Below are 72089 nucleotides of genomic sequence, written 5' to 3'. Positions count from 1 at the left end.
AACAAAAGTAAGTAAATTGCAGCAAGATAATTTTGGTATTTTTGGGTTATAGATCTGAAAGTTTAATATGGAAAATAGACCCGGGGGCTATAGGTTTCACTAGAGGCTTCTCTCATAAAGGAAAATAATACGGTGGGTGAACAAATATCTGTCGAGCAATTGATAGAAAAGCAAATAATTATGAGGATATCTAAGGCAATGATTATGCATACACTACTGGAATTGAGAAATTTGCCGTTAGCCATGCCTTTGCCGTCTGCTGACACATGGCAAAGATACTCTTTGCCGTCAGCTGTCACAAAGCTGACGACAAAGAGGTGGCTGATGGAAAAGTTTCTATTTCCCGTCGGCCACCTCTTTGCCGTCTGCCAGCAGACAACAAAGTCCCTAAAGGCGGACGACAAAGGGTGGGCAGACGGCAAAGCCCCTCCAACGACTGAAACCCACCCCCAGCCACCCCACCCCTTTGCCGTCTGCCACCCAGCCTTTGCAGACGACAAAGGGCTAACGTTAACGGCTCGCCCTGCCCACCCCCGCCCGCTCCCCTAACGGCTCGCCCTGCCCACTTCTGCGGCAACAAAAGTCCTTCCTTGGCGCGTAGGAATTCTTCTTGTTACTTCTCTGGTTTGCGTCGGTTTTTCCCTTGAAGAGGAAAGGATGATGCAGCACATGAGCAGTAAGTATTTCCCTCAGTTTGAGAATCAATGTATCGATCCAGAAGGAGGGCCTCGTCAAGTCCAAAGTACCTGCGCAAACACAAACAAGCTTGCACCCAACGCTTCAAAGGGGTTGTCAATCCCTTCAAGATTGTTTGCAAAGTGAGATCTGAAGGCGGGAAGTGCAACAAAGTAAAAAGTGTAAGGCTGAAAATATGGTGTGGAGTAGACCCTGGGGGCCATAGTGTTCACTAGAGGCTTCTCTCATAATAGCAAATATCATGGTGGGTGAACAAATTACTATCGAGCAATTGATAGAACCGCGCAAAGTCATGACGATATCTAAGGCAATGATCATACATATAGGCATCACGTCCGAGACAAGTAGACCGATACTTTCTGCATCTACTACTATTACTCCACACATCGACCGCTATCCAACATGCATCTAGTGTATTGAGTTCATGACGAACAGAGTAACTGTCACGCCCAAGATGCGACCCTATCCTCAATTTGGCACGAAGGCCTCGTCAGGGATAGAAGCGCATCTCGTCGTGTCGCAAGAATGGATATCGTTACAAGTACATGTACTGAAAAGAAGAGATATATATATAGAGTTGGCTTACACTCGCCACAAGCTACATCAGAGTCACATCGGTACATTACATAATCATCAAGAGTAAGAGCAGGGTCCGACTATGGACGAAAATAAACGACAGAAGAAGAACGACGTCCATCCTTGCTATCCCAGGCTGCCGGCCAGGAACCCATCCTAGATCAATGAAGAAGAAGAAGAAGCAACTCCAAATGAACAATCAACGCGCTCGCGTCAAGTAACCTTTACCTGTACCTGCAACTGGTGTTGTAGTAATCTGTGAGCCACAGGGGACTCAACAATATCATTTCCAAAGGTAACAAGACTAGCAAAGCTTACTGGATGAGGTATGGTTAAGTGGTGAGGTTGTAGCAGCGGCTAAGCATGTATTTGGTGGCTAACTTACGAGTACCAGAAATAAGAGGGGGAAGATCTACGCATAACGGACGTGAACTACTGATGATCAAATGAATGATCCTGAACACCTACCTACGTCAGACATAACCCCACCGTGTCCTCGATCGGAGCAGGGGCTCACGAAAGAGACAGTCACGGTTACGCACACAATTGGCAAATTTTAATTAAGTTAACTTCAAGTTATCTAGAACCAGTGTTAAACAAAGTTTCCACGTTGCCACATAACCGCGGGCACGGCTTTCCGAAAAGATTTAACCCTGTAGGGGTGCTCCAACTAGTCCATCACAAATTACCACAAGCCGCATAGAAATCCTCAATCACGAAGCTCGTGATTTCGTCGGATTCCCTAGTGGAAAACCTCAACTCTGAGATTACCCAAAGCATCACCGGAATCCCGATGCAGAAGACATCACGTCAAAGGTAAAACTAATCCAGCAAGGCCGCCCGGCGTGTCGACGATCCCGATAGGAGCCGCGTATCTCGTTCTCAGGACACGACGGATAAGCACAACGTACGGTGGCCTGATAGAAATATCCCGAGTTGCCCCGGGTTGGCCCCGCAAACGGCTCTAGTTTTGGACCAGCACCAACAGCACTGGCCCCCCCTGTATTATGTAGAATTACTCCTCGGGTAGCGCTAACTCCCTATGCATTTCAATTTAACAGAATTATTATGTTGGGCAAATAGTACCAATGTTGGGCCTTGCTAGACCAGCCTTAATCTAAAACGAATTATCAAGGGGGTCCCCATAACAACCCTGATCGTGTTAGGAGCGCTCAATTATGGAACATAACACCGGTAGCCGAAACTAAGGGGGCAAAGGTGGAACAAAACACCAGGCTAGAATGGCCGAGCCTTCCACCTTTTACCAAGTATATAGGTGCATTAAATTAAATAGCATTAATATGGTGATATGACAAGGAACCCATGTTTTCACATGGAAGCAACTGCATCTGCAACTAGCAACGCTAACAACAGGGTTAAGCAAGCGGTAACATAGCCAATCAGTGGTTTGCTAGGTCGAACAGGTGGAAGGTTATCATGGCATTGTTGAGAGGCTGATATTTAACATGTGGTAGGCAATGGGACATAATCGATAGAAACGGTAATACTAGCATGGCAATGATAGTAATGGTATCTGGGGAAATGATCATCTTGCTTGAGATCCCGCTTGGAAGAAGAATGACTCCGTGAAGCAGACGAACCGACGTAGTCGAACGGGTCCTCACATCCGACACGCTGCGGAACTCTATCGAGACGAAGCAAACCGGAAACACAAATCAACACATGGGATTCACCACACGATGCACAACACATATGATGCATGAGCAACTGAATACATGCAAGTCACGGCATGACAATTCACACAATCAAACACTACACGTTAAGTGAAGTTCAATATGCAACGAGTTGCATATTGATGAAACTCCACGTTTTATTATTTAGTTCACTCCTGGTTATTTAAACGGCAATATTAATGTTGTCAAACATGCAAGAGGTGAAGCGGAAATTAAACTACCTATCTAGACATTTTAAATGAGGTCGGAAATGTCATATAGCACCTCCGAGACGACCTCACATGTTAATTTGCAATTCTGTCCAGATCTGAACTAATGCTTTTAATTAGTTGTTAAACAGCAAAACAAATAGGTTCACGTGATTCTACGCGTCAAGGCAAGCAATCTACACATAAAGAACATCTCCAACGGAGCTACGGATCAAAAGATATAAGCACCGCAAGATATGATGGCATGAATGCAATATGTGTGCAACGACGGCTACGAGCACTTCAAATCATACAATCAGCAAGAGAAAATAAAACTACACGAGATTCTAAGCAAGTTTCATATAGGACACGATCAAATCGGAGTTACGGATCAACAACTACGGGCAAAACAAGAAGTCACTACGATCTGCCAAAATCAGCCACATAGCATTTTCTACGCCCCACAACTACGAGCTACACAACTCCGATATAATCAACCAAGGCATGACACGAAAGAGGGCAAGAAGCACTACTACGAACAACTAACAACAACTAGCATGGCATCATTGAACACTAGGAAAAGAAGTCACAAAATGGCTTCCCACACACTATTTCAGACTTAGTGAAAATTACACCTCATGAAAGTGCAGTTTTCGATATGAAGCCATATTGACAGCAGCAAAACCTATAGCTACAGGACTCCAAATGGCATGAAAATTACAGCATGCTAGAGGCACACAAGGGGTACAACTAACTCCATTGGACCAACCTCAAAAGAGCTACAAATCACAAGATGCAAGCAAGACAAGACAACAACAAAATATAACAGATTCCAGACTTAGAAATATTTCAGTTCCTCCAAATCAGCACTATTTCTAGCAACTTGAGAGCAATCAAACCACACCTAAACATGCATTTCTATTGCAACCAAAAATATCAGGAGCTAGACAAAACATCCAAGAACAACTTCCTAGTTGACAACTCCGTCGAACGACGCACGGAATCAATCCTACGAATTAAACAAGAGGGCAACATGGCAAAATATCGCGCGAACTAACTTGCTCAAAAGCTAAAACTAATTGCACAGAAAAATCCATGGGATTTTTCTACCCCGGAAACATATAAAATATGTGGGGTTTGCAACACAAAATAATGCCGCACATAAATACGAGAAAATAACCTATACGCGGGAAAATAAATTACCAGCAAATCCCTACACGTAAAAATACAATTGACCGCTCTAAAATACATGCAGAAATGATTCCTAAAACATGGACATTTAATCTACGGTATACGGGCAGTCCGGACACGCACGAGAAATTATACGTGTCGGAAACATAATAGGACAACATGTTAATCTAGGCATATGGCATCTCAAACTACGTCAAACAATTATGCATGTTTTAAATTCGTATTCTACGCGCAAAACTACCACAAAACCATATATTACACGTCCCGATCCGACTAACGGAATAAAAGATACGGTCGTTCTAATATACGTATAATTTCTGGAATTTAGATAATTCCGAAAATCATCTAAATTAACTAACCGGGCTGAAACTGTCCTATGGGCCTAAAATATCCACGGGCACAAAAATAGCAACCTGCCGCTAGGGCGGAGGTTAGGCAAAGAGCTGCTCACCTGATTGGGCCAAGCCCAGGACGCTGGAGGCCACGGGAGGCGGCACCCTTTTGCTGCTGGGCCGAGGGAGGGAACCGGCCCAGGGCGAGGCGGTTGGTGCGAGCGGCGAAGGGGCGTCGTCGTCCTCGTGCAGAACCGAGCCACGACCATGGCAATGGTGCGGGGGACTCCGACGCACACGGAGCCTAGGGCCGGCAACACCATGGGGAAGGGATGGGACTGGAGGGATCCGGCCTCCACGGCCCCATTTCCGGCGACGACAGTCCGAGATGGAGCCCGGGGCGACAGATCAGCCGGCGCAGCTCCTGGCGGCGGGTGAGGCTCTTGGCAGGCGAACGGGGGGCGCGCGTTCCAGGGCGGCGGTCGTTCGGGTGCGGGGCAAGGAGCTGCTCGGCTACCAGGCGGCGGCGAGGGCTGCCGGCGGGGCAGCCGTCGAGGAAGAGCGAGGGGAGGCTCCGGCGACGAGGGCTGCCTCGGGCACGGGCGGCGGCGGCGGCGGATGGGCCTCGCCCGGGCCCGGCGGCTGGTGGGAGGCTGAGGGGAGAGAGAGAGGGGGTGTAAGGCGGCTAGGGTTTGCATGGATTTCGAGGTGGAGGAGGGGGCTGTCTAAAAAATATGATGGAGGGGGTATTTATAGAGAAAAGAGGGGCTCGGTTAACCGGAATCGCGTTCCGGATCCAACCATGCGGTCGGATTCGGACGATTCCGCACGCGGGAATGGGTACGTGGCCGTGTAGAGGGGATATCCAGAGATGAGAGGGGAAATGGGCAGCGCGGCAACAATTATAAAACACCGACAAACGTCCGACGGTAGACCGAATACGGTGCCGCTACGGTCGACCGTTCGGGTACCAGACGAACTCCGATCGCGACGAAATTCGACAGGCGGCCTAGCTATATATAAATAATACCGCACGACAAATTCCAGCTCAATCGGAGAAAGTTTTAAATGCACTTTTAAAACAGGGTTTGACGATGCCACGGGCGCGTGCGAGTGCGGTCGGGCTCAGAGCGGACAACTACGAGAACCGGCAATTTACAACGGATGCAAGTTTTGAAAACTGGCGGCAACGGAGACGCCGATGCAATGCAGGTGATGCGCATGATGCGATGATGATGCGACAAAAGAAAATAGACACACGACGAAAACGGAATAGAAGGGGAATCTTCTGGAACGTCGGCATCGGGCTGTCACAACTCTCCTACACTACAAGAGGATCTCGCCCGGAGATCCAAGAATGAAAGGGGGAGAGGATGAGAAAGAACAAGAGGTAAAAACTTAGTCGCTTCTTTGACAAACGAGTGAAACCAACGATCCTTGAAGGTTGCAAAGAGATGAGGATTGATATGAGAAAGAAGCAAGAATTCACGGAAAATTTCGGTAGCACTTCGGTAGGAAAATGGGACAAAAAATTCGATAAGAAGAGAGAATTAGACAATATTCACAACCAACAACTAAATATAACAAGGGAACACCATGATCTTGAAAGAACAACAAGATTGACCCAAAAGAGCAACATCACAATGCCTCCGGAACAAGAGAATAAGAACTAGCTCATACGGAAGAAGAGTATGAAGAAAAGAATGACAACTACTATCTCCAATGAACTTGGTAATCATCCTTGCAAGAAGAATTCAACGAAGTTGTTGGAAAAACAACAACGAAAAGATAAAGATAGTAGTGGGCTTATGGAAAACTTTTCAAACTAATGAAGTGACAACCAGCCACTAATAGAAACAAGGATTGATTGGGAGAAACAAGATATGAACAATTCCTTACACCAAGAGGATACATTGAGAACTTGGATTAATGACAAGCACCATGATAGCAACAATCCATAGGAAAAGCTTTAGGTGAAATCCAAACCAAGATAGCTCAATGAAGAAATCATGGGTTGCAATTATCTCATGATCATAGAATTGGTGGATTTAATTATCTCATTCTTGAAGGAATAACTCTTCGAGGCTCCTACACTAACAAGAAGGCTATAAAACCACCTCAAAGGATAAAGAAAGAACAATTGCACATATGAATGCAAGAGAAAGGATACTTGAGGTACTCCAACAGGAATCTTGAAGAACACTTGAGAATGAATCACATCCGTGAAAAACCACCATGACGGACCACCAAGAAGGACCTCCGTATACAAATGAATGATGCAAAGACCTGAAGGAAGAAAGAATAAGATTATGACCTTGCCAAGATTTAGATGAAGCCTAACAAATAAATACTTAAAAGAACTTGGAACTCCGAAAAAGAAATATAGGCACTTGAGAAAAGAATTGATATCATGAGCCCTCTGGAAGAAGAATTGAAATCTTTTGGAAGAAGGAAGGACAAGAATAAGAATTATGTTATGCTCATCCTTCATCAAATTAAATTGATGACAAACAACGGATTTAGCATACAACTTATTATTCTTGAAAGAAACTTGAAGAGAGAGATAGGTAAGCACCACTTGAGGCATAATTGAAGGAAGCACCGGTAAGAATTGAAATGAACGAGGCAACCATGAATGAATGGAGATACATGAGAACGAAGAGATCATGAGCCACCTAACAGAAAACTTGAACAAGGCATCGGATAATCGAGAGACGAACGAAGAGACAACAATTGAGAAGAATTGAGGATGAAAGCTGAAAGCTGAGAGCGAAGAATCTTCTAGAATGATGGCCTTCGGAGGAACGAGAAATGAATATAACTCAGAAAAGAACCGGATAGACAGAAAGGGATTACTCATGAACGAAAACAACTGAGAAGACAACACGAAGCTGAAATGATATCTTCAAGAGAATGGAACAAGATTTGAGAGAAACACTCCTTCAACTCTTCAATGGAGAGAATGACGAGAAGAACATCACCAAGAATACTGAGACACTCCGGAATAAAGAAGAATGAAAGGTTGAACCAATATGGACTTAATTCAAATAGATCTTGACGAAGGGATAAGACTGATGGAAATCATACTTACGTCATAGTTGAAAATAATTAATGATCTCCGGGCAAGGATTAAAAGAGCTAGATAAGATCCTGGGAAAACCTGTGGGTTATGGGCCCACTCAAAGAAACCACAGTTAGAAAAGATTGCTGAGAGGGAGAGAAATTGCACCGGTATAAGAGAACTAGATGAGGTTAGCACCTCGAAATAACTGAAGGATCGAGAATCAGGACTTCTGAAATATCTTCAACACTCCGGATAGAAAGAGAGAGGAATGAATAACAATATACGCTCATAAGAATTCCCAACATAGGAAATAATTTAATGTTTGAAAAGGATATGATGACCCTGGATAACTGAATTAAATTCACCAGAAAAAATAACAGACTGAATACAGATGAACATGAAACTCCTGAGAATCATCACAATGAATCACCGGGTACAAAAGGGAGAAGAGATAGCGGAAGCATCACTGAATATGAAGGCACTAGGATGGTGACTGAAACATTGAAGAAAAGGGCGGGAGGGCGGGAAAATCAAAGACAACTTGGTATAGATGAGATGAACTCCGGAAAGAAATGAGAGAATGACCATGCAAAATTGGAGAGGATTGAATTCACTTGAAGAGAAACACACTGGTTGAAAAGAATTGATAAGACAACTGATTGAGCAAAAGAATTAGCGCTCACATAAAAATATGAGAACAAAAATTAGGAAAGATCTGAAAACACCACTTGACATCGAAGCAACACAAATTACCACATTCCAACAACACAAGGGGTGCGGCTTATGAAACAAGCCAGAACAAAATCATGAGAAAGATTTTGTCCGATATTTTCGTGGACAGGAATCCACTAGAAGTCGAACCCCAACCTAACATCATACATTTGTTGGAAGATTGTCCTATAAGCAACTACTTGAATTTCCACCTATGAATTCCTGAAATATCTGGTCATGCAATCTGGTACACGGATACAAGGAGTAATATCACACAACTCCTATACTAACCCGTCACCTGTATCACATCCGTCAACACACAACCAGAATCTCGGACCTTCATCTACAACAGACCCTCGTGATCACAACGATACAAAGTATGGCAGTACTCCCGAACAATCTGCACCAGTACTGGGGACATCGGGGTTATCTCACCACTACTAGTATTGAAGCAATTACGAACGTGCTTCGTTCTGAGATACTAAAAAATCTGAATGATAACGATGTGCTCGAGAATCCCCTCGAGCTCAACTCCCCTGAAACTTAAAGCAGATAGGAGGCACCAAGACCGAACTCCGTCACATCGGCATCATATAGATCTCAAAAATATCCGCGTGATCCTAAATTTTTTTTGAGTGAGAAGAGGAGTAGAATTAAATTATTACGTCAAGATTCCTCACCAGAGCATAGAAGAGGAGAAAAAAGAATCCTACTCTCCGATATATAACTAGACTGAAAGCATTTTTTTCACTAGACTCGACTCGGCCAAGTTCGATCAATAAAGGGGGCTCCTAGGTCGGTACTGCTCTGATACCAACTTGTCACGCCCAAGATGCGAGCCTATCCTCAATTTGGCACGAAGGCCTTGTCAGGGATAGAAGCGCATCTCGTCGTGTCGCAAGAATGGATATCGTTACAAGTACATGTACTGAAAAGAAGAGATATATATACAGAGTTGGCTTACACTCGCCACAAGCTACATCAGAGTCACATCAGTACATTACATAATCATCAAGAGTAAGAGCAGGGTCCGACTACGGACGAAAATAAACGACAGAAGAAGAACGACGTCCATCCTTGCTATCCCAGGCTGCCGGCCTGGAACCCATCCTAGATCGATGAAGAAGAAGAAGAAGAAGCACCTCCAAATGAACAATCAACGCGCTCGCGTCAAGTAACCTTTACCTGTACCTGCAACTGGTGTTGTAGTAATCTGTGAGCCACAGGGGACTCAACAATCTCATTTCCAAAGGTATCAAGACTAGCAAAGCTTACTGGGTGAGGTATGGTTAAGTGGTGAGGTTGCCGCAGCGGCTAGGCATCTATTTGGTGGCTAACTTACGAGTACCAGAAATAAGAGGGGGAAGATCTATGCATAACGGACGTGAACTACTGATGATCAAATGAATGATCCTGAACACCTACCTACGTCAGACATAACCCCACCGTGTCCTCGATCGGAGCAGGGGCTCACGAAAGAGATAGTCACGGTTACGCACACAATTGGCAAATTTTAATTAAGTTAACTTCAAGTTATCTAGAACCAGTGTTAAACAAAGTTTCCACGTTGCCACATAACCGCGGGCACGACTTTCCGAAAAGATTTAACCCTGCAGGGGTGCTCCAACTAGTCCATCACAAATTACCACAAGCCGCATAGAAATCCTCAATCACTAAGCTCGCGATTTCGTCGGATTCCCTAGTGGAAAACCTCAACTCTGAGATTACCCAAAACATCACCGGAATCCCGATGCACAAGATATCTCGTCAAAGGTAAAGCTAATCCAGCAAGGTCGCCCAACGTGTCGACGATCCCGATAGGAGCCGCGTATCTCGTTCTCAGGACACGACGGATAAGCACAGCGTACGGTGGCCTGATAGAAATCGCCCGAGTTGCCCCGGGTTGTTCCCGCAAATGGCTCTAGTTTTGGACCAACACCAACAACACTGCCCCCTGTATTATGTAGAATTATTCCTCGGGTAGCGCTAACTCCCTATGCATTTCAATTTAACAGAATTATTATGTTGGGCAAATAGTACCAATGTTGGGCCTTGCTAGACCAGCCTTAATCTAAAACGAATTATCAAGGAGGTCCCCATAACAACCCCGATCGTGTTAGGAGCGCTCAGTTATGGAACATAACACCAGTAGCCGAAACTAAGGGGGCAAAGGTGGAACAAAACACCAGGCTAGAAAGGCCGAGCCTTCCACCTTTTAACAAGTATATAGGTGCATTAAATTAAATAGCATTAATATGGTGATATGACAAGGAACCCATGTTTTCACATGGAAGCAACTGCACCTGCAACTAGCAACGCTAACAACAGGGTTAAGCAAGGGGAAACATAGCGAATCAGTGGTTTGCTAGGTCGAACAGGTTGAAGGTTATCATGGCATTGTTGAGAGGCTGATATTTAACATGTGGTAGGCAATGAGACATAATCGATAGAAACGGTAATACTAGCATGGCAATGATAGTATTGGTATCTGGGGAAATGATCATCTTGCCTGAGATCCCGCTTGGACGAAGAATGACTCTGTGAAGCAGACGAACCGACGTAGTCGAACGGGTCCTCACATCCGACACGCTGCGGAACTCTATCGAGACGAAGCAAACCGGAAACACAAATCTACACACGGAATTCACCACATGATGCACAACACATATGATGCATGAGCAGCTGAATACATGCAAGTCACGGCATGACAATTCACACAATCAAACACTACACGTTAAGTGAAGTTCAATATGCAACGAGTTGCATATTGACGAAACTCCACGTTTAATTATTTAGTTCACTCCCGGTTATTTACACGGCAATATTAATGTTGTCAAACATGCAAGAGGTGAAGCGGAAATTAAACTACCTATCTAGACATTTTAAATGAGGTCGGAAATGTCATATAGCACCTCCGAGACGACCTCACATGTTAATTTGCAATTCTGTCCAGATCTGAACTAATGCTTTTAATTAGTTGTTAAACAGCAAAACAAATAGGTTCACGTGATTCTACGCGTCAAGGCAAGCAATCTACACATAAAGAACATCTCCAACGGAGCTACGGATCAAAAGATACAAGCACCGCAAGATATGATGGCATGAATGCAATATGTGTGCAACGACGGCTACGAGCACTTCAAATCATACAACCAGCAAGTTTCATATAGGACACGATCAAATCAGAGTTACGGATCAACAACTACGGGCAAAACAAGAAGTCACTACGATCTGCCAAAATCAGCCACATAGCATTTTCTACGCCCCACAACTACGAGCTACACAACTCCGATATAATCAACCAAGGCATGACACGAAAGAGGGCAAGAAGCACTACTACGAACAACTAACAACAACTAGCATGGCATCATTGAACACTAGGAAAAGAAGTCACAAAATGGCTTCCCACACACTATTTCAGACTTAGTGAAAATTACACCTCATGAAAGTGCAGTTTTCGATCTGAAGCCATATTGACAGCAGCAAAACCTATAGCTACCGGACTCCAAATGGCATGCAAATTTACAACATGGTAGAGAAACACAAGGGTACAAATAACTCCATTGGACCAACCTCAAAAGAGCTACAAATCACAAGATGCAAGCAAGACAAGACAACAACAAAATATAATAGATTCCAGACTTAGAAATATTTCAGCTCCGTCAAATCAGCACTATTTCTAGCAACTTTAGAGCAATCAAATCACACCTAAACATGCATTTCTATTGCAACCAAAAATACCAGGAGCTAGACAAAACATCCAAGAACAACTTCCTAGTTGACAACTCCATCGAACGACGCACGGAATCAATCCTACGAATTAAACAAGAGGGCAACACGGTAAAATATCGCGCGAACTAACTTGCTCAAAAGCTAAAACTAATTGCATAGAAAAATCCATGGAATTTTTCCACCCCGGAAACATATAAAATATGTGGGGTTTGCAACACAAAATAGTGCCGCACATAAATGCGAGAAAATAACCTATACGCGGGAAAATAAATTACCGACAAATCCCTACACGTAAAAATACAATTGACCGCTGTAAAATACATGTAAAAATGATTCCTAAAACATGGACATTTAATCTACGGTATACGGGCAGTCCGGACACGCACGAGAAATTATACGGGTCGGAAACATAATAGGACAGCACGTTAATCTAGGCATATGGCGTCTCAAACTACATCAAACAATTATGCATGTTTTAAATTCGTATTCTACGCGCAAAACTACCACAAAACCATATATTACATGTCTCGATCCGACTAACGGAATAAAAGATACAGTCGTTCTAATATACGTATATTTTCTGGAATTTAGATAATTCCGAAAATCATCTAAATTAACTAACCGGGCTGAAACTGTCCTATGGGCCTAAAATATCCACGGGCACAAAAAGAGCAACCTGTCGCTGGGGCGGAGGTTAGGCAAAGAGCTGCTCACATGATTGGGCCAAGCCCAGGACGCCGGAGGCCACGGGAGGCGGCACCCTTCTGCTGCTGGGCCGAGGGAGGGAACCGGCCCAGGACGAGGCGGTTGGTGCGAGCGGCGAAGGGGCGTCATCCTCCTCGTGCAGAACCCAGCCACGACCATGGCGGCGGCGCGGGGGACTCTGACACACACGGAGCCTAGGGCCGGCGACACCATGGGGAAGGGACGGGACTGGAGGGATCCAGCCTCCACGGCCCCATTTCCGGCGACGACAGTCCGAGATGGAGCCCGGGGCGACAGATCAGCCGACGCAGCTCCTGGCGGCGGGCGAGGCTCTTGGCAGGCGAACGGGGGGGCGCGTTCCAGGGCGACGGGCGTTCGGGTGCGGTGCAAGGAGCTGCTCGGCTACCAGGCGGCGGCGAGGGCTGCCGGCGGGGCAGCCGTCGAGGGAGAGGCGAGGGGAGGCTCCGGTGATGAGGGCTGCCTCAAGCACGGGCGGCGGCGGCGACTGCGGATGGGTCTCGCCCGGGCCCGATCTGGGCTCGGTGGGCCCGGCGGCTGGTGGGAGGCTGAGGGGAGAGAGAGGGGGTGGAAGGTGGCTAGGGTTTGCACGGATTTCGAGGTGGAGGAGGGGGCTGTCTAAAAATATGAAAGAGGGGGTATTTATAGAGAAAAAGGGGGGGCTCGGTTAACCGGAATCGCGTTCCAGATCCAACCGTGCGGTCGGATTCGGACTATTCCGCACGCGGGAATAGGTACGTGGCCGTGTAGAGGGGATATCCGGAGATGAGAGGGGAAATGGGCAGCGCGACAACAATTATAAAACACCGAAAAACGTCCAACGGTAGACCGAATACGGTGCCGCTACGGTCGACCGTTCGGGTACGAGACGAACTCCGATCGCGACGAAATTCGACAGGCGGCCTAGCTATATATAAATAATACCGTACGAAAAATTCCAGCTCAACCGGAGAAAGTTTTAAACGCACTTTTAAAACAGGGTTTGACGATGCCGCGGGCGCGTGTGAGTGCGGTCGGGCTCAGAACGGACAACTACGAGAACCGGCAACTAACAACGGATGCAAGTTTTGGAAACTGGCGGCAACGGAGACGCCGATGCAATGCAGATGATGCGCATGATGCGATGATGAAGCGACAAAAGAAAATAGACACACGACGAAAACGGAATAGAAGGGGAATCTTCTGGAACGTCGGCATCGGGCTGTCACAGTAACGCCTTAAGCAAGATGACATGATGTAGAGGGATAATCTCAAACCAATGATGAAAACCCCATCTTTTTACCCTTGATGGCAACAAAACGATGCGTGCCTCGCTACCCCTTCTATCACTGGGTGAGGTCACCGCACGGTATGAACCCAAAACAAAGCACTTCTCCCATTGCAAGAATCATAGATCTAGTTGGCCAGACAAAACCCACAACTCGAAGAGAATTACAAGGATATGAAATCATGCATAAGAGAGATCAGAAGAAACTCAAATAAGATTCATAGATAATCTGATCATAAATCCACAATTCATCGGATCTCGACAAACACACCGCAAAAGAAGATTACATCGGATAGATCTCCATGAAGATCATGGAGAACTTTGTATTGAAGATCCAAGAGAGAGAAGAAGCCATCTAGTTACTAGCTATGGACCCGTAAGTCTATGGTGAACTACTCACGCATCATCGGAGAGGTCATGGTGTTGATGAAGAAGCCCTTCGTGTCCGAATCCCCCCTCCGGCAGGGCACCAGAACGTGCCCCAGATGGGATCTTGCAGAGACAGAAGCTTGCGGCGGTGGAAAAGTACTTTCGACGATCTTCTGATTTTTTGGGATTTTTAGGGAATTTACAGGGGCAACCCCTAGGTCAGGGGGCGCTCAGGGGGCCCACAAGCCTAGATGGCGTGGCCTTCCCCTGGCCGCGGGGTGGGGGCTTGTGGGACCCCTAGGGCTCCCCTGCCTTGGCTCCCAAGCTCCCCGATCTTCTTCCGTTCCAGAAAAAATCTTTTCGGGGATTTTCTTCCATTTGGACTCCGTTTCAAAATCTCCTATGAAAGGGGTCAAAAACATGGAAAAAACAGGAACTGCACTTGGCACTGAGTTAATAAGTTAGTCCCAAAAAATATATAAAAGGCATGCAAAACATCCAAAGTTTGACAAGATAATAGCATGAAACCATCAAAAATTATAGATACGTTGGAGACGTATCAAGTATCCCCAAGCTTAACTCCTGCTCGTCCTCGAGTAGGGAAGTGATAAAGAATGAATTTTTGATGTGGAATGCTACCTAGCATAGTTGTCCTTTGCAACTTCTTTCACATGTCATGAATGTTCAGATCCGTAAGATTCAAAACAATAGTTTGCTATTGACATGAAAACAATAATACTTCAAGCAAACTAGCAAGGTAATCATGAACTTTCAAAATAACAAGGCCAACGAAAGTTATCCCTAAAAAATCATATAGTCCGGCTATGCTCCATCATCCTCACACAACTAATGTAAATCATGCACAACCCCGGTATTGGCCAAGTAATTGTTTTCGCACTCTTACTTTCTCAAACTTTTTATAACTATCACGCAATACATGAGCGTGAGCCATGGATATGGCACTATAGGTGGAATAGAGTGTGGTGGTGGTTGTGAGACAAAAAGGAGGAGATGGTCACACTGACTCGGCGTATTAATAGGCTATGGAGATGGCCATTAATAGATATCAATGTGAATGAGCAGGGATTGCCATACAAGAGATGCACTAGAGCTATAAGTATGTGAAAGCTCAAAAAAGGAGAACTAGTGGGTGTGCATCCAACTTGCTTGCTCACGAAGACCTAGGGCAATTTTGAGGAAGGCCATCATTGGATTATACAAGCCAAGTTATATAATGAAGATTCCCACTAGCATATGGTAGTGCAAAGCAAGAAGCTCTCAATCATGAAGAACACGGTGCTATCATGAAGCACAAGTGTGGAAAAAGATAGTAGCATTCTCCCTTCTCTCTTTTTCTCTTTTTTTTTCATTTGGGCCCTTAGGCCTCTTTTTTTCTCTTCTTTTCCCTTTTTTTGTTTTTGTTTTTGGGCTCTTTGGCCTCTTTTTTTTTTTCTTCACATGGGACAATGCTCTAATAATGATGATCATCACACTTTTATTTACTCACAGCTCAAAGATCACAATGATGATGACTCCATAGGAAATGCCTCCGACAGTGTACCGGGATGTGCAACGATCTAGCATGGCGTATGACGTTGAAACATCTCGCTAGCTATCTTACGATCATGCAATGGCAATATGAGAGTGGCGGAACAAGTCATGAGATGGAACGGTGGGAGTTGCATGGCAATATATCTCGGAATGGCTATGAAAATGCCATAGTAGGTAGATATGGTGGCCGTTTTGAGGAAGGAATTTGGTGGGTTTGTGCACCGGCGAGAATTGCGCGGCACTAGAGAGGCTAGTAATGGTGGAAGGTGAAAGTGCATCTATACCATGGACTCACATTAGTCATGAAGAACTCACATACTTGTTGTGAAAGTTTTTATTAGTAATTGAAACAAAGTGCTAAACGCATACTCCTAGGGGAAGGGTTGGTAGGTGTTAGCCATCGCGCGATCCCGACCTCAACACAAAGGATGACAATCAATAGATCAATTATGCTCCGACTTCCTAACATAGCGGTTCACCATACGTGCATGCTACGTGAATCACTAACTTCAACACAAGTATCTCTAGATTCACAACACCCTACTAACATAACTCTCAATATTACCAAATCCATGTCTCAAAACTATTTGAGAGGAATCAAAACTTCTCTTTCTACTCAATGCACATGAAGATAGAGGTTTTTGCATCCTCTTTGGGTATCTATCACTTTTGGGACTAATTTTATAGCATAATACAACTACCAAATCACGCACCACCGTGCTCTAAAAGATATAAGTGAAGCACATGGAGCAAAAGTATCTAGCTCAAAAGATATAAGTGAAGCACTATGAGCATTCTAGCAAAATCACGATGAGTGCATGTATCTCTCTCTCAAAAAGGTGTGCAGCAAGGATGATTGTGACACAACAAAAGGAAAAGACTCCTATGATACAAGATGCTCCAAGCAAAACACATATCATGTGGTGAATAAAAATATAGCTCCAAGTAATGTTACCGATGGATTGAAGACGAAAGAGGGGATGCCTTCCCGGGGCATACCCAAGCTTAGGATTTTTGGTGTCCATGAATTTGGCCTGGGATGCCTTGGGCATCCCCAAGCTTGATCTCTTTCCACTCCTTATCTCTTTGTCCATGAGAACATCACCCAAAACTTGAAAACTTCATAACACAAAACTTAAACAGAAACTTGTGATAACATTAGTACAAGAAAAAAACTACCACTTCTTTTGGTACTGTAACAAACTTGAAATATATCTATATTGATGATGGGCTATTGTATTCTCACTTTTCCATGGCTAGTACCCCCCGATTCTAACCATAGTTTCATCAAAACAAGCAACCAACTCAACAAAAACAGAATCTGTCAAAAACAGACCAGTCTGTAGCAATCTATATACTTCGTATACTTCTGGTATCTAAAAAAATCTGAAAAGTTACGAAGGTCTGGGAAAAAAGCATATCAATCAGAAGCAAAAAGAATCAACTCAAAAGCTCTTTCTGAATAAAAATGAAAAATCATCTCGTGAGCGAAAAGTATCTGTCTTTTTCCAGCAGGATCAAACAAGCATTACCAAGACTAGTCATAAAGGTTTTGCTTGGCTCAAACACAAAAATAAACACAAAAAACACAACCACAATAGAATTGTGATGGTGTGGACACAACAAAACAGAAAGAAAAAGATAAATTCATTGGGTTGCCTCCCAACAAGCGCTATTGTTTAACGCCTTTAGCTAGGCATAGAAGCAATAGAATCACGTATCGTCGTCTTTGGTGCTCAAACCATAAGTGGCGTGATCACTAATCATCTTAAGGTTTTCATCTTTCTTGCTGGATGATTCACCACTACTTTTAGGAACAAAGACAGACTTGGTGATTTTATTGTGGGCAAAATTTGGAGTATTCTGCACAACGGCAAAAGCGGAACCCAAGTTGGTTATAAGATCCTCTAGTTTGCCAATCCTAGCGGAATCATGACCTAGCTTTTTGTTAACTGTGGGTTCCTTCTCCTTTAAATTTTTCAAAACCATTCCCACCTTGGATCCGTATATATAGGAGGGAGAGAGGTTGGGGCTGCCCTCAAAATCCTCTAGTATATATATAGGAGGGAGAGAGGGGAGGAGGCAGCCAAAGGCTCCTCCTTTGGTTCGGCCGAATAGGAGGTGGAGGAGTCCACCTCCAATCCTACTCCAAGTAGGACTCCTCCCACTTGGAATATTCCCCCTCTCCCTTGGGATTTCCCCCTCTTTGCTTCTTGGCAGAAATAGGCCATATTGGGCTGGCCGCACCTGCTCACTAAGGGCTGGTGAACCACCTTTAGGCTTATTAGGTTCTCTCCCGGGTGGGTGGCCCCTCCCGATAAAACCCCGGAACCCATTCGTCACTCCCGGTACTTTACCGATAATGCCCAAAAACTTTCCAGAAGGCAAATGCAACTATCCTATATATCAATCTTTACATCCGGACCATTCCGGAGCTCCTCGTGACGTCCGGGATCTCATCTGTGACTCTGAACAAATTTCGGTTACCAAACACACATAACTCAACAATACCGAAACGTCACCGAACCTTAAGTGTGCAGACCGTGCGGGTTCGAGAACTATGTAGACATGACCTGAGACACTCTCCTATAAATAACCAATAGCGGGACCTAGTTGCCCATATTGGCTCCTACACATTCTACGAAGATCTCTATCAGTTGAACCTCTATGTCAACGATTCAGTTAATCCCGTATGCCGCTCCCTTTGTCCATCAATATGTTACTTGCCCAAGATTCGATCGTCGGTATCTCCATACCTAGTTCAATCTCGATACCGGCAAGTCTCTTTACTTAGTTCGTAAGACAAGATCCCGTGACTAACTCCTTAGTCACATTGCTTGCAAGGCTTGTTGTGATGTTGTATTACCGAGGGGCCCTGAGATACCTCTCCGTCACACGGAGTGACAAATCCTAGTCTTAATTCACGCCAACCCAACAGACACCTTCGGAGATACCTGTAGAGCACCTTTATAGTCACCCAATTACGTTGCGATGTTTGATACACACAAGGTATTCCTTCGGTGTCCGGGAGTTGCATGATATCATGGTCATAGGAACAAATACATTGACATGCAGAAAACAGTAGCAATAAACTCACACGATCATATGCTCCATTCATAGTTTGGGTCTTGTCCATCACATCATTCTCCTAATGATGTGATCCCTTTATCAAGTGACAACAATTGTCTATTGCGAGGAAACCTTGACCATCTTTGATCAATGAGTTAGTCAACTAGAGGCTCAGTAGGGATCGTGTGTTGTCTATGTATCCACACATGTATTTGAGTTTCCAATCAATACAATTCTAGGATGGATAATAAACGATTATCATGAACAACGGAATATTATAATAACCAATTTATTATTTACTCTAGGGCATATTTCCAACAGTCTCCCACTTGCGCTAGAGTGAGTAATCTAGTTCACATCACTATGTGATTGTAATGAATCTAACACCCATGGGGTTTGATCATATCTTGCTTGTGGGAGAGGTTTATAGTCAACGGGTCTGAATCTTTCAGATCCGTGTGTGCTTTACAAATCTCTATGTCATCCTGTAGATGCTGCTACCATGCGCCATTTGGAACTATTCCAAATGACTGCTCCATTATATGAATCCGTTTACTACTCAGAGTTATCTAGATTAGTGTCAAAGCTTGCATCGACGTAACCCTTTACGACGAATTCTTTTACCACCTCCATAATCGAAAAAAATTCCTATTTTAATATAAACAACAAGCACACCAACAATAGGCCTATGTTTACCCTTAGTATCAGGTCTAGCAATTCTAGCGGCTTCATCATAGAAGTGAATTACATGCCCATTAATATTATCAACCAAGAGATCTTTATCCATAGCAATATTAGGTTCAACTTTAATTCGTTGAGGAGGTATTGTTGGAAATATGCCCAGAGGCAATAATAAATTGGTTATTATTATGTTTCCTTGGTCATGATAATCGTTTATTATCCATGCTATAATTGTATTGATTGGAAACTCAGATACATGTGTGGATACATAGACAAAACACCATCCCTAGTAAGCCTCCAGTTGACTAGCTCATTGATCAAAGATGGTTAAGGTTTCCTAGCCATAGACAAGTGTTTTCACTTGATAATGGGATCACATCATTAGGAGAATGACGTGATGGACAAGACCCAAACTATAAACGTAGCATATGATCGTATCAGTTTATTGGTACTATTTTCTGCATGTCAATGTATCTGTTCCTATGACCATGAGATCATGCAACTCCTAGACACCGGAGGAATACCTTGTGTGTATCAAACGTCGCAACATAACTGGGTGACTATAAGGTGCTCTACAGGTATCTCCGAAGGTGTCTGTTGGGTTGGCGTGAATCGAGACTGGGATTTGTCATTCCGTATGACGGAGAGGTATCTCGGGGCCCACTCGGTAATACAACATCACAATAAGCCTTGTAAGCAATGTGACTAAGGAGTTAGCCACGAGATCTTGTATTATAGAACGAGTAAAGAGACTTGTCTATAACGAGATTGAACTAGGTATAGAGATACTGACGATCGAATCTCGGGCAAGTAACACACGAAAGGAGAAACGGAACAACATACATGATTAACTGAATCCTTGACATAGAGGTTCAACCGATGAAGATCTTCGTAGAATATGTATGAGCCAATATGGGCATCCAGGTCCCGGTATTGGTTATTGACTGTAGAGGTGTCTCGGTCATGCCTGCATAGTTCTCGAACCCGCACGGTTTGCACACTTAAGGTTCGGTGACGTTTTAGTATAGTTGAGTTATTGGTGTTGGAAAACGAAAGTTGTTCGGAGTCCCGGATGAGATCCAGACGTCACGAGGAGCTCCGGAATGGTATGGAGGGAAAGATTGATATATAGGAAGTCCTATTTTGGTCACCGGAAAAAGTTTCGAGCCCATCGGTAGTGTACCGGGAGTGCCGGGAGGGTACCGTGGACCATCGGGAGGGGTGTCACGCCTCGAGGGGCCTTATGGGCTGTTGGTAGGATACAAACCAGCCCCTAGTGGGCTAACATAAGCTCCCACTAAGGCCCATGAGGTTTGAGAGGCAAAAAACCCAAAGGTGGAAAAGGCGGAAAGGGTTTCCAAGTGGAAAGGAGGAATCCTACTCCTAGTAGGATTGGAGTAGGACTCCTCCACCTCCAATTTCGGCCAAACCTTGAGGGTTTGAGGCTGCCTCCTCCCCTCCCTCCCTCCTATATATACTAGAGGTATTGAGGGTTTTTGAGACACAGAAAAACAACCACGTGCTGCCCTCTCTCTCTAGAGCTGTTTCTCCTCTAGTCTAGTTTCGGCGGTGCTTAGGCGAAGCCCTGCTGGAAGAGCTCCACCACCACCACCACCACCATGCCGCCGGGCTGGAGAACTCATCTACCTCTCCGCCCCTCTTGCTGGATCAGGATGGATCGTGATGGGATCGCGGGACAGATCATGATGGGATCGCGGGGCGGGCTGCGATTTGGATCACGAAGATGTTCCACTACATCAAACGCGTTATCTACGCTTTCGCTTAGCGATCTACAAGGGTATGTAGATTCACTCTCCCCTCTCGTAGATGATCATCACCATGGATAGGTATTGCGTGTGCGTAGGAATTTTTTTGTTTCCCACGCAAAATTCCCCAACAGTGGCATCATGAGCAAGGTTCATGCATAGATGATATCTCGAGTAGAACACAAAAGAGTTTGTGGGCGTTGATGTTCAATTTGCTGCCCTCCTTAGTCTTTTTCTGATTCGGCGGTATTGTTGGATTGAAGCGGTCCGGACCAACTTTACTCGTACGTTTATGAGAGACCGGTTTCATCGACTGACATGCAACTTGTTGCATAAAGATGACTGGCGGGTGTCTGTCTCTTGAACTTTAGTTGAATCGGATTTGACCGAGGCGGTCCTTGGATAAGGTTAAATAGCAATTTGCATATCACTGTTGTGGCTCTATGTAAGTCAGATGCAATCATACTAGATACCCATAGCAGCCACGTAAAACATGCAACAACAAATTAGGTGACGTCTAACTTGTTTTTGCACGGTATGCATGTGATGTGATATAGCCAAAGACATGATATGATATATTGGATGTATGAGATGATCATGTTGTAATAGTTAAATATCAACTTGCACGTTGATGCTACGACAACCGGCAGGAGCCATAGGGTTGTCTTTAAACTAATGTTTGTGCTTGCAGATGCTTTTACTATATCGCTAGGTTGTAGCTTTAGTAGTAATAGCATAGATAGCGCGACAACCTTGATGGCAGCACGATGATGGAGATCATGGTGCGGCGCCGGTGACGATGGAGATCATGCCGGTGCTTTGGTGATGGAGATCAAGAAGCACAAGTTCATGGCCATATCATGTCACTTGTGATTTGCATGTGATGTTAATCCTTTTATGCATGCTATTTTGCTTAGAACGACGGTAGCATTATAAGGTGATCCCTCACTAAAATTTCAAGATAAAATTGTGTTCTCCCCGAGTGTGCACCATTGCGACAGTTCATCGTTTCGAGACACCATGTGATGATCGGGTATGATAGACTCAACATTCACATACAACGGGTGCAAAACAGTTGCACACGCAGAACACTCGGGTTAAACTTAACGGGTCTAGCATGTACAAACATGGCCTCGGAACACAAGAGACCAAAAGGTCGAGCATGAATCATATAGTTGATATGATCAACATGGAGATGTTCACCACTGAAACTATACTCAACTCACGTGATGGCCGGACTTGAGTTAGTGGATATGGAGCATGCGCCACTCGAATGACTAGAGGGATGTCTATTTGAGTGGGAGTTTATTAGTAATATTATTAGCTAAACTCAATTATCATGAACATAGTCCAAATGTCTTTGCAAATTATGTTGTAGCTTGCGCTGTAGCTCTACTGTTTTGATATGTTCCTAGAGAAAATTTAGTTGAAAGATGATAGTAGCAATTATGCAGTCCGGGTCCATAAACTGAGGATTGTCCTCATTGTTGCACAGAAGGCTTATGTCCTTAATGCACTGCTCAGTGTGCTAAACCCAGAGCGTCGTCTATAGATGTTGCGAACATCTGGCATACAAGTTTTTGATGACTACATGGTAGTTCAGTGCGTAATGCTTAAACGGCTTAGAAGTAAGGCGCCGAAGAAGTTATGAACGACACGTGACATATGCGATGTTCCAAGAGATGAAATTAGGATTTCAGGCTCGTACCCGTGTTGAGAGGTATGAGACCTTCGACATGATTCTTTGCCTACAAACTAAGGGAAAAAAGCTCAATCTTTGAGCATGTGCTCAGATTGTCTGGGTGCTACAACCGCTTGAATCGAGTGGGAGTTGATCTTCTAGATAAGATAGTGGTTGGCATATTTCTCCAAAGTCACTGCTACCAAGCTACAGAGCTTCGTGATGAACTAACATGCCAGGGATAGAATTGATGATCCTTGAGCTATTTGCGATGTTTGACATCGCGAAGGTAGAAATCAAGTAGGAGCCTCAAGTGTTGATGGTTAGTAGAACCACTAGTTTCGAGAAGGGTAAGGGTTAAAAGGGATGCTTTGCGAAATGGCAAACCAGTTGCCACTCTAGTAAAGAAACCCAAGGTTGAACCCAAACCCGAGACTAAGTGCTTCTATTATGAGGGGAACAGTCACTGAAGCGAAAGTACCCTAGTTACTTGGTAGATGAGAAGACTGGCAAAGTCGACAACAGTATATTGGATATACATGATTTTGATGTGTACTTTACTAGTACTCCTAGTAGCACCGGGGTAATAGATACCGGTTCAGGTTGCTAAGTGTTAGTAACTTGAAATAAAAGCTATAGAATGAACAAATACTAGCTAAAGGCGAGGTGATGATGTGTTGGAAGTGTTTCCAAGGTTGATGTGATCAACATCGCACGCTTCCTCTACCATCAGGATTAGTGTTGAACCTAAATAAATGTTATTTGGTGTTTGCGTTGAGCATGACATGATTGGATTGTGTTTATTGCAATACGGTTATTCATTTAAGTTGGAGAATAAAAGTTATTCTGTTTGCATGAATAATACCTTCAATGGTCATGCACTAATATGAATAGTTCATTGAATGTTGATCGTAGTGATACACATGTTCATAATATTGATGCCAAAAGATGCAAAGTAGTAATGATAGTACCACTTACTTGTGGCACTGACACTTGAGTCATATTGGTGTAAAACGCATGAAGAAGCTCCATGCTGATGGATCTTTGGACTCACTCGTTTTTGAATCATTTGAGACATACGAACCATCCCTATTGGTGTAAACAAATGAAGAAACTCCATGCAGATGGATCGTTTGGACTCACTTGATTTTGAATCAGTTGAGACATGCAAATCATGCCACATGGGCAAGATGACTGAAGGCCTCGTATTCCATTGAGATGGAACAATAAAGTAACTTTTTGGAAGTAATACATTTTGAGGAGGTATAGGTGTTCTAGTACAACTCTTACGAACCACAGTTGAAGCTCTAGCATGTTCCTTTATCCTAACACGAAAGTGTCGTCTCTCAATATAAGTAGTAGGGATAACAGGATCAACATTGTAAATAATAGTTTCTTCTTCAACTTTAATAGGTTCAACTACTTTAACTTCAATGGGAGGATGATATTTAAAGCACTTCTCCTTGGGGAGATCAACATGATTAGCAAAAGGTTCACATAATAAAACTACTACCTCAGGGTCAAGTCCATATTTAGTGCTAAAATCACGAAAAGCATCGGTGTCTACAACGGATTTAACACAATCAAACTTAAGGCCTATACCTGACTCATTACCTTCGTCGAGTTCCCAATCTTCACAGTTGCATTTAATTATTTCCAATAAGTCCCATTTGAATTCAATATCTTTGTTCATAAAGGAACCAGCACAAGAAGTGTCGAGCATGGATTGATCATTACGAGAGAACCAAGCATAAACATTCTAAATAATAATTTCTCTTGGGAGCTCATGATTGGGGCATGAATATAACATTGAATTAAGCCTCCCCTAAGATTGAGCTAATCTTTCTCCTCCACAAGGCACAAAATCATAGATATAATTCCGATCATGATGAACGAGATGCATAGGACAAAACTTCTGATGAAATTCCAATTTCAATCGGTTGTAGTTCCATGATCCTATATCATCACATAGCCTATACCATGCCAACGCCTTTTCCTTCAAATATATAGGAAATACCTTCTGCTTGACATCATCCTCGGGCAGACCTGCAAGCTTAAATAATCCACAAACTTCATCCACATAGATTAGATGCAAATCAGGATGTAGTGTTCCATCTCCTGCATAAGGATTAGCTAGCAATTTTTCCATCATACCTGAAGAAATTTCATAATAAATATTTTCAGTAGGCGCATCAGGTTGAGGAGCATATCTTTGTGCTTCCGGTCGTGGTGAAGATACCCTGAACAAGCCCTCAAAGGATTATTTTCCATAGTGACAAGTGATAGTAAATTTCAACATAGTATATAGATTTTTCCTTACCAAGTTCCACTTACCAAAGGCACTTCACTCCCTGGCAACGGAGCCAGAAAATAGTCTTGATGACCCACAAGTATAGGGGACCTATCATAGTCCTTTCTATAAGAGTGTCGAACCCAACGAGGAGAAGAAGGAAATGACAAGCGGTTTTCAGTAAGGTATTCTCTGCAAGCACTGAAATTATCGGTGACAGATAGTTCCGTGATAAGGTAATTCGTAACGGGTAGCAAATAACAAATGTAACAATGGTGCAACAAGGTGGCCCAATCCTTTTTGTAGAAAAGGACAAGCGTGGACAAACTCTTATATAAGGAAAAGCGCTCCCGAGGACACATGGGAATTTATGTCAAGCTACTTTTCATCATGCTCATATGATTCACGTTCATTACTTTGATAATCTGATATGTGGGTGGACCGGTGCTTGGGTGCTGCCCTTACTTGGACAAACCTCCCACTTATGATTAACCTCTCTCTCAAGCATCCGCAACTACGAAATAAGAATTGAGATAAATCTAGCCATAGCATTAAACATATGGATCCAAATCAGCCCCTTACAAAGCAACGCATAAACTAGGGTTTAAGATTCTGTCACTCTAGCAACCCATCATCTACTTATTATGTAGCGACCCTACCTGGAACAGCCAAGTCTTTGGTGTTTCTGTACCATCCCAAGATCATGCTGGTACACACACAGTACATCAATGTATATATGGAGAGTTCAATCACATAACTTTATTAATCGAATCTCATATCGAGTACTATATTAAAATAAAGTGGCCGAAGGCCTACTCATGAGATAAAACTAAACGAAGACTAGCGGAAGCTTCAAAGATAGTTGAGTCCATCTGACTCCAGGGCATATCACTGTGCGTAGATCGTGTCCTCACTCCTGGTCAGAAAAGTACTCTACAACATGACACATTGCAGCAGTGTAGGTCAGCATAGTGAATATGCCGGCAAGTCACAAAAACAGAGAGGTGAAAAGTATCATCTATACTATATGCATATATGGCAGGTGGGGCTGTATGTTTTTAGTGGAAAGCAAATTTTTTCCTACAACAAGAGAGGGTTGAAAGCAAAATTTACTACATTGTTGGTTGTTAATGAGATTATAACACCAACCATATCTCATACCCAAGTTATCAATAATTCCCAAATCATTATTATTATTTGTGTTGAGAATTTTCCACATAGTTTCAGTCCCTTTGGCTCAAGTTGTCCATGATCGTGGACACGGCTAATCGATTAGGTTTGAGTACTCTGCAGAGTTTTGCACACGTTCCCCACAAGATTTGATAGCCTCCGTTGGAGTCCTCGCACTTCATGGTGTTTGAGAACCGTGATCAAAACATGGTATTCCAAAGGGTTCCTCTGAGCCATCGTCTGTCCCATCCAATCCTACCGTTCTTCTACATCTCGTAGCACCGCCCGTCCAGAGTCACCACAATGTCCAACCAAGCCAGAGCCCATAATTACTTGTGGCTGTGCAGGTAAGCCTTGGGTCTTGAAGTATCCATCCATCTCTTCGTGCCTGGGTGAAGCTTTCCGCAAGATGTCTTGGCACTTCCCCATGCATCCCGGGTCATCCACTGGTTACTCCAGGGTGCCCATCTAAACCATCCTTCACCCAGAGGTGTATTGCATCATGAGGTCTTGGAAATTCTTGAAGTCTTCATGTCTTGATTATTAAGTTCTCACAACACTCATGATAAACACTCAACCAAAACTCCGTCTACTAAAATCATAGCAAAATAAAATTAACGTCCCGGGCCAAGTGACAAGGGGTGATGGGTGCCTACCACATGATACTACATCAAGAACCAAATTTCCAAGTACTTACTTTTCATGCAATGGGTGAAGAAGGTTGAACTAAATGCAAATAAACCATAGGTAAAACATGATCAACGTGACTTGCCTTGTTGACGACTTTCGAACTCGAGCGCCTCTAGATAACAAGCTTCGCACTCCGTATGATCTAATGAGACAATAATTTCACACAATAAGCATCACAACAACAAGTAAATAAAATAAAACAACAAACAAAAAGTAGCTAGATCAAAAGAGAACAAAATTAACCTACAAGAACTAAAATAGATTCTTCTCCATTGAAAACCCCAAGTTAAAATATTCTAGAAATTCTAAAATTAAACCTACTCATAAATAATATCACAAGTGATCAGTAGCAAAAAGAATCAACTAAAAACCTATTTTTAAACTCAAGATATTCACAAAACAAGGTTTGAATAAAATCTGTTTAAATTCAAAATTAAAATATTCAAACATGGTCAAACTTTATATATACAGAAACTACATAAAATTGGTGTCCCAATGCAAAAAGAATCATCTAATTTGGAGTTATAACCTAAAAGTTAGAGCAAAACAAAAGCTTTTTGTTTTTTAAAAACACAAAGAGAAATATAATTTCTAACTAGTGAAGAGGGGTGCTACGTGGGAGTTTTCTACTGGCTTAGAGGCGCGCGCTGTGGGTACTAACGAATGAACGACCGCTACTTAAAGTAAAGCTCTTAGGCTAAAGTAACTAACAGAAAAATCGACTGTTTTTTTAAACAAACCAGAGGGGTAAGTGTGATCCAATCTGGGCCATTGTTGCAGATCTAACGGTGGAAAAAAGACAGAGGCTCACCACGGCAGTGGGAGGGATTCCGGAGAGTTCGCCGGCGACCGAAGGCTGGAGGTGGCTGGGGTAGAGCTCCGATGATCTTGGCGGCGGTGGAGATGACCAGGCGACGGAGGAGGAGGTCCAGCGCCCTCTGGTGGTGTCAGCTTGGGCTCGAGGGCGTCGTACGGGGTGGCAGAAGCTTTGGAGGCTTCGGCTCCGGCGAGTTTTCCGACGATGGGGCTGCGGTGGCGTGAGGCGTGGGAAGGGGCGGGTCTCGGGTGAAATGGGGTGTGGGGAGGGGTCAGTATATATAGGGGGCCTCGGGTCTTCGAGAGAGGAAAGAGACAGGGAGATCAGGCGGATCGGAGACAGCTCCGGTGAAGGAAGGTGCCGGTCACGAGAAGGAAGAAGGAGATCGGGCCTGGTTGAGATCGGGCGGTGGGCCCCCCGCGTGAGTGAGAGAAGGGAGGTGTGCGGGCTGGCGGTCGGCTGACTCCGAAAGGATTCAGATCTAGCGAGGGGATCCTTCGGGCCGAACTTACCTAACGGGCCTCTCGCGAGTTCCCTAATAAAAGCGAATTTTCCCTTTTATTTAGAAACAAGAATTAAAACTAAAGAAAGGAAATAAATTATACTCCGAATATTGGAGTATTATATATCAAAATGACCAGAAAAATATTTCCCGCAACGTGAACATTTTTTAGACTCTAAATATAAACTTTATATTTTAAAAAAATCCAATAAAAACCAAATTTAGTCTTTAAAAATATTGGCACTATTTTTCTTCTGACTTTTTGGGGTGTCATGTTACCTCCTGTCATAATTGCTTGGCAAGATATTTGTGAGGAATTTGTGATTGAAATTCTTTGTGCCAAAACTAATTCAAAACTAAAACTGAAAGAAAATTGAAGTGTCACATTCATGTCAAATAAAATGCATAGATAATTAGCTATAATTGTAAAACCTTCCAAACTGAAAATTTGGGATGTTACATATTTCAAGTCCAGAATTCCAGCTGCCGGCATTCTCCCTCTTCACTTAAATCTTTAAAAATAAGAGAGAAAAGGCATATGTATTGTACCATAATGTGTATTAACAACTCATAATGCAATAAATATTGATATAAAACCATGATGCAAAATGGACGTATCAAGGCGCCACAACAACGTCTTCCTGCGCTGTGCTACTCATTGGCTAAAGTGACGGTTCAATAACCTCATCAAGTTTCCACCATCCCCCCCTCAATTATTTTGAGAGAAATTTTTCTCAAAAAAGGACCCGTTTCTGGAAACAAACACTTTGCTTTCAGATCTGAGATAGGAGGTATTCCCAATTGTTCTGGGTATCCTATGAAGATGCATTTATCCGCTTTGTGTTCGAGCTTATCAGGCTGAAACATTTTCACATAAGCATCACAACCCCAAACTTTTTAGAAACGACAGATTAGGTTTCCCAAACCATCGTTCATACGCTGTCATCTTAACGGAATTATGTGGTTCCCTATTTAAAGTGAATGCGGTTGCCTCTAATGCCTAACCCAAAAACGATAGTGGTAACTCGGTAAGAGACATCATAGTATGCACCATATCCAATAGGGCACGGCTATGACGTTCGGACACACCATCACACCATGGTGTTCTAGGTGGCATTAGTTGTGAAACAATTTCCACATTCTCTTAAATGTGTACCAAATTCGCAACTCAGATATTCATCCCTGGAGCATATCGTAGACATTTTATCCTCTTGTCACGACAATCTTCAACTTCACTCTGAAATTACTTGAACCTTTCAATAATTCAGATTTGTGTTTCATCAAGTAAATATACCAGTATCTACTCAAATCATCTATGAAGTAAGAACATAACGATATCCACAGCGGGCCTCATCACTCATTGGGCTGCATACATCAAAATGTATTACTTCCAACAAGTTACTTTCTTGTTCCATCTTATTGAAAACGAGGCGTTTAGTCATCTTGCCCATGTGGCATGATTTGCATGTCTCAAGTGATTCAAAATCAAGTGAGTCTAAACAATCCATCTGCATGGAGTTTCTTCATGCGTTTATACCAATAGGCGTGGTTCGCATGTCTCAAACGATTCAAAAACGAGTGAGTCAAAGATCCATCAACATGGAGCTTCTTCATTCGTTTTATACCAATATGACTCAAGCGGCAGTGCCACAAGTAAGTGGTACTATCATTACTACTTTGTATCTTTTGGCATCAATATTATGAACATGTGTATCACTACGATCGAGATTCAATAAACCATTCATATTTGGTGCATGACCATTGAAGGTATTATTCAAGTAAATAAAGTAACCATTATTCTCTTTAAATGAATAATCATATTGTAATAAACATAATCCAATCATGTTCACGCTCAATGCAAACACCAGTCAATATTTAGGTTTAACACTAATCCTGAAGGTAGAGGGAGCGTGCAATGTTGATCACATCAACCTTGGAATTACTTCCAACATACATCGTCACGTCACCCTTGCTAGCATATGTTTAATCCGTAGCTATAACTTCGAATTACTAACACTTAGCAACTGAACTGGTATCTAATACCCCGGTGCTACTAGGAGTACTAGTAAGGTACACATCAATATATTTGAGTTTTCAATCAATACAATTCTAGCATGGATAATAAACGATTATCATGAACAAGGAAATATAATAATAACCAATTTATTATTGCATCTAGGGCATATTTCCAACATTACCAACAAAAGAAAGATACCTAGAAATGAAATTGCCACCATGCTTGCTAATTATTCTTTTGATGGTGTAGTACCTAAGAAGTTGGGAGATCCTGGTATCCCTACTATACCTTGCTCCATTAAGAGAAATTATATCAAAACTGCTTGATGTGATCTAGGAGCCGGTGTCAATGTTATGCATTTCTCTCTTTATAAAAGACTTGAATTGAATAAGCTTACACCCTTGAGATATCTTTGCAAATGGCTGATAAATCCACTACTCTACCTATCGGAATTTGTGACGATGTTCCCGTTGTGGTTGCAAATGTTACTATCTTAACAGACTTTGTTATTCTTGATATGCCCGAGGACGACAATATGTCGATCATCCTTGATAGACCCTTTTTAAATACTACAGGGGCTGTTATTGATTTCAACAAAAGCAAGGTTACCTCAATGTCAATGGAAAGCAACATACCGTGCATTTTCCAAAGAAGGAATTTTTGGTAAATAATATTAATGTTAATGAGACATGTGCCATGGTCATCATTGGAGACTTTCAAATCCCTCTACCTATAGCCAAGAAAAAGAATTACTATAATTTTGTTGTTGGGGATATTCAAATCCCCATAGAGGTAACCTAGTGTCATATAAAAGTTCTTTGGTTTCATGTTAATTGGAATCAGTTATTAATAAGACTTCATCAACCTTATTAATGGACCCTCTTCGAAAGACATGAGATTGATGAATTTAGTTTTCACATCTCTCTATACCCCAAGTTTATTTATTGTTCTTTTAGCTGTATAAAAATAAAATGCCATGAATTTTTATTTCCTGAGTTTCCCATGCATTAGAAAAATGACCCAAAAATAAAAGTCTCAGATTGCCACCAAATTTACCACGATTTTTTACGGAATAAATAAGAATTTTTGAAGTAAGAAGTGCAGGAGGGAGGTGCACCTGTGGGCCACAAGCCAACAGAGCGCGGCCCTCGTGGGGTCGCGGCCTGATGGTTTGTGGGGCCCATAGCCCCCTGCCTTATCTCTTTAGCTCACTGTGTCTCCTACCTCTAGAATTCTTTCCTAGCACTCTCTTTCCCGTGTTCTTCCCATAGAAACTGAAATTTTTGATCTCTTTGCTTGGGACTCCATTTCCGAAGTTGTTTTGAGGGAATTGCCCCTTGGTATGTGACTCCTCCATCCCTCCAATTAGATTTTTCTTTAGTAGTTTATATTTTGCTTAAATTGCTTCACTTGGTGTTGTAGAATATGAGCTTGAATATTGAAATCTCTAAGTTCCAAGTAGCATGAATGTTTGATATAGCCTCTAATTACCCGTATGAGTAGTTGCTACCAATCTTGCAAAGTTTTATTGACATAGTTTTTGTTGCCCAGAAATTTCAGAAATTGCGTGCAGGGAGAGGAGTTTATTTAGGAGGAGCTCCTCAAGAATGTGTAATCCTGGTGAATCTTTGAGTGAGGGATCGACACGACAAGCTTACATTGAGTCTCGGGCCAACCAAGTAGTCATGGCTGACGCAAAATCTTGTCGGTGGCCAAGCAATGAGTTCATGAATGGTGCACGTATTAAGGAGCAATTTTATCGTTTCATTTACAATACTGGCCTCACAGACTTCCTCAAAGATAAGTGTGCCCAACATGACAACCTTACACACACTTTCGTGAATGGATTTCGTTATCTCTCTAGTACCTCCAGATTGTTATTTACTTTCTATGATAAAGCCTATAGCATGAGCTTAGAATTTTTTTCCATTGCATGCAAACTCCCACTTTGGGGTTCACTAGAGAAGTCTTCACAAACTGATTATAATATGTTTCTTGAGAGCCTCTATGTTGGAGAAAATAGAGGAGTAATGCAGGGTAGAATTAAAAGCATTCATTTTCCCTCTATCCGCTACTTTTGCATTATTTAACGGAAAATGAGTAATTGAGAAACAAGATTGTAGAGCGTCATGTGCCCTTGACTTAAGCATTATTCACATTGTTCTGACTGGTGAGCGACACTATAACCTTGGTGCAATTGTCGCCCGAAGGTTTTATTCCAACTCTAGCAACGAAGATTTATATGGAGGAATTTATGCCTCGAGTGTAGCTGCACAATTAGGAGTGACACCCCAATTTAATGATCTTATTTTGCCTAATAGATATTTAGATTTTGAAGCTATGCGTTATCATGAATTTATTGTAAACCTTTCTAGAAGATATGAGTACAACTTAATTTTTGAAAAGTACATGCCATTGCTTGTTATTTTGCCTGAGCCTGCCCTCTTCAGTTTTCAGGCTCGGTAGAGATACTATGTTCTTAAGAACGAAGTAAGGGAATACAATGGTGCAGTATAAGCTGCTCGCTCGGCGGAAGAGGCAGCCATGAATGCACCAGCAAGATACCATCTCAACCACTTTCCACACTACCAATGGTCATTACGAAGCTAGGAAAAAGCCTAAGCTTGGGGGAGTACGTATTTCTCACTGAAATTACATTTATGTTCACACACTTCATACAAATTGTGGGTGTTAATCCTGTTTCATTGTATATCCATGTTAGCTTTATTTTTCCTCTTTCTTATTGTGTCTTTGAAAAACTTTAGAAAATCCAAAAATATTTCTCGCTTCTTTTTGTCTTTTCTTTCCCGTTCAATTAGTTGTAGTATTAAAAGAAAACCCAAAAAGATTTCCTCTTGCTTGTTAGGATCTTTCCCATGTAAATAGTTTTTCTCATTCTTGTTTTCCCGTAGTTTATTCTTCTTGCTTAAGTAAAACAAAAACTCCAAAAATATTTTAGCATGTTTCTCTGAACTTCTTTTCCTGTTTGTTGAGTTACAAAAGTAAAAGACCACAATGAAAATGTTTAGTGGCTCCCATATGATTTGTTGTTCACCTAACAAGGAGCCAATATAACGATGTCTTCTCCTTTGTTTAAAACTGCCCTGTCGATTCGAGGTTAGCCCACGACACCCTTACAGTTTTATTATTATCACATCATTCGGTCGTGCAAGTGAAAGTCAATAACGATGATACTTGATGAAGTTATCATGGCAAAGGAAATGGTTATGAACTCTTCTTGTTTTTCGTTTTTGTAAATATGTTGGCTCGTTCAATCTTGATTCAGTATATCATGAGTGAACATGTTTGCGATGACAATTAGAGATCATAGCTTTTCATGCCATGCTTAAATAGCCACGAGTTCATAATGATTTTGTCACAGCCCTAGAAAAATTTCTTGCAATTATTTGCATCATCATCTTGCACCATGTTAAATTCAAATTAAATTGAAATGGGGATTGATAAACCCAAGCACCAAATGAAATTTAATTAGCTTCAATTAAAATATTTTCAATGATTCTAAAATGGCCTTAGAAAATGTCCATTATTTTTGGAAAATGTTGGGAACATCAACCAGAGGTGATGTACATTTTTGTTTGTCATATGGGTTTTTGAGTTAACACATATTATATGTGATTTGGGGCCTTTAAAATGGTAGAAATAATTTGATGGCTCCAATAATTTTGAAACTTGCTCACGGCCTCTCGAATAATTCTTTTAGTGTCCAAATTTTTTTCTAGAATTTTATAAAATGTTTTGGTTAGCAAACAAAATTCAAAAACAATTACAGAAAATAGAAACCATAAAAAATAGAGAGAGAGAGAGTGAGAGTGAGAGAGAGAGAGAGAGAGAGAGAAAGAGGACTTACCTAGCAGCCCACCAGATCCGGCCCAACCCCCCAGGGGCAGAGCCGTCTTCCTCCTCTCACCAGAGCAGGCATGCAGCTCGCCGTCGAGCATGCTTGCAGCTGCAGCCATGCAACTGCCTCCCCGTCATTATCCCCGCATCATGGAGAAGCCCGGGTTGGTCTCTTTCATCTCCCCCTTCTCTGGCCCTCTCCTTGCCCCCTCTCTCTGTCCTCGCAATGGCCGAGACCCATCGTCGCCATCATCCGTCGTCCCCGTGGCCACTGCCCTTCCCTTGACCTAGGAACATACCCAAGAGCTTCGCCACGTTATCGTGGAGCTACATGCCGAAGCACACGACCGTGGTTGCCCTCCAATGTCGTCCCCGAGCTCATCTTCAACCTCCGGCTGCCAGCAACCTCTCTATCGATTCGCAGCACTCACGCCGTCCCCGAGCCCACTAACCTGCTCATCAAGTTCAATGTGAGCCACCGGAACCTTCCCCCCCTAGAAATGATGCTGATTTCGTCCTCTAGCCATGTTCTTCACCACGTCCGAGAGCTCGCCATTGCTACCACTAGCTTGCCATCGCTAGCCAAACCTACTTCTCAAATCAAGCATGAATACGAGCTCGTGGTGATCCCTCTAGTCTGCCCAATCGCCTAAATTGCCTTGCCGCGAGTCACAGCACCGCACCCGACCAAGCCCTAGCTCCGACCGTTGCTCACATGCTTGCCGCCATCAGTTCAAGATGCCGTAGGCACTCTATAGCCCAAATGGATGCATGTTAGTCCCTACGTTCCTTAGCTGCAAAAGGCGCCCCAAATAGAGCTTCTTAGTGGGTTTCCGATGGCCGCCATTGCTGTTTTGGTCGCCGCCGACGCCTCACCATGCTTGAATGCTGGTGGGTCGCTGTCATGCGGGCCCGACCTGTTACAAGTTAATTAGGAACTAACTACCCACTTAGCTAACCTAGTGTCACTCAGAGTGGGCCTAGGCGCTTAATTAACCGTGTTTCAGTTAATTAAACCCCATGTTTATCCCGTGTCACTCACGTGTCGGCCCGAAGAGTCACATTTGACCTGGTTCACGCACCATTGACTAGGTGACGCCATGATGACGCAGAGTTGGCATATTAATTGATTTCTGGATATAATTCCAGAAAATAACCTAAACTTCTAAAATACATACAAATTCAACCATAACTCCAAATGAAATAATTTATATATAAAAATTATCAGAAAAATATAAGGAATCTGGTGGTATCATTTTCATGCATGTTAGAGCAAATTATGTCCTCTGTTTAGGACAAATAAAATAAGTGCCATTTAAATAACCACACATGGAATTTGAATTTGAACCTTTCGTTCAAATCAACTTCATTTATTCTTGTTTCTAGATACATTGGATCGATAAACAAATTACTGCCATGTCATGATCATGCATCATAGTGTTGCATTTTCGTGAAGTAAATGTTATTCTTTTCCTGTTTGCCGGTGTTGTTCCCTCTTAGTAGACGTGGTTCCAACGATGAGACCGATGCCACTCATGAAGACTCACTGTTATCTTCAGAAGTGCCAGGCAAGCAACCCCCTTTGAGCATTTAGATACAATCCCACTCCCTCACTCCTGCTCTCTTTTAAATGCATTAGGACAACAATGATTCAACGATTACTTGTTCTCGATAGTTGAACCTAGTTGAAACACCTTATCATGAGTAGTAACTGCTTGAGCCTTATTGTGCTTACTCATCCATGCTTGCTTACTGTGCCTGCTATGCTTAGAGTCTTGTCGGGTCTGATCCATCTAGGCGATGAATCAGAATGGATGTGTTCATGTCCTACTGTGTGAGAGCTAAGTGTGTGAACTCGATTTGGTAAAGGTAGCGATGAGAAGCCATGCAGGAGTACATGGCGGGTTGTCTCATTGGGATCGTCCTTAAGAAATGAGTTATGTGTATGTTATCCAGGACAAGATACTACCGCACATTGGGATCCTTAATTGCCTCTCCCGACTCATTAATCACCATGATCTCTGTCCAGGAGTTGCAACTAGTTTCTTGTGTTTGTAAGATGTGGTAGCCACCGTGCATAGTGCTGACCGGAGGGGGTAGGCTATGGCGCAGTAGATGCAACAGTGGCCGGGTGTACCAAGCATAGAACCATCCGTCGAGGTGGGCTTGGTAACCCTGTACACATCATTTGGGTCGTAATGGAAACTTTGGCCGGATTTCTTTGTGGGTTCAGTCTCATATAGGCGATAAACCTAGACTGGAGTCTTGTGTAGTTAGTCAGGTCGTGGCCGATGCCCATGCCAGTGCTTCCGCTTGAAGGTTACCGAGATGCATGATGTGCATATGGTGATAAGTGGTGAGAGCATGTGTGAAGAAGTATACCCCTGCAGGGTGAATTAATCTGTTCTAATAGCCGCGTCCTCGGATATGGACTACTTGGAAACTTATGTGGTACACAGACAATTGAAATGGATAGTATAAAATTCAAAAGATAAGTGTGAGTGCTATGGATGGCCTTTCTCATAGGGAGACGTAAGAGAATCCATAGTGGTGTATTGATTTGGTGAATATGCGGACTCGTGTGCACTATCCCACCTCAAAGATACTACTTGTAGTCGTAGTATAGGTTAACCAAGAGTCAAAGCTGGCTTGCTAAAATGAACTCCACAACTCCCTTTGTTGAAAATGATGCATATGTAGATAGTTCTGATGTAAGTCTTGTTGAGTACCTTTATACTCATGGTTGCTTAATTATGTTTTTGCAGAGGTGACTTCCGTCTCACTATTGGTTTTCTATGCAAAGTTCGATGTTGACCGAGTTAGCTTGGGAATCCCAGACAAAGGTCTCGCTCCTTTGGTAGGGTCGTTGTAGCTTTTCAGTCTCTTCCCACCATTTTTAGTACATGTTTGTACTAAGACATGTAACTTCCGCTTGTTGTTTGTATGCTTTGAATGTTGGGTCATGTGACCCCCTGCTTGTAACATTATACTACGTTGGCTCTTTGCAGCCTTCTCAATAAATGTTATATTGTAGAGTTATGTTGTGATGCCATGTTGTATCTACACGTATCATGCATATTGCGTGTATGTTTGAAATGCATTGGTATGTGTGGGATCCTACACCTAGTTATATGCCTTTAGTAGCGTTCTTTACGGGGAAATGCCTCTTTGTGCTTCCGCTGAGCCTTGGTAGCTTGCTACTGCTCTGGGCACATTGATTGACCAACATGTATCCTCCTTTGCTACTCTGTATGTCCCTATGGGGAAACGTCACGCCGTGTAATGGAGTCCTTGTAGCTTGCTATGACTCGTCTACACACGCTGATGACCGACACCTGCAATGCCAGGTTATGTATGCTTGTCCCTGTATAGTTGTGCCAGTTGGTTCTATAACTAGCCATGTCGACCTGAGTTCTTTGATATATGGATGCTAGTGACATAATCATGTACGTGAGCCAAAATGCGCAAACGATTCGGGCAAGGTAAGGTGTTAGCCGTTGTGAACCGTGCATGAGGCCACACAACTATATGATGTGCTACATGCTAGATATGTATGGCTTAGGATCAGGGTCCCGACAGCGTTGGTATCATGGCTTGACTGCGTGTAAGATTACCAAGCCAAACTCGTCTATATTGAGTCTGTAGCAATTCCTTAGTTATATAAGGGAATTGATTGTGGAAGGGAACGCAAGACTCTTTTTACTCCTTTCCTCGTGTCATTCTAATTCTTGGTCACCCTCTTATTTCTTCTACACGGATTAAGAAACTAGGCTTTCTCATCTATCTATCAGGATGACGAGTTATTAAGCTGAGACTTATAGGAAAGTTGTTGTCTTCAATGGTCGGTGTCTCCATAAGAATTCAGTTGTAACGTTGTCAGTTGTCTTGAAGGTTGCCTCATATTTCATGCCTGTATAGCCATCATGATTTCCAAGCTATCCAAGGTTTCTAAATAATCTATTGCAATTGCAAATACCTTCCTTCTGTTCCCGTTGTCTTTGGGCCAGACAAAGCACACTAATTATTGTGTTGAGGTACTCTATTACCTCGACATATTTATTGTATGTGTCATGAAACCATGTTATCTCAGAGAACCACCCAATAGTCTAGTTGTGTTTTGTATTCCCAGAGTGATAATTCTAGCCCTCATTATCGAAAGCATCCCACCATGTTATATAGTAGTAGGAATTCTAATTCTAGGTTCTTGAACCCGAGGACCATTCCGCTTATTCCTGTTGATAGTGTTTGCTCGTGCTTCTTCTAGGCCTCGAGCTCCGTGGTATATCATTCTTCCGATACCATGAACTATCATGGCAGAAGTTCTTTGTGAACCAAATGATCACAATAAGAGTGCTCGATGAGTTCTCCATTGTAATTAAGACTCTATCAATCCTACCTTTCTGGATGGATTATCCGTAAGAATTATGTTGAACTCGTTCGACATGCTAACCTATGCATCTACAACTCTGAAAATTTATGTGCTCTTTGAGTTGTCTCTCCTCAGTTGTATTCTGACCTTTAGCTATGAGTGGATATTCAAGAGTAGTTGTGCATTCGTGTCATCGATACCTATTATTCTTGTGGTCTGTCAAGTCGTTCTATTTCAGAATGACTAGGAGAAACAAACTCCTGTGCCTCACCCATTTATTGGATTTGGTCAAAGCAATTGTATTCCGCGGGTCAAAATGCTAGTATAGCTTTTGCTCTGTTCTTTCTTGAAGTATTACCCTCTTTATGTCGGGAATGTCATGAGAATTGCACCCCTCTTATGAACTCTTGATGCAATGATACTCCTCACCATCATTGTTCATCCCTCATTTCCGTGTTGGTTGCAACCATAATATCAACAAGTGAACCATGATGTATGAAATCAATACTCCAAGCAATCACATTGCTTGGAAGTTAATGGACAATAACCTCATTCTTAGTGTGTTGGTTATCGAATCACCATTTCGAGATTGATTGCGCTACCTAGTCCATCTTTCCTGGTGCACTTTTCGATCAATGAGTTAGGATTATGTCAATCCCTCACTCTTTGATAACATCGTCTTGCCCTGAAAAGCAAGATTGTTCTCGAGCTTAATAACATACCGGTGGTTAGTGATTTTTTGAATATCTTCTCGAAAGTATTACTGGGTTGTTCCCTGACCATTATGTTGAGCTCATGATCAAGTTGGTTTTCCTATAAACCACCCCTTCTCCAAGAATCTGTGTTGGATACCCCTAAGCTAGTTGGTTAAGCTAAACAACAACTTGGGGAGTTGGAAGATAAAAGCTTTGCCTGACTTAGGACATTCCGAAGGGATATCTTTGTGTGTGTGTGTGTGTGTGAGTGTTGAAGAAATATGATATTCTCATCGGTTGATCTGTGTGATCAATTGATGCATATATTATCTTGTCCAAATTTTGATTTGATTATGGGCTATCGTCAAATCAAATTTAGAACTAAAGATTTTCATAATGGTGTCTTACTCTTGGATTTCCTTGAGCATGCACCATTATATACTTTGGTCTGACCAATGCTATCACCTTGCTCACATGAGATGTGGAATTCCATCTATATGGATATTTTGTTGAACTGTTGTTGAGTCCATTGGCAACACCTTTGTGTTCTCCATAACTTAGGTTGGACATTAATCTAGTGTTGGAAACTTTGTAGACATTGTCTTCGTGTTTTGTAAATGAAGTACGTGTTGGTGTAAGAAGTGACTTCCTCGAAATTCATGTGCATTTGGTGCAAGTTGCCGCCGTGAATTCGAGAAAGTTTTTTTTCTTCCTCTCGAATCATCCCAAGTCAGTCATGCACATGCGAAGAATTCTATGGTTTGATAGATTTGCAACCTCCATACCATATGTATCTAATAGCACACCAAGCCACTAATTGATTTGTATAAGGAAAATAGGTTCCTTCATAAGAGCTAATACGAACTTATGTAAGGAGTTCGGCATTCTCAATGATGGTTCCCACCTAGAACTCGGTAGTGTTTTTTTGTAAGACTTTCCATGTGGTCATCATTGTTTTGGACAGTGTGTTCACGTGTGTCTTGCAATCCAGCTCATGTTTTGGAGCTGTCTTCCATGGTTCATTTCCTAAGAATCTCGTAATATTATCTCGTCAAATTGTGTTGGAAACCTTTCATTTTCAGACATGCTGAGTCTGGAATATCCTGACACCAACCAGATCTAAATCTCACGCAGATATAATGGTTGGAACATTTCCCATGAATTATAATATTGGTCTATTTGTAACCCGGTAAGGTGATGTCATGGCTAACACACCTAGCAGGAGGACCCATTATTACAATACCTTATATCAGCAGCATTGGCTACTTCCCCATGACGACTTTGTATGCCTTGTTCTAGATGTTGTTCCTCATGGGCCCTTTTGGACCCCGAAATCCGACCTATTACTTGATGTTCCAGATACCAAGTATTATCTATATTTGGGATATGCTAGTACATCAAGGAGAACATTAGAAGAGGAGTGCTAAATTTCTCTGGGCCGATCATCCAGATTTCGATCCCTTGGCATAGCCAAGGTGAAATATGAGAAAGTATTGTCTTCCTTTGCATTTGCATCCTCCAACATTATTCATCATGGTAGTATGAGGTGTTGCTAGGATCCTTGGCACGGATGTTGGTAAAACCTTGATTAATATGGAATTTCTCAAGTTCTTGAGAGCACGCTCAAACACTAGGTTAGATCCTTGGTATCTTTTCGAATGTGCCTTTTGTTTGCAAAGCTGCCCTATAACTCTAGTTCCATTTCAAACTGGGTATGCCATTTTTTTGAACTCCTTCAAATGATCGTTTGTGAATTGCTTAGTCTGGTATGAAGAGCTTCAATGATCTCTATATGAAAAGTAATTCATTTTGCCACTTAAGGTGGTAATTCTACGAGTCACTCTTCTAAGGTGCATCGTTATGGTATCAAGGACAACTTAACTCCTCGCTACTTTGAAAACCTTGTTATCATGTGTTCTAGCATGGAATTGTTGCCTAACAAATTGAACCTCCGCCATATACCTCATTCCTTTGCTCTCGATGTGTGTTTTGTGTGTCAACTCAAGAGACGTTCTCACATCCCATTCCATGAGTTGATCATGAGTTGTTCGATCTTCATGAAGATTGATTTCCTTAGAGCTTTTCGTTTCCTTTGTCGTGGTACTTAGGGGAAGTCCTCAAAGGCAAAGATGTCAAGATCAATATTATGCAGTGAATGAACATCTTCAAGAAGGGCAATTGGATCATGAAGATTGTGATAGTTTAGTGTCCCCTTTACCTCTTACCCTACGCCTGAATCTCAAGGCGAGATTCTTGTTTAGTGGGGGTGAGTTGTCACAACCCTAGAATAATTGCTTGCAATTATTTGCATCACCATCTTGCATCATGTTAAATTCAAATTAAGTTGAAATGGGGATTGATAAACCCTAGCAGCAAATGAAATTCAATTAGCTTTAAATAAAATATTTTCAATGATTCCAAAATGGCCTTAGAAAATGTCCGTTATTTTTGGAAAATGTTGGGAACATCAACGAGAGGTGATGCACATTTTTCTTTGTCATATGAGTTTTTGAGTTAACACATATTATATTTGATTTGGGTCCTTTAAAATGCTAGGAATAATTTGATAGCTCCAATAATTTTGCAACTTGCTGAGGGCCTCTAGAATAATCCTTTTAGTGCCCACAAAAAGTTCAAGAATTTTATAAAATGTTTTGGTTAGCAAACAAAATTCAAAAACAATTACAGAAAATAGAAAACATAAACAAACAGAAAGAGACAAAGAGAGGACTTACCTAGCAGCCCACCAGATCCGGCCCAGCCCACCAGGGGCAGAGCCGTCTTCCTCCTCTCACCCGAGGAGGAACGCAGCTCATTGTCGAGCTTGCATGCAGCCGCATCCACACAACTGCCTCCCCGTCCTAATCCCTAACCATGGAGAAGCCCAGCTTGGCCTCTTTCATCTCCCCCTTCTCTCGCCCTTTCCTTGCCTCTCTCTCTCCCCGCAACGGCCAAGAGCCATCGTCATCGCCGCCCGCTGTCCCCATAGCCACTGCCCTTCCCTTGACCTAGGAACACACCCAAGAGCTTCGTCTCGTCACCGTGGAGCTACATGTTGACGCACACGACTACGGGAGCCCTAGAGCATCGTCCCCGAGCTCATCTTCAACCTCCCACTATAGGCAACCTCTACGTCGATTCGCATCACTCTTGCCATCCCCGAGCCCACTTACCTGCTCATCAAGTTTAATGTGAGCCACCGAAACCTTCCCCTAGCAATGCTGCCGATTTATTCCTCTAGCCGTATTCTCCACCATGGCTGATAGCTCACCGTCACTGCCAAGTAGCTTGCCGTTGGTAGCTAACCCTGCTGCTCCTCGAGATCCCTCTAGTCTGCATAGCCGCCGAAATTACCTTGCAGCGAGTCGCGGCGCCGCGCCCGACCAAGCCCGAGCTCCGACCGTCGCTCAGATGCTCACCCCCGTCAGTTCAAGTCACCGGAACAACTCCTGATAGCCCAAATGGATGCGGGTATGTCTCTACGTTCCTTAGCCGCAATCGGTGTCCCAAATGGAGGCTCATAGTGGGTTTCGATGGCCGCCACCGCTATTTTGGTCGCCGTCGGCACGCCACCGTGCTTGAATGCCGGTGGGTCTCTGCCATGCGGGCCCGACCTGTCAGGAGTTAATTAGGAACTAACCACCCACTTAGCTAACCCATTGCCACTAACAGTGGCCCCAAGCGCTTAATTAACCTTGTTTTAGTTAATTAAACCCCCTGTTTATCCCGTGTCACTCACGTGTGGGCCCGAAGAGTCAGGTTTGACCTGGTTCACGCGCCGTTGACTAGCTGACATCATGATGACACACAGCTGACATATTAATTGATTTTTGGATTTATTTATTTCTAAAAAATAACCTAAAATTTCAAAATTCATAGAAAGTTAACCATAACTCCAAATGAAATAATTTGCATATGAAAAATTATTAGAAAAATCCAAGGGATCTGATGGTATCATTTTCATGCATGTTAGAGCAGCTTATGTCCTCCGTTTAGGACAAATAAAATAAATGCCATTTAAATAACCACATGTGTAGTTTGAATTCGAACCTTTGGTTCAAAACAACTTCATTTAATCTTGTTGCTAGATGCATTAGCTCAATCAACAAATTACTGCCATGTCATGATCATGCATCATAGTGTTGCATTTTGGCAAAGTAAATGTTGTTCTTTTCCTATTTATCGGTGTTGTTCCCTCTCGGTAGACATGGTCCAACGATGAGATCGATGTCACTGATGAAGACTCACTATTATCTTCAAGAGTTCCAGGCAAGCAACCCCCTTGAGCATTCCGATACAATCCCACTCTCTCACTCCTGCTCTCTTTTAAGCGCATTAGGACAACAATGATTAAACTGTTACTTGTTCTCGGTAGTTGAACCCATTCCTTTGCATGACATGTCCTTGTCATAGTGAATAGTTGAAACCACTTAGCATGAGTAGAAACTGCTTGAGTCTTGTTGTGCTTACTCATCCATGCTTCCTTACCATGCATGCTATGCTTAGAGTCTTGTCAGGTCAGATCAATCTGGGTGATGAATCATAATGGATGTGTTCATGTCCTATTGTGTGAGACCTAAGTGTGTGAACATGATTTGGTAAAGGTAGTGATGAGACGCCATGTAGGAGTACATGACATGTTGTCTCATTGGGACCGTCCTTAAGAATTGAATTCTGTGTATGTTATCGAAGACAAGATACTACCGCACATTGGGATCCTTAATTGACTCTCTTGACTTATTAATCACATTGATCTCTGTCTAGGAGTTGCAACTAGTTTCTGGTGTTTGTAGGATGTGCTGACGACCGTACCTAGAGCTGACCGGAGGGGTAGGCTAGGGCGTAGTAGATGCACTAGTGGCCGGGTGTACCAAGCATAGAACCATCTCTCAAGGTGGTCTTGGGAACCATGTACACATCGTTTGGGGTCGTAATGGAAACTTCGACCGGACTTCCTTGTGGGTTTATTCTCAAATAGGCGATAAACCGGGACTAGAGCCTTGTGTGGTTAGTTAGGTCGTGGCCGACGCCCATGCCAGTGCTTCCTCTTGAAGGTTGCCGAGATGTATGACGTGCATATGGTGACAAGTGGTGAGAGCGTGTGTGAAGAAGTATATCCCTGCAGGGTGAATTAATCTATTTGAATAGCCGCATCCTTGGATATGAACTACTTGGAAACTTATGTGGTACATAGACAATTGAAATGGATACTTTAAAATGCGCAAGATAAGAGTGAGTGATATGGATGGCCTTCTCGTAGGGAGACATAAGTGAATCCATAGTGGTGTATTGATTTGGTGAATATGTGGACTCGTGTGCGCTATCCCACCTCAAAGATACTACTCGTAGTTGTAGTACAGGTTAGCCAAGAGTCAAAGCTGGCTTGCTAAAATGAACTCTACAACCCCCTTTGTTGAAAGTGATGCATATGTAGATAGTTGTGATGTAAGTCTTGCTAAGTACCTTTGTACTCACGGTTGCTTAATTATGTTTTTGTATAGGAGACTTCAGTCTCACTATTGGTTTTGTACACGAAGTTAGATGTTGACCGGGTTAGCTTGGGAATCCCAGACAGAGGTCTGGCTCCTTTGATAGGGTCGTTGTAGCTTTTCACACTCTTCCAGCCACTTTTAGTAGATGTCTGTACCCAGACATGTAACTTCCGCTTGTTGTTTCTATGCTTTGAATGTTGGGTCATGTGACCCCCTGCTTGTAACATTATACTACGTTGGCTCTTTGGAGCCTTCTAAATAAATGTTATATTGTACATTTATGTTGTGATGCCATGTTGTATCTACACATATCGTGCATATTGCATGTATGTTTGAACTGCATTGGTATGTGTTGGATTCAACACCTAGTTGTATGCCATTAGTAGCCTTCTTTATGGGAAATGCCTCTTTGTGATTCCACTGAGCCTTGGTAGGTTGCCACTCCTCCGGACACATTGATTGACCGTCATGTGTCCTTCTTCGGTGCTATGTCTGTCCCTACGGGGAAATGTCATGCAGTGTAATGGAGTTCTTGTAGCTTGCTATGACCCATCTACACACGCTGATGACCAACACGTACATTGCTGGGTTACGTATGCGTGTCCCTGTACGGTTGTGCCACTTTAGGGTCTATAACTAGTCATGTCGAGCCGGATTCTTTGACAAATGGATGCTAGCGACATAATCATATATGTGAGCCAAAAGGAATAAACGGTCCGGCCAAGGTAAGGCGGCAACAATTGTGTATCGTGCGTGAGGCGGCAATGCTATATGATGTGTTACATGCTAGATCAGTATGGCTTAGGATCTGGGGCCCGATAGATTTTTCTTGTGTGTCAACATGCATTAAAATGGTTATGATGTGCTATGGTAGTATGGTATTTCCCTATGAGTAATTCGAGCGGTTTGACTTGGCCCATGTGCAAACATGTAGTTGATTCAAAACCAATGCAACCTTCGTGATGTTTCAATTCAGAATGCTCATATCCTACTCATGCTAATGCGCGATGTTAATTATTTTCAATGCATGTTCATGACCGTTGTTGCTGTCTAGCTGGTCGCTTACCAACCTATTTCTAGCCTTCACGTGTACTAAGCGGAATGCTGCTTGTGCATCCAATATCCTGAAACCAAGTTATTCCACATGAGTCCACCATACCTACCTATTGCTTCACTACCCTGCCATTCCAAGTAAATTTTCATGTGCCACCTCTAAAACTTTCAAATAAACATCTATTTTGTGCACTCGTACCGCCCATGGAGCGACGAGGCAATCGTTATCTTACATGCTAAGTAAGTTACTCTTAAGACGGGCATTTATTTGCTATCATTGCACGAGGGAGGTTGGTAACAAGGATGCCCAGCCCTGCTTAACCGAAACTAAATCAAGACAAAACTCCTTGGGCAAGATGATATGTTGGAGGGCACCCGTGATTTCACCTAGCCATGGTTGTGTATGGATGGTGGATAGGAGTAAAACTTTACAATTCCGTTTGGGAACCACCTATAATGAGTTTGGCATGGAAGATATTGAGAACCTTGTCGTAACGTTGACAATAAAGAATACCACTCAAAATTATATTTTCAATCCTTCTTTAAAAACTTGAGCTCTGGCACATCTGCAAATCAATGCTTCCCTCTGCGAAGGGCTTGTCCATTTACTTTTATGTTGAGTCATAACCTTCTTAATAAAAGCACGTGACCATAGAGCACTATTGTCATTTCTATGCATTGACTCTAGTCAATATTGGTTATGAGTATGACTAGGATCTTTTATATCCTAAACTATAATATTTAGTCACTTCTTGAATCTCATAGGTGCTCTGCATTTATGTTTTGCGGTTTGAGAAAGGGCTAGCGAGATACCATGTCACCATATTATATCGTGATTGTTTTGACAAAGTGTTGGCATGTGAGATATCTCATTATTGCTTACTAGTTGGTTATGTATTGCCATGATTGGATATGATGCTTAAATTATTATCATGGATGTGTTTGTTTATGATATATGTCGAAAACTTGAACACTAGGTAAGCATGTGTATAATGACGAGAACAAAAGAGTTTGTAAAAGTTTTCTTTATCACTTTCAGTTTATCAACTGAATTTCTTGAGGACAAGCAATGAGTTAAGCTTGGGGGAGTTTGTATGTCTCCAATGTATCTACTCTTCCAAACACTTTTGTTCTCATTTTGGCATCTAATTTGCATGATTTGAATGGAACTCACCCGAACTGGCGCTATTTTTAGCAGAACTACCTTGGTATTATTTCTGTGCAAAAATAAAAGTTCTCGTAATCGGATGAAACTTTTGTGAATTTTTTTTGGATTTATAAGGATTTATGGAGCGAAGACCTGTCGGAGGGGAAGTGCCATAGGCCACAAGCCATGAGGGCGCGCCCCCTAGGTCACGACGTGATGGCTTGTGGGGCCCTTGAGGCTCCTCCGACCCTAATTGTAGTCCTATAAATTCATATTCTCCAAGAAAAATCAAAGAGAAGTTTTCATCGCGTTTTATGAGACGGAGCCCCCGCCACCTCCCGTGCTTCCTCCGGAGGGCTGATATGGAGTCCGTTTGGGGATCCTAAAAGGGGGATTCGTCGCTGTCGTCATCACCAACCCTTCTCCATCAACACCACCATGATGCTCACCACTGGCATCGAGTAGTTACTTTGTAGTCTTTCTGTACAACGGTGGAATTGGATGAGATCGATCATGTAATCGAGTTAAGTTTGATAGGACTTGATCCCTAGTATCCACTATATTCTGAGATTGATGTTACTATCACTCTGCTATGCTTAATGCTTTTTAGTAGGGCCCGAGTGCCATGATTTTAGATCTGAACCTATTATGTTTTCATGAATATAAGAGTGATTTGGATCCTATCTTGCAAGTTATAGTTACCTATTACATGTCTTGATCCGCATATCCCAAGGTGACAATAATTGTGAGTCTTTCCGGTGATTGTTGTAGTTTGAGGAGTTCATGTATTCACTATGTATTAATGATTTATTCCGTTTCGCTATTAAAAGGAGGCCTTAATATCCCTAAGTTTCCAATAGGACCCCGCTGCCACGGCAGGGTAGGACAAAAGATGTCATGCAAGTTCTTATCGCAAGCACGTATGACTATATACGGAATACATGCCTACATTATATTGATGAATTAGAGATAGTTCAGTGTCTCCCTAGTGTGTAACTGTTATATGATCAATGCCATCTAAATCATTATTCACAGCTGATCCACGTGCCTACGCGTTACATATATTGAATCTTGCTAAGTTACTACTGTTGCTGCTACTATCACACCTCCTACTAAATTGCTACTCGTACTACTCTTACTAAAATTGCTGCTATCACTATTACTGTTACTACTTTCACTTCTGTGCTACTAAATATTTGCTGCAAAAGGATATCCCAAGTGCGGTTTAATTGACAACTCAACTGTTATAGACAACAAATATTCTTTTGTTCCCCTTGTGCCAAATCAATAAATTATGGTGAAATACTACCCATGAAGACCGTCGTGATCCCCTACACTTGTGGGTTATCACTGGCTTAGAAAGATGAGCGGTACTCGCCCAGTAGTAATAGATAGTACTACCGCTTGGGAGGGGTACTACCCCGCCATAGTATCAACCAGAAACCACCCAGTCTGACACGGAAAAAGTTGAGACACCGAAGCCAGTGGTACATCATGCAGAACTGGGCAATGACAATACCGCCGTAAGCGGTACTACCACTACCCCTGTTGGAAATGTGTCGTAGAGGCAATAATAAATATTTTATTATTATATTTCCTTGTTCATGATAATTTTTTATGATCCATTCTAGAATTGTATTGATTGGAAACTCAAATACATGTGCGGATACATCGACAACACAGTGTCCCTAGTGAGCCTCTGAAGGACTAGCTCATTGATCAAAGATGGTCAAGGTTTCCTGACCATAGATATGAGATTTCGTTTGATAACGGGATAACATCATTAGGAGAATGATGTGATGGACAAGACCCAAACTATGAAGTTAGCATGTGATCGTCTTAGTTTATTGCTACTATTTTCTGCATGTCAAGTATCTGTTCCTGTGTCCATGAGATCATGCAACCGACACCGGAGGAATGCCTTGTTTGTATAAAATGTCACAACGTAACTAGGTGACTATAAAGGTGCTATACAGGTATCTCCAAGGGTGTCTGTTGGGTTGGCGTGAATCGAGACTGGGATTTGTCACTCCATGTGATGGAGAGGTATCTCAGGGCCCACTCGGTAATACAACATCACAACAAGACTTGCAAGCAATGTGACTAAGGAGTTAGTCATGGGATTTTGTAATATGGAACGAGTAAAGAGACTTGTCGATAACGAGATTGGACTAGGTATGGAGATACCGACGGTCGAATCTCAGGCAAGTAACATACCGATGGACAAAGGGAACAACGTACGAGATTAACTGAATCCTTGACATAGAGGTTCAACCGATAAAGATCTTCGTAGAATATGTAGGATCCAATATAGGCATCCAGGTCCCGCTATTGGATATTGACCGGAGAGTGTCTCAGGTCATGTCTACATAGTTCTAGAACCCGCAGGGTTTGTACACTTAAGGTTAGGTGCGTTTCGGTATTATTGAGTTAAGTATGTTGGTGACCGAAGGGTGTTCGGAGTCCCGGATGAGATCCTGGACATCATGAGGAGCTTCGGAATGGTCCGGAGGTAATGATTGATATATAGGTAGTCCTGTTTTGGTCATCGAAAAAGTTTCCCATCCTTCGGTAGTGTACCGGGAGTGCTGGGAGGGTATCGGGGGTCATCGGGAGGGGTGTCTTGACCCAAAGGACCTCATGGGCTGTGGGAGGAGTCAAAGAAGCCCCTAGTGGGCTGGCCGAACCACCCACTGAGGCCCATGCGGCTAGGGGAGGGAAAACACAAAGGGGGAAACGGTGGAAAGGATTTCCAAGTGGAGAGGAGGAATCCTACTCCTAGTAGGATTGGAGTAGGACTCCCCCACATCCAATTTCGGCCAAACCTTGAGAGTTTGAGTCTGCCTCCTCCCCACCCTCCCTCCTATATATACTAGAGGAATTATAGGCAGCCCTAACCCTAATTAGCCACGTGCTGCCCTCTCTCTCTCTAGATCATTTTCTCCTCTAGATTAGTTCCGCAGCGCTTGACGAAGCCCTGCTGGATTGTCCACCACCACCACCACGCCGTCATGTTGGATAATCCATCTACCTCTTTGCCCCTCTTGCTGGATCAAGAAGGCGGAAACCGTCATGGAGTTGTACATGTGTTGAACACGGAGGTGCCGTCTGTTCAGCACTAGATCGGGATGGATTGTGATGGGATCGCGGGACGGATCGTGATGAGATCGTGGGACAGACTATGATTTGGATCACGAAGATGTTCCACTACATCAACCATGTTATATACACTTCCGCTTAGCAATCTACAAGGGTATGTGGACCCGATCACCCCTCTCATAGATGATCATCACCATGGATATGTCTTGCGTGTGAGTAGGATTTTTTCCCATGCAACGTTCCCCAACAGTGGCATCATGAGCTAGGTATATGCGTAGATGACATCTCAAGTAGAACACAAAGGAGTTTTTGGGTGTTGATGTTCAGATTGCTGCCCTCCTTAGTCTTTTCTTGATTCGGCGGTATTGTTGGATGAAACGGCCCGGACCAACATTACTCGTACGCTTAGGAGAGACCTGTTTCATCGACTACTATGCAACTTGTTGCATAAAGATGACTGGCGGGTGTTTGTTTCTCCAACTTTAGTTGAATCAAATTTCACCGAGGCGGTCCTTGGAGAAGGTTAAATAGCAAGTTGCATATCACCGTTGTGGTTGGGCTTAAGTAAGATGCGATCATACTAATACCCATAGCACACACATAAAATTTGCAACAACAAATTAGAGGATGACTAACTTGTTTTTGCAGGGTATGTTGTGATGTGATATGGCCAAAGACATGATATGATATATTTGATGTATGAGATAATCATGTTGTAATAGTTAAATATCCACTTGCACGTCGATGCTATGGCTACCGACAAGAGCCATAGGGTTGTCTTTTATTATTTTGCGCTTGGTGATGCTTTGCTTTATCGCTAGTGAGTAGCTTTAGTAGTAACATCATAGTTAGCGCGACAACCTCGAGGGCAGCACAATGATGGCAATCATGATGATGGAGATCATGGTGTGGCATCGGTGATGATGGAGATCATGCAAGTGCTTTGGTGATGGACATCAAGAAGCACAAGTTCATGGCCATCTCATGTCACTTATGATTTGCATGTGATGTTAATCCTTTATGCACTTTATTTTGCTTAGGACGACGGTAGCATTATAAGGCAACCCCTCACTAGAATTTCAAGATAAAATTGTGTTCTCACCGAGTGTGCAACGTTGTGACAGTTCATTGTTTCGAGGCACTACGTGATGATCGGGTGTGATAGACTCTACGTTCACATACAATGGGTGCAAAACAGTTGCACACGCGGAACACTCGGGTTAAACTTGACGAGCGTAGCATGTACATACATGGCCTCACAACACAAGAGACCGAAAGGTCGAACATGAGTCATATAGTGGATATGATCAACATAGAGATGTTCACCATTGAAGCCAACTTAACTCACATGATGATCGGACTTGAGTTGGTGAGTTTGGATCATGTACCACTCGAATAACCAGAGGGATGTCAATTTGAGTGGGAGTTCTTAAGTAATATGATTAATTGAACTCATTATCATGAACATTGTCTAAATGTCTTTGCAAATTATGTTGTAGCTTGCGCTGTAGCTCTATTGTTTTGGATATGTTCCTAGAAAAAACTTAGTTGAAAGATGATAGTAGCAATTATGCGGACTGGGTCCGTAAACTGAGGATTGTCCTCATTGCTGCACATAAGGCTTATGTCCTTAATGCACCGCTAGGTGTGCTAAACCCCAAGCGTCGTCTGTAGATGTTGCGAACATCTGACATACACGTTTTTGATGACTACATGATAGTTCAGTGCGTAATGCTTAAACAACTTATAATTGAGGCGCCGACAACGTTTCAAACGTCATGAGACATATGAGATGTTCCAAGAGATGAAATTGGGATTTCAGGCTCGTGCCCGTGTTAAGAGGTATAAGACCTCCGACAAGATTCTTTGTCTACAAAGTAAGGGAGAAAAGCTCAATAGTTGAGCACATGCTCAGATTGTCTGGGTACTACAATCGCTTGAATCGAGTGGGAGTTGATCTTCTAGATAAGATACTGATTGACATAGTTCTCCAAAGTCACTGCCACCAAGCTACAGAACTTCGTGATGAACTATAACATACAAGGGATAGTGATGATGATCCTTGATATATTCGCGATGTTTGACACTGCGAAGGTAGAAATTAAGTAGGAGCATCAATTGTTGATGGTTAGTAAAACCACTAGTTTCAATAAGGGCAAGTGCAAGAAGGGATACTTCATGAATGGAAAACGTGTTGCCGCTCTAGTAAAGAAACCCAAGGTTGAACCCAAACCCGAGACTAAGTGCTTGTGTGATGAGGGGAACGGTCACTGAAGGGGAACTACCCAACGTAGTTGGTAGATAAGAAGGCTGGCAAAGTCAACGAAAGTATATTGGATATTCGTGATATTGATGTGTACCTTGCTAGTACTCCTAGTAGCACCGAGGTATCAGATACCAGTTCAGTTGCTAAGTGTGAGTAACTCAAAATTATAGGTACAGAATAAACGGATACTAGCAAGGGTGAGGTGACGATGTGTGTTGGAAGTAATTCCAAGGTTGATGTGATCAAACATCGCACGCTCCCTCTACCATCGGGATTAGTGTTGAACCTAAATAATTGTTATTTGGTGTTTGCGTTGAGAATAGACATGATTAGATTGTGTTTATTGCAATACGGTTATTCATTTAAAGAGAATACTAGTTACTCTGTTTACTTGAATAATACCTTCAATGGTCTTGCACCTAAAATGGATGGTTTATTGAATCTCGATCGTAGTGATACACATGCTCATAACATTGATGCCAAAAGATACAAAGTAGTAGTGATAGTACCACTTACTTGTGGAACTGCCGCTTGAGTCATATATTGGTCTAAAACGCATGAGGAAGCACCATGCTGATGGATCTTTGGATTCACTTGTTTTTGAATCGTTTGAGACATGAAAACCATGCCTATTGGTGAAACGAATGAAGAAACTCCATGCAGATGGATTGTTTAGACTCACTTGATTTTGAATCACTCGAGACATGAAAATCATGCCACATGATCGAGATGAATGAAGGCCTCGTTTTTAGTGAGATGGAACAAGAAAGTAACTTATTGGAAGTAACACATTTTGATGTATGCACTCCAATGAGTGCTGAGGCATGCAGTGGATATCATTACGTTCTTACTTCACACATGATTTGAGTAGATGTTGGTATATTTACTTGATGAAACACAAGTCTGAATCATTGAAAGGTTCGAGTAATTTTAGAGTGAAGTTGAAGATCGTCGTGACAAGAGGATAAAATTTCTACGATATGATCGTAGAGATGAATATCTGAGTTGCGAGTTTGGTACACGTTTAAGACAATGTGGAAATTCTTTTACAACTAATGCCACCTGGAACACCATGGTGTGATGGTGTGTCCGAATGTCATAGCCGCGCCCTATTAGATATGGTGCATACTATGGTGTCTCTTATCAAATTACCACTACCGTTTTTGGGTTAGGCATTAGAGACAACCGCATTTACCTTAAATAAGGCACCACGTAATTCCGTTGAGATGACACCATATGAACTGTGGTTTGGAGAAACCTGAGATGTCGTTTCTTAAAAGTTTGGGGCTGCGATGCTTATGTGAAAAAGTTTCAGCCTCATAATCTCAAACCCAAAGCAGATAAAGGCATCTTCATAGGACACCCAAAACAGTTGGGTATACCTCCTAATTCAGATCCGGAAGAAAAGTGTTTGTTTCTATAAACGGGTCCTTTCTCGAGGAAAAGTTTCTCTCGAAATAATTGAGTGGGATGATGATGGAAACTTGATGAGGTTATTGAACCGTGACTTCAACCAATGAGTAGCAGGGCGCAAGAAATTGTTTGTGAGGCTCCTACACCAGTTCAAGTGGAAGCTGATGATGTTGATCATAAAGCTTCAGATCAAGTTACTACCAAACCTCACAGGTCGACAAGGATACGTACTTCTCAAGAGTGCTACTATAATCTTGTCTTGGAGGTCATGTTGCTGGACACCAATGAACCTACGAGCTATGGAGAAGCGATGGTGGGCCCGGATTCCGGAAAATGGCTGGAGGCCATCAAATCCAAGAGAGGATCCATATATTAAAAACAAAGTGTGGAATTTGGAAGAACTATTTGATGGTCGTAAGACTGTTAAGTGCAGATGGATCTTTAAAAGGAAGGCAAACGATGATGGTGAAAAGTCACCATTTAGATAGCTCGACTTGTCACAAAGAGGTTTCCAACAAGTTCAAGGAGTTGACTACAATGAGACTTTCTCACCCATAGCTATGCTAAAGTATGTTGGGATTATGTTAGCAGCTGCTGCATTTTTCAATTATGAAATCTTGCATATCGATGTCAAAACATTGTTTCCTCGACGGTTTCCTTGAGGAAAGGTTGTATGTGATACAACCAGAGGGTTTTGTCGATCCTAAGGATGCTAACAAGAATGCAAGCTTCGGCAATCCTTCTACGGACTGGAGCAAGCATCTTGGAGTTGGAATATATGCTTTGATAAGATGATCATAGTTTTTGGCTTTATACATAGTTTGTGAGAAACTTGTATTTCCAAGGAAGTGAGTGGGAGCACTATAGAAATTATGATGAGTATATGTGGTTGACATATTGTTGATCGGAAATGATGTACCATTTCTGGAAAGCATATAGGGTTGTTTGAAAAAAAAATCCAAAGGAAAACCTGGATTAAGCTACTTGAACATTGAGCATCAAGATCTATAGAGATAGATCAAGATGCTTGATAAAAATTTCAATGAAATGCATGCCTTGACAAGTTTTTTGAAGGAGTTCAAAATAGATCGACAAAGAAGGATTTCTTGGCTGTGTTGTAAGGTGTAAATTTGAGTAAGACTCAAAGCCTGGCCAAAGAAGAAAAAAGATAAAGGATGAAGGTCGTCCCCTATGCATTAGCCATAGGCTCTATAGTATGCCATGTTGTGTACCGCACCTGATGTGTGCCTTGCAATGAGTCTGTCCAGGGATACAAAGAGTGATCTAGGAATGAATCACTAAACAGAGGTCAAAATTTATCCTTATTAACTAGTGGACTGATGATTTTTTTTCAATTATGGAGGTGATAAAAGAGTTTGTCATAAAGGGTTACGTCGATGCAAGCTTTGAGAATAATCCGGATGACTCTGAGTAGTAAGATGGATTCATATAGTGGAGCAGTCATTTGGAATAGTTCCAAATGCCATATGGTAGCAACATCTATAGGATAACATAGGGATTTGTAAAGCACACACGGATCTGAAAGGTTCAGACCCGTTGACTAAAAACCTCTCACAAGAAAGACATGATCAAACCCCAGAACTGTATGGGTGTTAGATTCATTAAAATCGCATAGTAATGTGAACTAGATTATTGACTCTAGTGCAAGTGGGAGACTGTTGGAAATGTGCCCTAGAGGCAATAATAAATTGGTTATTATTATATTTCCTTGTTCATGATAATTGTTTATTATCCATGCTTGAATTGTATTGATTGGAAACTCAAATACATGTGTGGATACATAGACAACACACTGTCCCTAGTGAGCCTCTGAAGGACTAGCTCGTTGATCAAAGATGGTCAAGGTTTCCTGACCATAGACATGAGATGTCGTTTGATAACAGGATCACATCATTAGGAGAATGATGTGATGGACAAGACCCAAACTTTGAACGTAGCATGTGATGTGATGGACAAGACCCAAACTTTGAACGTAGCATGTGATCGTCTCATTTTATTGCTACTATTTTCTGCATGTCAAGTATCAGTTCCTATGACCATCAGATCATGCGACTCCCGGAAACCGGAGGAATGCCTTGTGTGTATCAAACGTCACAACGTAACTGGGTGACTATAAATGTGCTCTACAGGTATCTTCGAGGGTGTCTGTTGGGTTGGCGTGAATCGAGACTGGGATTTGTCACTCTGTGTGACGGAGAGGTATCTCGGGGCCCACTCGATAATACAACATCACAACAAGCCTTGCAAGCGATGTGAATAAGGAGTTAGTTATGGGATCTTGTATTACGGAACGACTAAAGAGACTTGCCGGTAACGATATTGAACGAGGTATGGAGATTTGACAATCGAATCTCGGGCAAGTAACATACCGATGGACAAAGTGAACAACGTATGGGATTAACTGAATCCTTGACATAGAGGTTCAACCGATAAAGATCTTTGTAGAATATGTATTATACAATATGGTCATCCAGGTCCCGTTGTTGGATATTGACCGGAGAGTGTCTCAGGTCATGTCTACATGGTTCTCGAACCCGCATGGTCTGCACACTTAAGATTCGATGACGTTTTAGTAGTATTGAGATATGTATGTTGGTTAGCGAAGGTTGTTCAGAGTGTCGCATGAGAACCTGGACATCATGAGGAGATCAGGAATGGTCCAGAGGTAAAGATTGATATATAGGAAGTGGTGTTTTGGTCAACGGAAAAGTTTGAGGTACTTCGATAGTGTACCGGGAGTGCCAGGAGGATACCGGGGGCATCGGGAGGGGTGTCTCGACCCAAAGGACCTCATGGGCTGTGGGAGGTGTCAAACCAGCCCCCTAGTGGGCTGGCAGAACCACCCACTAAGGCCCATGCGGCTAGAGGTGGGAAAAACCCAAAGGTGGAAAAGGTGGAAAGGGTTTCCAAGTGGAGAGGAGCCACCTCCAATTTCAGCCAAACCTTGAGGGTTTGAGGCTGCCTCATCCCCTCCCTCCCTCCTATATATACTAGAGGAATTAGAGGCAACCCTAATCCTAATTAGCCAAGTGCTGCCCTCTCTCTCTAGATCATTTTCTCCTCTAGATTAGTTCCGCAGCGCTTGGCGAAGCTGTGCTGGATTGTCCACCACCACCACCAAGCCTTCGTATTGGAGATCTCATCTACCTCTCCGCCCTTCTTGCTGGATCAAGGAGGCGGGGATCGTCATCGAGTTGTACGTGTGCTGAACATGGAGGTGACGTCCGTTCAGCACTAGATCGGGATGGATCGTGATGGGATCGTGGGACGGGATCGTGATGAGTTCGCGGGACAGACTACAATTTGGATCGCGAAGATGTTCCACTACATCAACCACATTATATATGCTCCCGCTTAGCGATCTACAAGTGTATGTGGATCCGATCTCCTCTCTCGTAGATCATCATCACCATGGATAGGTCTTGCGTGTGGGTAGGATTTTTTTTGTTTCCCATGTAACGTTCCCCAACAACCCCGAGCGGTGCTACCGCAGATAAGAGGTAGTACCGCTTCCTTGCACGGTACTACCGCTTGGTTCATTTCAGACCAAAACAAATACAATGGATGAATGCAGGAACACCAAAACTGCACATAACTTCTGCAAATGAGCTCCTAGTTGAGCAAACTCAAGCTTGTGGGACAGAGGACGACAAGAGCTATCCAACAGCAACAAGAGCTCTCCAACTTGATAGGGATCAAACGATTTCATGAAAAATGCCTCAATAGAGTGTTCGAAACATAATAGCATAGCTCCCCCAAGAGGTGTGCATTATATAGAATTTGCATTTGAATATAAAATGTGCAAGATGGGATCATCACTTTCCCTATATCTATAGAAACACTACACATGTTTATTAAGATCTACAAGAGGTAAGGAAAACAAACAAATAAATAAAATCTAATGAAGATTATTAGAAATTTCTACCACATATAGGAATACCAATTGTCAAAGGACAAGAAGTATTAGGAAGTAATTCCCAATGGTAGATTTCAAAGATATCCAACATCATCTTCACACCTAAAACATAAGCAAAAGGCACTTGTAGAGCTAACATGCCACCTAGGAACAAGAAAATTCACAATATCAATTCTAAGTGGCAATAACTCAAATGTACATATTTTCTAGGCTTGTAATATGCACATAGCATATTTTACCCATAACGTGATAACCCAAAATTATTAACAAGTGGCAAATGAAAATCAACAAGAGATAATTAATGGACCATCTAGAATTTGAATTTCTCACGAGTAAGACATACCACATAGAGACTAGATAATCTTGTAATATCAATACTAAGTGGTATTCCTCATTTACAAACAGTTGTAGGATTATGAATTCCGCAAAGCACATCACTTCCCCAAAATGGGATAATCCATTGATCTATCACGAGAGCCATCTAAGAAACAAACAAGATGCAAAAAGGCTCAAACACAAGACTCGCATATACATGATGTGCAACCCATCATACATACTTGATTACTCAAGATAAACAAATAGGAAGCATAACAAATACAAACACATGCAAGGTACAAAACCAAAACATGCAAAGGGGCTATCAAGTTTTAATGTAAACAATTTAAGTACATGTTACCGCAAGGAAGCACATTGGATAGAAGATAGAAACATGATAATCCAAATGACTTGGCTTGAGAAAATATAATGATGACGATGGCTTAATTGTTCATGTGGTAGCCAAGTCACTAGTGCCCTCCAACAACGCCTATTAATCATGTTTAAGCTTGTTGTTGTTGGTCCCCAACCAAATTGGGTCCTAAGAGGATAGTCACAATAGGCTTTGCTACCTGAATGGTTCTTTTCTTGACACCACTTTGAGTTACAACACATTTGGCAAAAACATTTCCAAGCTTATCCTTCCCAAGAGAATAGATATCATCAATAATGAATGGGTTTTATAAGTTACCTTTCTCGCAAGAAGAAGCAAAATGATTGAGGGAGTACAGGACTAAGGGGTCCTTGGGCGGCTTACCTATTTTCATGGGTCAGACTCCTAGGCCTCCGTGTGGTTATCATTGAAGGCCAAATTACGAGGCGATGCCGTATCGAGAACAGATTCTTCCATAGCCTCGGCGTGTTCGTGTACGAGCCCAGCCATACGAGTGGCTCGCTCAGCTAGTGGCCGACATGGCCCACGCCCTTGATAGTTTAAAACGAAAATAAAAATAATAAAGATAAATAAATAATTAATAAAATGATTAATTAAAAAATTAATTAGGTCATTAATTCGTAAGTTAATTAGCTAGTCTAACTAACTCTATTTAACCATCGTGTTAATTAGAGTAATTAATTAGGACAGTTAATTAATTGGATTAATTAAATCTAATCTAATTAAATTAACTCTATTAATTTATTTAAGCGGGGTATTACATGTGGACCCCACCTACTTATTAAATATGGTTATTAATTATATAAACCTGGAATTAAAATGTGAGTATGAAAGTGGGGCCGAGTGGTCAAATTGAATAGTCAACCCCACTGTTGACTACTGATGTGAGCATGACATCATGCTGATGTCATATTTCAATTATTGAATTTAATTAAACCTATTTTAATTCATAATTAGTTATTAAAACATTAAAAATTAATATAAAATAATCCGTAATCCGGATGAAAGTATTATCCTTGGTATATTGAGAATATCATGGGGCTATATACTTCTTATGGGCTCCTCATCAACTATGGCATTTCACTAATTTCAGTTTCCTCGTGTTCTGAGTTGTTGGACACTCAAGGACATTGATAACTGAATCGCCTATGTTTTGTGATTCCACAACTCTTACTAGTATTCTTTCGTTATGGGTTTGTACTCGATCATGTCATTCCAAGCTGTTAGGCTACATCATCATCGTCATGCTAGAGCTTTCCATGCTATATCTATCCTTCATCCCTGGAACACATTTCCAACAGTACATTGATCTTATATCAAGCTTTCAACGTCATGTTGGTTGTCTTGAGAGGTAATTTTGATTCTGAGCTAGCAGTCTTATCTGTGGTTCCGACAACCTTTCGCTTCTTCATTCCTTTGCGTGATGTCGTCGCGAACGATTACATCTTCATGAAACTTCTCGACAAATGTGTCATGATCATCATCAGCATTCTGAGATCTTGTAGGATATCAATCGAATTCTTGATGATAAATACCATCGTTTCCCATGATAAATTATGTTATCATCGATAACCTTATTGCCTTCCCTCCAACACAAACTTGTTCATGTTTTGTGTTGTCCCTTGAGTTCTTTGCTATCCAGCTTATGTTATGTTCTACCTCGGAGTATTACGATCTATTATGCCAAGAACGTTGTGAGAATTGTTGCACCTCTTAAGAATTCTTGATATCATGATACTTCTCATCATCACCATTCATTTCTTGGTCCCCGTGTTGTTTCTAACCAGATTACCAACAAGTGAACTGTGATGTGTGATTCCGATACTTCTCGCAACCCTATTGCTATGAAGTCAATGATTGATAGTTTCATTCTTAGTGTGTTGGTTGTTGACTCACCATTTTAGCATTGGTCGTGCTACTCAGTCCATATCTCTGAGTGCACCTTTCGATCAGTGTTTAACTGTTGATGTTCCCACGAGCATACATCATCATATCATTGGATCCGACAAATGCTATTAACTTGTTCTTATAATTTTCGAACTACATCCCTATTGAAATCTTGAGGGATTGTTGCTGATCCCATCGGCCACACCCTCAACCTCTCCATGTTTCATGATGAAGCTCTTGAAAGCGTTATCCATGTGCCTAGGTCATGAAGAATATGTTGGTTCAGAGAAGTGTATTCCCAAGGTTCACGTGCATCCTCGCCGCCGTGAATGTGAGAAAGTTTTGTTTTACTTCCTTTGGGATCATCCAAAATCATTCAAGCATCTGCGAAGTGTTATATGTTTTAAATATTTATTATCCTCACTTCATATAATTTTTCTTAGCACCCTAAGCCACTGCCTGATTTGCTCAAGGAAAATAAGTTATCTCATAAGGGTTAATCCAAGCTTACACAAGGACTTTGTTATCCTCGATGATGGTTCCCTAATCACAACTCGGTTGCATTTCATTATAAGAATTCCATGTGGACACAAATGTCTTGACATTGTGTTCGTGTGTCTTACAATCCAACTCATGATTGAAGACTTGCTTGTGTAGTTCGTATCCCGAGAATCTTGCTTCATCATCTCGTCAAAGTTTGTTGCCCCCTTTTCTTCTCAGGCATCCTGAGACTGAGGTTTTGTGAACCCAATCAGATCTGAATCTCGATCAGATATGATGGTTGGAACATTTCCCAATAATCATACCTTTGGTCTGTATGTAAACCGTTACGGTGTTGTCTTGTCAAGCACACCTGGCCGAAGGACCTATTGTTATATTATCTTCGTTGGCAAGGTTAGCCATTCTCCCCTCAGGAAATTGTAAGACTTATGTTATAAGTTGTTCCTCATGGATCCTTTGTGTACCCAAAGTCCGCCCTTTATATGATGACCATGTCTATGCTACCTCGGAGCACGGATGAGGTGCTTCAAATTTCAACAGGAACATTGGAAGTGCAATGCTAACATGTTCTTGGTCAATTATCCAAGCAATATTGTATGGGTAAGCATCATGATTCTCCTTGCCCCTTCATCTAAATGGTTATCTACTTGCTATCCTTTCATGGACACTGTCGTGGTTTTCTCACGGCAGATGTCCTAGTGAAAGGACTTAATAATGGAGCAATCGCACCTCGGTGGTGACTCAAAGGGGTTAAGCGGAAGCGGGACTCAGATTTACCCAGGTTCGGCCCCTCGTGAGGAGGTAAAAGCCTACGTCCTTCTTTGTGTTGTATTGATGATGTTTCAATTACAAGGAGGGTGTAACTCGCCTGACCTAGCTCTCGATGATTTCTAACCTTCCTATCCTCTCTAGGGACTCGCCTTTTATATACAGGTCAAGGTCCTGGGGTTTACAAGAGTCCATGCCTTAATACAAACCATGATTCTTTCTATCTCTAAGTCGTCGTGCTTTCCAAGACTAGAAACCTAGTCGACGACTTATCCTCTATGTAGATTATCAACCGCCATCCAGCACCTCGCCCTTCTCGCCAAAGCCTGCTTCGCCAAAGGATGAGTCGCCCACTTAGTGACCCGGCCCAACTAGGGCGGGTCACACCGTAGGTAATATCCCCAACATTAGGCCCCAGATTGACTTGAACCTGTTCACGCCAATAAACTTTTATCCAGTTTAGGAGCAACTCATCCCACTCCTTTCATGCACCTTATGCTTAAGCCGCCATTCCTCATGAAAACACCTAAGCCGCCGAACTGTTTCTGATGACATCACCTTATCCCTTTAATTTCGGGAAACAATGACGCAATCTCCAACGGATCCCGCGGCACAAATATCCCGAAAATCTTGGCGCCATAATGGCAAATCTTTAACTTGTCCTTTCGGTTCCCGCACGAGGCGCCTCGATTCCAGCACCTGACCCATTAAATAGGCTTGGGAAGGGGAGCGAAAGGAATCTCCACCTACCCATTTCGTCTGTCCCTTCTTCCTCGCGACCACGGGAAGAACTCCGCTGCCGCCCGAGGAGCTTCGTCGCCGCCCGAAGAACTCCGCCACCGGCCGTCGCGTCCGACGCATCTCCGAACCAGACGAGGACGCCATCCTCGCCGCGGGTCCCCCACAGTCGCTTCCGGACGCCATCAACAGGTTAGCCCTTCGCCATTATAAGCAAATCTCAATTCCTCGGTGTTCGTCATTTGCTGCTTCGTAGAACTCCTCGAACGCCTCTTTTTGCATGCCAATTGATTCATAGCGGTAACAGGCATGCTAGCACTGGCCGTACCCCCAATCAATCAACTCCAGTTTGAAGAACCAAGAAAGTTTCGGTCTAATCACCCTTGTCGTAGTTACTTTTAGCCATGGCTTGTTTCACCTTATCCATGCCTTCTTTCCGCTCATTTTAGCTTTGTTCGTAGATCTATATCTCTCTGCTTGCCGTGTAGAAACTAGTTTGTAGATCCACACCTCACCGCTTGTCGCGTATAAATTTATTTGTAGATCCACACTTCACTGCTTATCATCGAATGCCCTGGGATACCTCCTTTGGGTAACAAGAAAATCCTAAATCACCCTCGTGCCCAAAACTGGTCCCTTTTGGCGAGTTAATAGATTCTCTCAGCCACTCGACAAGCGTTTTGGCGGGTTAACTTACCCATGACCTTTTCCTCTATAGCTATGGGTACCGTCTTCAAGGCCGACTGGCTCCCGACCAAAGTTGACGACGCCTTCCTCGAGGATTGCGTAAAGACAGGGAACCTTGACCCGAAGGAAGTCATCGGATGGCGGTCTGGACTAGGCGACGAAATTCGCAACCCGGCCGAAGGGGAAATAGTTGTTTTTGCTGAACACCTCAAACGAGGGTTTAAGCCGCCAGGATCAAAGTTCCTCAGAGATGCTATGTCTTTCATGAACATTCGCCTCCAAGACCTGGGCCCCAACTCGATCAGCAACATGTGCCAATTCCAGGTATTCTGTGAAGCTTACCTACGAATGGAACCATCGGTCACTTTGTTTTGGTACTTCTTCCACCTGAATCGCCAGACCGAGTTCTCCAATGGCCCTAGCTTAGAACTTGGAGGGGTTAACGTTCAACGACGTAGAGACAGTCCATTACCATCACTCGCCATGCCCAACCACCCCAAAGGATGGGGCGAGTCTTGGTTTTATTGCCGGGACACTTCTCCTTCGGGTGAAAACAAACTCCTAGGCTATAGGAAGGAGCGTCTGCCCACAAACTTCAAACTTCCTGACAAGCTCACCGAAGAAGAAGAATCGGATTTCATTCCAGTGCTATCCGAGTTACGATCTTTAACAAACAATGGTCTTACTGGAGTTGATATGATCCACTGCTGGGTGGAATGGCACATCCTTCCCTTGAGTCGCCGAGACGACTTGATGTGCGAATTTGATCGTACTTTGAACCATCCCCAATGCTACTTCCACACAACACTCACAGAGGAAGACATTGTGAGCATCATCAAAAAGCAAACCTGCGAGCCTTTGGCCAAGTGTAGCCAAATAGGGCTTAAGCCATTTTGCAAAATTAACCCGGCTCCTAAGGTAAATAATTTGACCCGCCCTTGGTTCACTCTTTCCGACTTACTCGGATTCTGACTTGCATAATGACAATTCCACCTCAGAAAGGCGTCCGATTATGGTCACGAAGGCCGAAAAAGATTGCCCTGAAGCAAACCAAACCGCCTCCAAAAAGGAAGTCCAAGGGTAGAAACAAAACTGTTGTCGCCAAATCATCTGATGTGGACGAATCCCAAGTCGGCGAAGCATCTTCAGAGGTAAAATTTTATCCTTTCTGTCTTGACGCCCTTTTACTCTAATTTCTGCTTATATCTCTGCATTTCCATGTATAGAATGATGAGAACGAAAGCCAGGATGACGTCGTAGAGGTGATTTCCATTTATTCCGACTCAACTTCTCCCTCGCCTAAGCCGTCCAGGCGAGTTTGTGGGAAAGTTCCCATGTCTCATCTGAATGCTTGTCTGGACCCTAATTTCCTCTTGAAGAAGGCGCAACATACTTCCTTTCGGAAAACTCGAAGCCACTCAGGGGATTTGATGTCCGGATTACCAGTAAAAACCCCTACCAAGAAACGGCAAAATGAGGTACCCTCTATCAATTTCTACCTTCGTTTTCTTTTGGATCACACTTGTAACTCGCTCACATTTTGAGATATTACTTTTGCAGACTTCTCCCCCTTCATCGGGCGACTCAGTGATGTTGGCCCTTCCGCCAACGATTCGCGTACAAGGGTAAGTCCTTATAATACTTATGTCTTTTCCTAATGATAATGATGCTTGCTTTAAACATGACCCTCTTTTTCTTAGAGCGCAAGCGAAGAAGAGGAAAACCGGCGGCTCAACTTCCACTCCTGCTCCAGAACTTAAAGAAAACCCAACACCGGCTCGTGTTGACCCAGCAAAAGATATACCTGATGACCGAATTGACCTTCCAAGTTATCCCACGGAAGGCATGGAAGCGCCCAACCCGCCAAGTCCGTTGAAGGCGGCCAAAGATCCTGATGTTGTGGTTATTACCGGTACTGGCTTCTCTAAGCCGGCTTCGGCAATCTTATTGAAACATGTATCAACATCGTCCCATCCTTCCACCAGACATGAGATTTCCAAGGCCAAACTGCCTCAATATGAAGAACTTGAGTTTGATGAACTCTGCTCCGGCTTCGCAAGTCGCCTGGAAACAAGTTATGAAATGGAGAAGAACCTGCTCCATATGATGAAGAATAAACATGAGGTACGCCTTAATGCATACCCTCCTCATTAGCCCCCAAGGGCCGGGTCATCTTTTGAAAGATGAGCTGGGTCTTGATGTAGAAAAAACCTTCGACCTGTAACCCCCAAGGGTCGGGTCATCTTTTGAAAGATGAGCCGGGTCTTTGATGTAGAAAAAATCTGCGACCTATAACCCCCAAGGCCGGGTCATCTTTTGAAAGATGAGCCGGGTCTTGATGTAGAAAAACCTTCGACCTGCAACCCCCAAGGGTCGGGTCATCTTTTGAAAGATGAGCCGGGTCTTTGATGTAGAAAAAATCTGCGACCTGTAAGCCCCAAGGGACGGGTCATCTTTTGAAAGATGAGCCGGGTCTTGATGTAGAAAAATCTTCGACCTGCAACCCCCAAGGCCCGGGTCATCTTTTGAAAGATGAGCCGGGTCTTGATGTAGAAAAAATCTTCGACCTGTAACCCCCAAGGGCCGGGTCACCTTTTGAAAGATGAGCCGGGTCTTGCTTGTGGTATAATTTTGTATGTTTAAAAAAAATATACATTAGCCCCCAAGTGTCAGGGATGTTGCTTGCAACAATTCTGAGACTTGTCCCCCCAAAATATGTTGACAGGAATCTCTGGCCCAAGCCGAGTCGACGTTGGGTGACTTAAAGAAAAGTTTAGCCGACCAGCAAAACGCACGGGCCCAAGCAGAAGAAAAATATGAGGCGATCTTAGCTGATATGGAAAAGCTGAAAGCCACCAACAAGAAATCTCAAGCTGATCAAGCCACCGTGCTGAAGCGAGCTGAAATGGCTGAAACAAAACTAGGAGCCGTGCAACAAGAGCTGGCCAGTTTAAGAAACATATTTCAAAAATGACACAAGCCATCTTTGGTAAGAAGGAATCCCTGGTTTTGTATCTCTGAAAGTAAAAAATTGGTGTGAAAAAAACAAGGTACTAACCATTATTGTCTTTCTCACGCAGGCCCGAGAGCTGCCAACCTTCAGGTCGACTGCATCTTGAAGTTAAAGGCAATTTACACACTGACTGAGTAGCTGTATACTCGGAGCATGCTGACCATGAAGGCTGTGATGGGCACCAAGGAACCAATCACATCAATCAAAAAGATGCTTGGCTGCCTATCCACCCTTCCGCCTCAGATAGGTGAGCTAACCCGATCACCCGCCCGGAAGGGGGCGCTCACTACCTTGAGTCGGTGTTTGGCGTATGCTCCAAAACTGAAGCCCGAAGAGGTAGAAGCAGGCTTCCCACAACTCAAGGATGACGAGTCAGAGTTTACTCAAGATGATTATCACAGCGCCGTCAAGGAATCACGCTGGGCGGCGACTCAGCTAGCAGCAAGCTTGGATTTATCAAAGTACCAAGCCGCTTATGATGACAAGAACAAGAAAGTAAACCCGCATGCATTTGTGACAACCAGCTTAACTCCTCGTCGACCCAAGAACCCTTTTGATTTGGAGTCGGATCTCTCGGCATTTTTAAATGATGAAGACGAATTTGCCGCTCTGTCCAAGTGTAATTGGGTACTGGGCGATTTACAACTTGAAGTCGGCCAGAGCTCGAGGCAAGTTGACCCGGAGGCACCAGCAGAATAGGCCTTACTGATTTGGCCATCTAAGCCATGTAATAGGTCATTGTAGAAAACAATCCTTTGCTTATGTCTGTTGTGGAACTCTTCTGTGACCTTTGAAAAAACCTTGTGCCGCCCCTGTGGTGCCATGATGCTTGACCTGCCATGTCAGTAAAGATTCGATCACCAACCTGTTTAGCTAGCAAAAGCATATATCAAACCATCTTAATGAGTCATGGACGATGATAAATAATAATCGACTCAAGATGTCTTGGCGATTTGTATGAAGAAAAGCCGGCTCAACGAGACACGCCGAGTCTCATAAATCTATGAAACCTTGTGGAAGTGCCAGGAAGGTGATAGTAAGAATTTCGTCGGCTCGTTCAAGTCGCGACAGGATAGGACGAGTTGGAAAACTCAAGTGCTACCCAAAAGGAAACTTTTTTGTATAAAAAGCTCAAGTATTTAGACCAGTTGATCAGGCGCGAGTCAAGCTTCGGTGAAGCAGGTTCAGTGAACCAATGGTTTCTCTATTTTCCATGTGGGGCGCTAGCCGGTACCATGCATGTTTTAACCAAGGTGAGTTCAGGGTCCAAATAGAGGATTGACTCTCCAAGAGTTCATGGGTCCATATGGCGATTTGGCCAACACACAGTCCAGTATAACCATTTGTAGTGCGGTAATTTTTCGCTAGCCAAATGGGTAGTCAGGCTGATCTCAGTGAGAGGAAGCCCCCAAGTGACCTATGATTAGGGGAAAGACCGGGCATAGGATTGTAGAAGCGTATACGCTCTTACCACAAAACGACTTGGGAGCTGATAGCCCCCAAGTAAGCCGGCCTAATCCTCAGAATCATATAAGGCGCCCATGTTTGAATCGTGCGCTTGTAGCGACTTGATCCTCTTTGGCTTATCGATACCCAGTGTTGTAATAAGTGCAGCATGGCGACTTATGCTCTCTGGTATTGATAGCGTCCATGCTTGGGCGACTTGTGGAAGAACAATAAAGATCCATGCTTTCAAGAAGATGAAGTGGCAGGAAAACCCAAAAGTCGTGGGTATCAACTTTATTGCTTTATATAAACAAAGAACTTACAATTTCCAAAGATGGGAGAGAGGGAAAAAGGGGAGCTAATAGATCAAGTGTAGTAAGGCCGCAGATGGGCTATGTTCCAGGGGCGAGTTGTCTCAGCCTCCATGGTTGGCCGATCAGGCCGAAGATCCACTAAATAGTATGACCCGTTGCGAAGATTTTTGCTGACGACAAACGGTCCTTCCCATGGCGGTGACAACTTATGTATGCCAGTGCGATCTTGGATCAACTGGAGCACTAAGTCGCCCTCCTGAAAAGCTCGGGTCTTGACCCGGCGGCTATGATAACGCTGCAAGTCTTGCTGATAGATAGCCGATCGGGAGGCAGCCAAATCGCGCGCTTCCTCCAAAGCATCCAAAGAATCTTGACGTGCCGACTCATTATCCTGCTCCACATAAGAGGCGACTCGGGGTGAGTCATGCCTAATGTCACTGGGAAGAACGGCTTCTGCTCCATACACCAAGAAGAAAGGGGTAAAACTCGTAGAACGATTCGGGGTGGTTCGAATGCTCCGTAACACCGAAGGCAACTCCTCAACCCAACACCCTGGGGTGCGTTCCAGGGGAACCATAAGTCGGGGTTTGATTGCCCGCAACACTTCCTGATTCGCCCGTTCTGCCTGCGCATTAGATTGTGGATGAGCAACCGCAGACACATCGAGCCGGATATGCTCCCGGTTGCAAAACTCCTGCATCGCCCCTTGTGATAAGTTGGTACCGTTATCAGTGATAATGTTGTGTGGGTCTCCAAACCAGAATATCAACTTTTTCAAGAATTTGACGGCCGTTTCCGCGTCACAGCTGCCAACAGGCTCTACTTCGACCCACTTAGTGAATTTATCGACCGCCACCAGCAGATGAGTCTTTTTATTGGATGCCATCTTAAAGGGACCAACCATATCTAACCCCCAGACCACAAAAGGCCAAGTGATGGGGATCATCCTTAATTCATGAGCCGGCACATGAACCTGTCGTCCAAAACGTTGACAACCATCACATCGACGAACTATGTCTTCTGCATCCGCATGAGCCGTCAACCAAAACAACCCATGTCGGAGCGCCTTGGAAACCAGGGAACGTGACCCGGCGTGATGCCCTCAATCTCCTGCATGGATTTCATTGAGAATCATGCACCCTTCATCAGAAGAAACGCATCTTTGAAATACCCCAGAAGTACTTTGCTTGTATAACTCGTCGTTGATGACGACAATGGATTTGCTTCGACAAACGATTTGACGGGCCAACACCTCATCCGAAGGTAACTCGCCTCGTGTGAGGTATGCCAAGTAAGGAAGAACCCAATCCGGCATAACACGTAGAGCCGCCACAAACTGAGACTCAGGATCTGGTATCGCCAATTCCTCTTTTGAAGGTAACCTCACAGAAGGATTATGCAGAATATCCAGAAAGACATTAGGAGGAACCGGCTTACGTTGCAAGCCGAGACGCGAGAGGGCATCACCTGCTTCGTTTAGTCGCCGGTCGATATGATCGACTTGATAGCCATGGAAATGACCCGCCACATCAGACATATCCCTTCTATAAGCCGCCATCAGGGGGTCCCGGGAGTCCCATGTACCTGAAACTTGTTGTGCCACCAGATCGGAATCGCCCAAGCACCTGACGCATGTGAGGTTCATCTCCTTGGCGAGTCGCAAACCATGAAGCAGTGCTTCGTATTCCGCAGCGTTATTGGTACACGGGAACATGAGTCGGAGAACGTAACAGAACTTGTCTCCCTGGGGTGAAATCAACACTACGCCAGCCCCCGAGCCCTCCAATTGCCTAGACACGTCAAAGTAGATGGTCCAGTATGTGAGATCAGGCCTGTCTTCGGGAATCTGCAACTCGGTCCAATCATTGATGAAGTCGACCAATGCCTGGGACTTGATAGCCGTGAGAGGCGTATACCGCACGTGGTGTGGCCCAGCTCAATTGCCCATTTGGCGATTCGCCCCGTTGCTTCCCGGTTCTGGATGATGTCCCCAAGAGGAGCGGAGCTAACCACCGTGATAGGATGTTCTTGGAAATAATGTTTTAGCTTCCGACTCGCCATAAACACGCCATAAACCAACTTCTACCAATGTGGATAACGTTATTTGGAGAGGGTCAGGTCTTCGTTGATAAAATACACCGGGCGCTGTACCGGGTATTCCTTTCCTTCTTCCTTCCGTTCAACAACCACCGCCATGCTCACCGCCTTGGTATTCGCCGCGATGTACAAAAGCATAGCCTCCTTTTTAGTCAGGGCGGCCAGAACCGGTGGGTTGACCAGTTGTTGCTTCTGGGCTTCTAAAGCTTTGTTGACCTCGTCCGTCCAAACAAACTGATCAGCTTTCTTAAGCAACTGATAGAGGGGAATGGCTTTATCCCCCAGGTGGCTTATAAAGCGACTCAAGGCCGCAATACGACCCGCCATGCGTTGAACTTGATTAATATTCGCTGGTTTCCCGAGCGAGGTGATTGCTTCGATTTTGTCCGGGTTGGCCTCAATGCCGCGTTCGGACACCAGAAAACCCAAAAGCTTTCCTGCGGGAACGCCAAAAACACATTTGGCGGGATTAAGCTTCATCTGATACACACGCAGATTGTCAAAGGTTTCCTTGATATCCTCCAAGAGTGTCTCCTTCTTGTGCATGGACGTTGCATCCGATTTGGCCACGGAGACAGTTTTGAATACAACGCTGGTAAGTCGCCCGAGCGCTCTTGAGCCCAAACGGCATGGATACGTAGAAAAAGGCCCCAAATGGGGTTATGAACGTCATCTTCTCCTGATCTTCCACAGCCATCTTGATTTGGTGATATCCGGAGTAGGCGTCCAAGAAACACAAACGCTCGCATCCCGCAACCGATTCAATGATTTGATCAATGCGGGGAAGGGCGAAAGGATCTTTTGGGCAAGCTCTGTTGAGGTCGGTGTAGTCAATGCACATGCGAAAAGTGCCATTCTTCTTGAGCACCAGGACCGGGTTAGCCAACCATTTAGGGTGGAAGACCTCAAGGATGAATCCGGCGGCCAAAAGACGGGCGACTTCTTCTCCGATCGCCTTGCATCGCTCCTCATTAAACCTACGAAGATATTGCTGAATCGGCTTTGCTTTAGGGTCAACATTAAGATGGTGCTCAGTGAATTCTCTCGGTACACCAGGCATGTCAGAAGGTTTCCATGCGAAGATGTCCCGATTCTCACGGATGAATTCGATGAGCGCGCTTTCCTATTTGGGATCCAGACCCGTCCCGATAGTGAACTGCTTGGACGAGTCGCCAGGAGTAAAGTCCACCATCTTAGTGTCATCCATTGGCTTGAACTTGAGGAGCGGCTCAGCATCAGTTGTTGGCTTCTTGAGAGGCGACATGTCCGCCGGGTCAACATTGGCTTGGTGATACTTGAGCTCTTCCGTGGCACAAGTGATTTCTGCGTAAACCGCATCTCCTTCCTCACACTCCTTTGCTATCCTCCTGTCACCATCAACCATGATGGGGCCCTTAGGGCCAGGCATCTTGAGTTTAAGGTAGACATAGCAGGGGCGAGCCATGAACCGGGCGTAAGCCGGCCTCCCAAACAACGCATGATAAGGGCTCTTCAGCTTGACCACCTCAAATATAAGCGACTCGCTCCTGTAATTGGATGTTGTACCAAAAGCCACATTAAGTTTGACTCGCCCAATTGGGTATGCCGACTTACCCGGAACAATACCATGGAAAACCGTGGTTGATGGCATTAGGTCCTTCTCCAAGAGGTTCATCCTTCGAAAGGTGTCGAAATATAATATGTTGATGCTGCTGCCGCCGTCCATAAGAACCTTTGAAAGGTTATATCCCCCGACTTGGGGGGGCCACGACCAAGGCCAAGTCGTCGGGGTTGTCGATTCTGGGCGGGTGGTCCTCCCTACTCCAAGAGATAGTTTGCTCAGG

The sequence above is a fragment of the Hordeum vulgare genome, chromosome 2H (assembly GCF_904849725.1).
Source record: "Hordeum vulgare subsp. vulgare chromosome 2H, MorexV3_pseudomolecules_assembly, whole genome shotgun sequence".
NCBI classification, from domain to species: Eukaryota; Viridiplantae; Streptophyta; class Magnoliopsida; order Poales; family Poaceae; genus Hordeum; species Hordeum vulgare.
The sequence above is the reverse complement of the archived record's forward strand: the minus strand, read 5'-3'. Positions refer to the sequence as shown.